This window comes from Hipposideros armiger, unplaced genomic scaffold, assembly GCF_001890085.2.
Source record: "Hipposideros armiger isolate ML-2016 unplaced genomic scaffold, ASM189008v1 scaffold_799, whole genome shotgun sequence".
In the NCBI taxonomy this organism is placed as follows: domain Eukaryota; kingdom Metazoa; phylum Chordata; class Mammalia; order Chiroptera; family Hipposideridae; genus Hipposideros; species Hipposideros armiger.
The window spans coordinates 633,841-701,127 of record NW_017732149.1 but is presented as its reverse complement, the minus strand read 5'-3'; the positions used below and the strand labels follow the sequence as shown (position 1 = coordinate 701,127).

At 50.4% G+C, this 67,287-nt stretch overlaps 7 protein-coding genes across 12 annotated transcripts in view; 3 read left to right on the top strand and 4 right to left on the bottom strand.

Annotated features, from left to right (window-relative positions):
• The window catches only part of TBC1D10B (TBC1 domain family member 10B), a 9,505-nt gene extending 4,553 nt beyond the window's left edge, over positions 1 to 4,952 (bottom strand). The window contains exons 1-4 of the mRNA XM_019628590.1: positions 4,033 to 4,952; positions 1,473 to 1,572; positions 1,086 to 1,193; positions 881 to 987 (exon numbers count right to left, since the gene is read on the bottom strand). Of these exons, the coding sequence (XP_019484135.1) occupies positions 881 to 987; positions 1,086 to 1,193; positions 1,473 to 1,572; positions 4,033 to 4,952 (1,235 nt within the window). The remainder of the gene's footprint in view (positions 1 to 880; positions 988 to 1,085; positions 1,194 to 1,472; positions 1,573 to 4,032) is intronic.
• A 4,500-nt stretch (positions 4,953 to 9,452) lies between these two features.
• Positions 9,453 to 11,709, top strand: MYL11 (myosin light chain 11). Its single transcript, XM_019628518.1, has 7 exons — positions 9,453 to 9,560; positions 10,195 to 10,290; positions 10,505 to 10,580; positions 10,782 to 10,886; positions 10,992 to 11,070; positions 11,371 to 11,419; positions 11,510 to 11,709. Exons 1-7 carry the CDS (start codon positions 9,558 to 9,560, stop codon positions 11,612 to 11,614), a joined length of 513 nt encoding a protein of 170 aa, XP_019484063.1. The 5' UTR covers positions 9,453 to 9,557; the 3' UTR covers positions 11,615 to 11,709.
• A 157-nt stretch (positions 11,710 to 11,866) lies between these two features.
• Positions 11,867 to 16,034, bottom strand: SEPTIN1 (septin 1). 2 transcript variants are annotated; one of them, XM_019628512.1, is made up of 11 exons: positions 15,392 to 16,034; positions 14,955 to 15,045; positions 14,777 to 14,863; positions 14,419 to 14,542; positions 14,006 to 14,140; positions 13,792 to 13,909; positions 13,218 to 13,319; positions 13,003 to 13,102; positions 12,607 to 12,772; positions 12,310 to 12,400; positions 11,867 to 12,206 (listed from the first exon to the last, which is right to left on the bottom strand). In XM_019628512.1, the coding sequence occupies exons 1-11, from the start codon at positions 15,410 to 15,412 to the stop codon at positions 12,120 to 12,122; spliced, it is 1,122 nt and encodes a 373-aa protein (XP_019484057.1). In that variant the 5' UTR covers positions 15,413 to 16,034; the 3' UTR covers positions 11,867 to 12,119. The 2 variants fall into 2 exon arrangements, with proteins under 2 accessions (XP_019484057.1, XP_019484058.1); XM_019628513.1 differs by having other exon boundaries at positions 15,223 to 16,033.
• A 4,111-nt stretch (positions 16,035 to 20,145) lies between these two features.
• On the top strand, positions 20,146 to 24,570 carry ZNF48 (zinc finger protein 48). 4 transcript variants are annotated; one of them, XM_019628497.1, is made up of 3 exons: positions 20,146 to 20,623; positions 20,830 to 20,923; positions 22,033 to 24,570. In XM_019628497.1, the coding sequence occupies exons 2-3, from the start codon at positions 20,845 to 20,847 to the stop codon at positions 23,832 to 23,834; spliced, it is 1,881 nt and encodes a 626-aa protein (XP_019484042.1). In that variant the 5' UTR covers positions 20,146 to 20,623; positions 20,830 to 20,844; the 3' UTR covers positions 23,835 to 24,570. The 4 variants fall into 4 exon arrangements, with proteins under 4 accessions (XP_019484042.1, XP_019484043.1, XP_019484044.1 ...); XM_019628498.1 differs by lacking the exon at positions 20,146 to 20,623 and adding an exon at positions 20,630 to 20,735; XM_019628499.1 differs by lacking the exon at positions 20,146 to 20,623 and adding an exon at positions 21,532 to 21,569 and having other exon boundaries at positions 20,864 to 20,923.
• A 5,629-nt stretch (positions 24,571 to 30,199) lies between these two features.
• On the top strand, positions 30,200 to 39,144 carry ZNF771 (zinc finger protein 771). 2 transcript variants are annotated; one of them, XM_019628495.1, is made up of 3 exons: positions 30,200 to 30,255; positions 30,904 to 31,050; positions 38,074 to 39,144. In XM_019628495.1, exons 2-3 carry the CDS (start codon positions 30,913 to 30,915, stop codon positions 38,968 to 38,970), a joined length of 1,035 nt encoding a protein of 344 aa, XP_019484040.1. In that variant the 5' UTR covers positions 30,200 to 30,255; positions 30,904 to 30,912; the 3' UTR covers positions 38,971 to 39,144. The 2 variants fall into 2 exon arrangements, with proteins under 2 accessions (XP_019484040.1, XP_019484039.1); XM_019628494.1 differs by lacking the exon at positions 30,200 to 30,255 and adding an exon at positions 30,441 to 30,546.
• A 2,390-nt stretch (positions 39,145 to 41,534) lies between these two features.
• Positions 41,535 to 46,131, bottom strand: DCTPP1 (dCTP pyrophosphatase 1). Its single transcript, XM_019628637.1, has 3 exons — positions 45,744 to 46,131; positions 44,696 to 44,806; positions 41,535 to 41,979 (listed from the first exon to the last, which is right to left on the bottom strand). Exons 1-3 carry the CDS (start codon positions 45,842 to 45,844, stop codon positions 41,679 to 41,681), a joined length of 513 nt encoding a protein of 170 aa, XP_019484182.1. The 5' UTR covers positions 45,845 to 46,131; the 3' UTR covers positions 41,535 to 41,678.
• A 4,877-nt stretch (positions 46,132 to 51,008) lies between these two features.
• On the bottom strand, positions 51,009 to 53,379 carry SEPHS2 (selenophosphate synthetase 2). Its single transcript, XM_019628636.1, has one exon. It carries the CDS (start codon positions 53,083 to 53,085, stop codon positions 51,733 to 51,735), a length of 1,353 nt encoding a protein of 450 aa, XP_019484181.1. The 5' UTR covers positions 53,086 to 53,379; the 3' UTR covers positions 51,009 to 51,732.
• Between the last annotated feature and the right edge of the window lie 13,908 nt (positions 53,380 to 67,287).

Below are 67,287 nucleotides of genomic sequence, written 5' to 3'. Positions count from 1 at the left end.
TATCATCATCTCTCTTCTGGATTATGCAAACAGTCTCCTAACTGGTCTCTCGGCTTCTGCCCTCGTCTCCTTATAGGCTATTCTCAGCACAGCAGCCAGAATGATCCTTTTAAAATATAAATCATATCGGGTCACTTGTAACCCCAATCACCATTCACATTCTCTATCCCTTCACTTTACACTCCTCTATATAATAATGCTTACCACCATTTCACATACTTTCCTTCTTCATCTTATTGTCTATCCTCAATAAAATATACTAAGCCCTACGAAGGCAAAAGTTTTTGTCTCTCATTCACTGCTGTCATCTGTGACTAGAACAGTGCGTGGCAGATAGAAGGTGCTCGATACACATCTGCTGAAAGAATGAACTTATTGACAAAAAACATCCATCTGAGAAGCACCTAAGACCATCTTGCACAAGACTGGGGAGCAGTATGTATGCATCTTGAGGAAGCCTGGCGCACAGAACCAAAACCCAAGTGCCTTGGCACAGCAGTGAAGGGCCCTTGGTGATCTGGCCTGAACTGCTCCTCCAGCCTCAGCTCTACCCCACCCCAATGCCCACATAGCTGACGTACCCTCCCCCCAGGCAGGAAAAACCTGCCCCCTGCTCTGCTCCTGTCTATCCTTCAAAACCAGCTCAAATGCAACCTCTTCAGTGAGCCCTTGATGTGTCTCCCCTCCCTCCACAACAGCAGCCCCGATCCCCAAGTCAGTCTCCCTCCTAGGCCACTTTCTTCAGTATGGCCTGACAATCAACCCAGTAAGGACCGGTCTAGAAGTCCTGGAAAGCATGGCTGCTTTGCACCCAACCCTGAATCCACCTAGAGCCGTCCCCAGACACCTGTTGACTGACCCGCACTCCAGGCCACCTTACCCATGTCCCCCTCGTGCAGCAAACATCTCGTGGAAAGGGAACTGGCGGTGCAGATCCTTCTCAATCACATCCAGCCACTTGGGGTCCCCGGGAGCCCGTTCCAGCTCCTGCAGGGGAACAGCAGCGTCACCTCAGTATCTGGGGGGGACGACTGACGAGACCCTTCACACAGACAGTGTCACCTATCCCCACAGCCTGCACGCACCTCAAACTTGCCAGGGTTCTGCTCCAAGAGCTCCCTGCTGTTGGACAGGTACTGCCAGGCCTTGGCTCTGAGGGATGAGGGGATCCCCTTCCGGCAGCGCAGCTTCACCTACAGCAGAGTGGCAGGCAGGAGGATGGCATCAGGGGCTGGCCCCGCCTACAAGCTTTCCCCAGCGGGGCTCAGGCTCCCCGGACACCCCTGCCACATCCCATAGGCTTAACTCCACTAGACCTGGCCTGGCCTTCTATCTCTAAAGCTACTCCTCCCTCCAGGTCCCAATACCACTTGCCCCCAAGGGGTCCAGAGAGCAGATACCATCATGACCCTGGGCTTCCCCCAAGCACAGGGGCCCACCCTGCCCCTGCCCACCACTCAGCCTTCTCAAACCTTCTGGAAACGCCGTGAAAGCCATTTATCCCAGTTACTGAACATCTCCAGCCATTTGAGCTCCCGCTGCCGAGCCACATCCAAGGGAATGGAACTCTCTCTGCAGGATTGGGGGTGGTAGGGGGAGAACATGGAAGGGGTCAATAGCAGAAACATAAAACCTGGATTGGGGGTAACTGGATTGGGGGCAAGCCACCTCCCCAGGCTCAAATGAGAGACTGGCCATAAAAGCATCTTCTGAGCTGCCAAACAGCAGGGAGTCCGGCCACTGGGCCACCCCAGGTCCAACTTAACCGCCCTGAAGGGACTTCTTCCCTTTGGAAGGAATCTGTGTACAAAGACTGTGTCCTCACGTTGGATCTCTATATAGAAGTATGTTTAAATCCCACTTCTGACATGTAAGTTTAGGGACAGTATTTAAAACCACACTTTGCATCAGACCTGGATCCAAGTTCCATCTGTACCACTTATTCCCTGTGTGACCTTGAGCAAGTCACTTAATTCCTCTAAGTCTCAACGTCCTCATTTGTAAGATGGAGAGAAAAACAGTATCTACCTGAGAGGTTATATGAGATAACACACAGCAAGAGTATAGTACGTCATAGCAAGTATTATCCATAAAATAAAATACAGAACAAATATACTTCTGTGTCTCCTTCTATCAGACTCTTGAGATCCCTTGGGCCATCTGCAATTCCCTCTACCTCCTCCTCCCTGAAATCACCCGATTCCCAAGAAGCTTTCCTTGCACTCTGCCCACTGTTCTGTAAGAGCTTGACATTCAAGATATCCCATCAGTCTGGAAACAGTTACTTGTAGGAGCAGCACCAGGTGAAGGGAATGGAAGAGTGAGCTTGGGTTTCCAGACAATCCTGACCTCACATCCCAGTGCTGTCCCTTAGAAGCTGGGACGTCTTGGTAAGATAACCTGAGTCTCTTCCTAAACTGTAAAAAGGGACATCACCACCTACATCACAAAGTTATGAGAGGACTATTGAGAAACTGTGTATCAAGGACTAGTAAATAGGTCTCATTAAACATTAATTTCTTTTGTCCTAGAAGTGCCTTAAACAGAGAGCCTCTCTCAGTCTCTATCCTAAGTCAGTTCCAAACTCTGCCAAAGGCCAGGAAGAGTAAAATATCTTTCCTGCCCTCAAGAAGATCACAAGTCAGCAGGGGAGGTAATGAAAATATGGTGTGGAAAATGCAGTGACAAAACTGCACAGGAGAGGCACCTCACCGGAGCAGGGGCAGTGGATACCATGGAAGGCTTCCTGGAGGAGGCGACATCGAGGTCAGCCCTGAAAGATTGGAGTGGAACTTAGCAGAAAAAGAAGGGGGAGAAAGGCATTCCTGGCCTGAGTATGACTCAGTTCAGCAGCGCCACAGCACTAAGTGCACATTGAGGAACAGTGGGACACAAAGCCAAAGAGGCTGTAGAGCCAGACAAGGAGCCTGTGTGCAGGTCAAAGCACTTGGACTTGATCCTGTGGCCAGCGGGGAGCCGCTACAAGTTTGTTGCATTATAAACCCTGCCCAGAAAGCTCTCCCACAGGACTCACCCCAACCTCAGGCAGGTCTCCCTAACCCCAGCCATGACTAGATTCTCCTCATTCTTCACGATTCAGATCAGCTTTAGTTAGATTCCCAGACTGAGCAAAAGATCCCTTCCCGAGGAATTCACAAAACCCTGCCATGATCTCTAGGCAAAACCTAACATATACAGATTGAAACTATTTTTTCTCCCTTTAGATGAGGACCATCTCGAAACAGTTATTTCCTCCTAAATATCCAGTACAGGGCCTGCCACCTGGGTGCTCCGGTGATGCTGAGCTGACTAGCAGGTTAAAGGGGTACAAGAACAATGGGCAGGATCCAAAGAGAGGAAAGGAAGAAGTCATAGGTGATCATACCCCCACCTCAGGAGTGACTCACGCCCCTGGAAGGAACTAGGAAAGAGTAAGCCAGGTTGGGGAGATGAGGAAATGGGGAAGAGGCCTCCTCCACCCCCTTTCTCTCAGTGAAAACACAAGACTGCCCTTCTCTGTTTGGAAGAGGGGCTCCGCCTTCAGGGTCTCCCCTCCATTAGACAGAGGGCTGTGAGGAAGGCCAGACGCCTCCATCACTCCCAGACGCTTTCCCCCTAAAGGACCAAAGATCTCTACCAGGACCCCTGCCCAACCAGCTCTCCAGAATATTTGGCCCACGGCTGGAGTTTCACATCAATCATCTCATTCAACGTTTCACTTCCTTGAGGAAACTGAGGCACGGAAATGTGGAAGACACTGGCTCAAGGGCACGCAGCACATCAAAAGCAAGGCTTAGGCTCAAAACCAGAACTCCTGATACCTGGTCTGAAACTCTCCCAAATGTGTGAGTGCCCAGAAACTTCAGGATGCTCTAGGTATGGTAGGGCTTGTCCAGTGTCCCACTCCCACTAATCACCCCCAGTTCCTCAGAGGAGGCTGGGCCACCAGAGTCTGGGCAAAGTGCATCTTTCCCCCTCCCCCAACCTCTGCTTCCGAGAAGCAGGCCCACTTGGTGCCCAATGGGTACTCACAGGCTGCCCGAATACTGGCTGCCACCGAGAAAGCCATACTTGTCCGTCTTGCGCAGGGCCAGCCCATTGACCTCCGAATCTGAGCCCATGGAGCTCACATCATCAGCCAAGGACTCTAAGGTCCCAGACATGAGGCTCACGGAGTCTAAGTAGCTCAGAGTGTCTGGGGCCTGCCCCCGAGGTCCAGAGATGCCAGGTCCCAGGCTGGACGTGGAGCCTAGGTCCTGAGAGTTTTCGGCAGGCTCTGGAGCAGGGGTCACCGTCACAGCAGCGACCAGAGCCTCACATGTCCCTGGGGGGCCTGTGCCAGGCCCTGAGGAGTCCTCTGGAGCCTGTCCCGTTGATGCTGATGTTGCTGCTGCAGCTCCGTGTCCACTTATCACCTGTCCTGCGATCACTGCTGCAGCCCGCGCAGTCACTCCTGAGGCCACTGTGGTTCCCGGCTTGGGGGCAAGCGGGGGTTTGGCGGTCAGGGCCTCAGAAACCGCTCTGGAAGGGGTCCTGGTGGGGGTCCCTGGTCCAGGGGTGGATGAGGTTTTAGCCTCCTCCATCTTCGGAGAGTCTACTCCTGGGGCCAGAGCCATCGACGTCTCGACTTCCGCGGACACCAGGGGCTCTGGGTCGGGGGAGACCTGCGCTCTCAGGGCTTCAGGTGAGGCCTCCAGAGTTAGCACCACTACCGTGCTGCCCGTGGCCACCGGGGCCGGGGCCGAGGTCTGGGCCGGCCCCTGTATCCAAGCTGGCTGCGCTTCCCCGGGTGCCACCAGGGTGACCGGGGCCGAAGTGGCCATGGTCACTGGCGGTCCCGGAGCCACCACAAGGACGGGCCCGGCCCGGGAGCCGCGGGGCGGCGGCGAGGGGGCCGCGGAGGCGCCATGACGGCGCGGCGGGGCCACCAGGGGCGCCGGGCCCGTCTCCATGGCCGCGGGCCGCCTCTCACATCCCCCCCGTCGGGACGGCCGCAAGAGGCGCCGCCCCTCAGGCCGCTCAGCGCAGCCCGCCAAGGAAGGGGAGAAGGTGAAGGGCGCGGCCCGGCGCGCGCCGGGGGCAGGAGCGGAGCGAGGGCGACCGCCAGGCACGCGGAGGCGGGGCTGGGGGCCCCGGGCGCCGGGCTCCGGAGTCTTGCTGGCGCCCTCTCACTCCTAGCGCCGTCTCGCCGCCGCCCCCTCCCTCCGGCTTCGGGCGAGCGGCTGACCTCGCGCCTGCGCACAAGCCCGGGTACCGGCGAAGCAGCCAACGTTTCAGCGTTTCACGCCTGCGCGCCGGCGATGTCATCGCGCTCCTTTTAGCTCCCGCCTCGTCAGGAGGCTTGGACGAATAATAGGAGAGAGGGAACTGAGTTTCTACCAATCGTTGGAAGGGTGGGTGGGTTTGGAGGTGGGAAGGAGGTGTATGGGGGGAGGGAAGCTGAAAGAGGAAACGGAGAAGGCGGAGGACCAATGAGAGGGCGAGTGAAGGCAGAAGGAGGCGGGATAAAGGAAGTAACTAATAGAAAAGCAGGAAGCTGAGCCTTCTGGCCAACAAAATTAACTGAAGAGTGAACGATCGCGGAAGGAGGTGGGTGCTGTGCGAGAAGAGGCGGGTCTGGCTAATGGGTACGATAAAAAAGGAGCCAATGAAAAGGGGAGCAGGCGGAGGTCAAATTGACAGACAGTGACGTTTATTTGGAAGGTGACAGACAGAATCCGCAGTCAATAGAAAGAGATGAGGCATTCTTTAGGTCTCCCAAGATGGTCAGGAAGAAATGAATGGCAGATGGGAGGGGGGCGGGGCAGGAGGTGTCAAATTTGCGATTTATTACCCTAATCAGCCAATGAGGGCATTCTCTTACTTTAGCAACAGGAAAGTAAGACAGCTGTCTCAGCCAATGGCAGCACTCAAAGGGTAGGGGTGCTGCCAGCAGGCGGTGCAAGACCAGGGATATCTGTGACAACCGGAGACAAGCGCGGGAAGTGGGTGACAGTTGGGGATAGCGCGGTGAAAGGACGGGGGCCAGGGGCATTAGTGCAGCCCTTAGCCAATAAGAGCTCCGCGCTTCTGAGCGCCCCCACTCTGGTCGTCTGTGAGATCAAGCCCTACCAGTGTCCTGATGCAGTATGCTTATCCAGTGCTCTCAACCTCCACTCTGTCTCTGATTCTCATTACCGTCCGCAACCAATTCCAACACTTCAAGCCCAGGTGACTATAACCAGAGTCCCCAAATCCTCTAAATGACCCATCTCTTAGGGTCCACCATTTCCTCCCAGAATCCTAAGCCCCAAGTTCCTCTCCTCAGCCCCCATCTATCAGCTCCTCCCCGGAATCTAGGCTCCAATTCTTCAGATCTCATCTGAGTGTGCCCCATTCTAGATCCCAGACCCCAAACTATGAATTCTCAGTACCATGAACTCCTATATCCGTGTTCTTATTTTTGAGGGGATCCAAGACGTGTTCCATCAACACCTATCCCCACATTGCCACTCTTCTCTCTGCTCCTCATTTTCTGCTAAGAAACCAGACCCCCATCCTATGAGCTCCCTAGGCTATCCTAGACCACAAAGTCCTGACTTTATGAGCCCCTTCTCCCTCTAACCTCCATCCCCCAGAGTCCCAGGGTTAGAGGGCCCTGATTTCCATACAGAGTCCGCCATCCTGAAATTTCAGATGGGCCTAACTCCCAACTTCCCAGTTCCTCCATGGTTTCTGAGTTCTCCGAGGCTCCTCAGACCCAGACCCTGTGAACTCACAGTGTCTGAGATATATACCAATGCTGATCTCAACTTCCCCACTCCCCAGTGGACCCAAGCTTCCTGAACATTTCCCCCATCCCTGTCTCTGGAGTTTTCCTCTTCTCCCAGAACCCAGTAAGAATTGGGCTCCTCGGGGCCGGCCGAGTGGCATGTTGCTTAAGAGTTGGCTTTGGGGGTTGGCCGAGTGGCACGTTGGTTAAGAGCTTGGGACGCTAGCTCTAAACAGCAGGGCCCAGGTTCGGATCCCACATGGGGGCAAGTGACACTGCCCTCTACAGCTAAGATGGTGAACAATAGCTCAATCTGGGGCTGGGCTGCTGTGAGTCACCGGCAACAGCATAGGCCGCAGCCCTTGCTGCTGTGGGCTGCCATAAGCTACTGTGTGTGGCTGGCAGCCAACGTGAGCAGCTGGCAGCTGGTGTAAGCTGCCAAGAGCCACCATGAGTGGACGTCCAGAGGCTGGCGACTGATCTGCCTCACCCAGTAAGAGCGCAATGATACCAAAATGGGCTATTGAAGCAACGTCCTCCACAACTAGACTGAAGAACAAAATGACAGCTACTTGTCTGTTCCTCTTCCCCAGATTCCCCAGCGCTGTTCCCCTCCTCCAATTCCCCAATAAAATCTTTAAAAAAAAAAAGAGTTGGCTTGGGACTCCAGCTCTGAGCAGCAGGGCCTGGGTTTGGATACCATATGAGGGCCAGTGATGCTGCGCCCTCTACAGCTAAGATGGTGAACAACAGCTTGACCTGGAGCTGGGCTGCTGTGAGTCAACCGCGGCGGCGGTGTAGGCTGCGGTGGGGCTGGCCGGCAGCTGGCGTGCGCTTTCATGAGCTGCTGTGAGCCACCGTGAGCCACCATGAGCCACCATGAGCGGCCGTCCAATGGCCGGCGAGCGACTGCCTCACCAGGAACAGCACAATGATAACACCAACATGGTCCAGTGAAGCAACGTCCTTCACAACTAGACTGAAGAACAAAAAGACAGCAACTTGTCTGTTCCCCTTCCCCGAGTCCCCAAAGCTGTTCCCCTCCCCCAATTCCCCAATAAAATCTTACCAAAAAAAAAAGTGGGCTCCTCCCTGGGCCTAGACCCCCAGGGTAACCTTATAAGGGGAGGCAGCTGTTGAAAGAGGCAGGGAGGGGCCAGTCAGGAGGCCAAGGGCAGCTGCTAAGTTTAGGGTGGCTCCTTCTCTCTTCTTAGTGACAACAGGTGGCTGGGCCCCAGTGCCCAGAAAAGAAAATGTCTTAGAGGCATTGGCATGAGGCTGGAGGAGGGCAAGGGGAGGAAGCACCTTGCTCAGGACATCAGGTCCTAGAGGGAGCAGGAGGAGTAGATGTGTGTCATTGCCAACCTTGGGCCTCCTTGGGTTTCCTCAGCCACTATTGCCCCAGACCACCACTGTATGAAGAGGACTGGGGCACTGAGCCCTAGAGGGATGGGAGAGGGTACCTTAAAGTCACAGTCAGCCCAGCTGGTTCTTGCCCAGAATGGATAGAGAAGTCACTGACCATCCCAGTCAACCAAGAGGAGGCGACCAACCAGTTTCCCTCTTGGTGTTTCTGACTCCTTTCCTCTGAGTTCTAACTTCCACACCAGTATCCAAAGAAATTATTATAGACTCATACCAGGCCATGTCCTTCTCCTGATTCAAACTTTTCCAAGGCTCCCAAGCTCTCAGCCCTCAGCCTAGCATTGAAGGCCCTCCAGTGTCTGGTTTCAAGCCCCTTACATCCTCTGCTCAAGCCCTGTTACAATTCTGGCAGCCCTAACACTCTCCAGACCTCTGCGCATCCATGCCCTCTGCTTAGCACACCTGTTCCTCCACTCTCACCTGACTCACTTCTACTGGCCTCGTAGTCATTCCCATGCTCCCAGAAAGGGCTGCTGTGCCTTCTGCTTCTATCACAGTATTTATCTTGTCTCCATGGTTGGGCTGTAAGTTCCACCAAGGCAGGGCCTAAATATTAATTATGTTATATTTCACTAAATTGTTTCCAAGTAGTATTCACATCCACAAGTTTTGTGGGAGGGGAACTACATTCTCATTTTATAGAGGGGGAAACCAAGGCCCAGGGAGTTGAAGCACAAAGCCCACGATCACAGAGCATGCTCTCTGCACCAGGCTGTCTAATCTATTCCTACCTCTGCATCTCTCCTCACAAAATCCTCCCTCTCCTTGAAGGGGGTGCCGAAGACCTTTCTGACCCTTCAGTTTCCTCAGACAGCTCTCTCCCACCTTTAAACTCTGCCCCCCCACATACACACACTTGACCTTGAACTCCACATGGGAGAGGGGTTGTTTTTGTCAAAGTGTACCCCCAAAGTGCACCCATAATGCACAGCACAGTGCCTGGCACACTATAGGTGCTCAATTTACTGGGTTTAAATCTGGGCCCACCCCACTCAGGGATAGATGGGCCTGGTTCATCTCTTTTCCAGCACTGTACCCCAGCTTGGGCCCTCTTTGAACTCTGACACATTCCAGCCCCTTTTTGAGAGAAAGAACATCCCTTCCTGCCTGGGCCCTAGTGAGGCATGCATCCCAAGACTCACTCCCTTCTCCCTCCCTCCCTGGATTCCCTGGCCCAGCTTCTATGGGCCCTCTAAGAAAGGAGAGGCCCTGAGCTGGGCTATTTTGGTATCTGGGGTGGGTATCCGCAGAGCTAAGGTTACCTTGGTATGTTAAGGGCTCCCTGGGGCAGGACTATATAACCCCAGAGGGACTGCCACCGGCTGACTCTCTCGATCCTTTCCATCCAGACCCATTGCCTAGTCCCCAGAAGACTGACGACATGGTGAGTGAGAATCCCCCGGCCCCTGCCCAGATCCCTCAGACCTCAGGGAAGCCTCACCCTTTTAAAGAAGGTAGTTAGTTGCCAGTCTATCAGAGGAAGAAAGATGAATCCTCCCTTTCTTGGTACCACTAATGGAAAGCCTATAAAATGGTGACCCAAAGGACCCAGCCGAGGAGAATCTGCTCAGACGCTCCACTCACAGGAGCCCAGTCCTTCTCGAAGCATGTTCCGTATCTTCCTGCACTCCATCTAAAACCCTCTGGGACCAGCCAGGCAGGGATTCCCACTCCTATTTTACAAATGGGAAAATAAAGGTTCATATAGGATGAATGAGTGGATCAGGGTCATATAGCTAGTCCAGGGCTCAGAGGAGGCCGGCTCAGGGCTCTGAAAAGGGGAGGAAACTTCCACTTGTGGGGTAGGATGAACGGATGGGACTCCAGGGCTACAGATAGGAATTTGGGGATGCAATGGAAGCAAGCCCTCTCAGCAAAGAGGTCATAAAAACGGGAAGCCTAGAGTCAGAAGAATTGCTATAGAAAAGTAGACTCAAAGAACCCGAACCTAAGCCATAGCCTCCAGAGAGGAGTAGGATCTGGCCCATGGACCTCTTTGCCCAATCCTCACCCCGCAGGCACCCAAGAAAGCCAAGAGAAGGGCAGCGGCAGAGGGCGGAAGCTCCAATGTCTTCTCAATGTTTGACCAGACTCAGATCCAGGAGTTCAAGGAGGTGAGTGAGGAGACTAAAGGCAGACCAGAGGCATCCCCCCCCCCCCCCCGCAATGCGCACCTGTTTTAGGGGGAGGGGAAGAGTTTAGAATTCCTTGCTCCTCTCCCTGCTTGGGGTATAAGAGGACAGCTGGCCATGGGCCAGAATCTGATCTGCCTGGACACTGAAGCCTGGTCTTGGGGACCTAACCCCTCCCTGCCTCTGCTCTACACAGGCCTTCACGGTAATTGACCAGAACCGTGATGGCATTATTGACAAGGAAGACCTGCGGGACACCTTTGCAGCCATGGGTGAGTCCCCCACCCCACTCATAAAGGTCCAAGGCGACAGGGTCCTGGAAATTCAGCAGCCTGGGTTTCAACCCTGCTGGCTCCACCCTGGGCCTCAGTCTACCCAGCTGAAAAATGGGTGGGATGATTGAATTTATGAGCAGCATCACCCATGGGTCCCAGGACCCCACTCCAGCCCACGCTTCCCCTACCATGCTTCAGGGCGCCTCAATGTGAAGAATGAGGAGCTAGATGCCATGATGAAGGAAGCCAGCGGTCCCATCAACTTTACCGTCTTCCTGACCATGTTTGGGGAGAAGCTCAAAGGTGAATCAAGTGTCCTGGGTCCAAGCTCCCAGCTGCCCCTTCCAGAACTTTCAGGGACAGACCTGTCAGGGACCCTTCAGGTTTCCTATGCCCTTTGACCCCCAGGTGCGGACCCTGAGGATGTGATCACTGGAGCCTTCAAGATCCTGGATCCCGAGGGGAAGGGCACCATCAAGAAGCAGTTGTAAGTGACCCCCTCCAGCTGCTAACCCACAGAAAGCCTCCTTAAATTCCTACCAAGGGTTAGGCACTGCCAGAGTAAGGGAGAAGTTAGGACTGTGGGAATGGGAGATAGGATTACATTTTCGCAGCACATACAAGGGAAAGGGCAAAAGCAGGGAAGCCAGAGTGTTTGGGAGATCAATAGAGGGAGCTAGAGTGACCCAAGTTTTCAAGGCGAGAGTGGGAATGGCAACAAGGATGGGGTGAGAAGGAGTGGAAAGGACTCGCGAAGCCCAAACTCCCTGCATGTCACCTCTTCCAGCTTGGAGGAGCTGCTTACCACGCAGTGTGACCGCTTCTCCCAGGAAGAGGTGAGTGCGGGAGGGGCCCGGGAGAAGTGGAGGGATGGGGGAGGCGAGTGTAAGGAACCGGTAGGAGACACAATCTTGCAATCTGCCCAGATCAAGAACATGTGGGCAGCTTTCCCTCCCGACGTGGGCGGCAACGTGGACTACAAGAATATCTGCTACGTCATCACACATGGAGACGCCAAGGACCAGGAGTAAGGGGACCTCTTTAGGCCTCCGCTGGCCAACGCCTTTCAGCCAGTCCGACCCCCTACCCCAACTTCTAATAAAATTGAACTGGTCTTTGTTTCTTATCGGCGGGCGCCTAAGGTGTTTTTGTGAGGGACTCAGGTAGGAGGCAGGGCTGAAACACAAAGCGAGTGGCCAAGGCATGAATAGTGGCCTGGAGGCCTGGGTGAAGCGGCCCCACCCGCCGCTTATTCCCGCTGGGAAAGAGAAGACTCGCGTGGCCGCAGAGAAACTTAGTTTTTATTGAAGACACAGCTCGGGAGAAGAGGAGGGGGTGGGGTGGTCAGGGGATAGGCTGGAAGCTAGGGCATCGAAAGTGGCGGAGGGTGGGGCGGAACCAAAGGCGGGGCTACAAACTCTAGGATTGGGGGAACGTTTTCGCGGAACCTAGTACAAGGGCCGGCTTTACAGGCTGGTGCTCCGGAATTAGGGGCTGGGGCAGCCTGGGGTTCCGGGATTGGACAGGAGACGGGCCTCAGAGCGCGTCCGACTGTTCGCCCTGAGCCTGGCTCTGCTGCATCTGGGCCTGCATCTTCTCTAGCATCTCTTGCATGCGGCGCAGCTGTGCGGGGCAAGATTGCGGCGATGGGGCCGGGCGAGGCCAGGGAGGGACTTCAAAGGGGACTGGGGACCCTGGTGGGTAGGGAGGCGAGGCGCTTGCTCACCTCTTCGTCTTTTTCGCGGATCAGTTTCTCTGTGTCGGCCAGTGGTAGCATTGGCAGCGGTATCTCTGTAGCGCTCTGGCGGGAAAGTTTACTAGGGGATGGGGAAAAGGGACAGGAATCAAGGGCGGGACCCAAGGTGTAGGTCACGACCAGGAGGCGGGGCCTGGGACGAGGTTGCGCTCTAGGAGGTGGGGCCATGTCCTTCAGGTTAGGCCCGTAAGCAAAGTGGGTGGGAAAAGACTCGGGATGGTGAGGACCGGGCCTTGGGAGCACCTGGGTGTCGGCTTTGGCTCTCACCTGCGGCTGGCTCGATCACGCGCCCCAGGCCGAGCCAGGCTCTGTAGGCAACGGGCCCGGTAACCCTCGTAGAGCAGGTCGTGTGTCACCTCCTTTAGGTCTTGCAAATGTGTCTGCACCAGCATCCGTCGCAGGTTCAGGAAATCGCAGTGATGTGGGTTCTCCACTAGGGGGGGGGGACGGACCGGCGAGTGTCAGGGAGCTTCCGGTCCAGCCCCGCCTGCTGGGTCCAGTCCGCCTGCAGTCCGGCGGCAGTCTGCAGCCCAAGGACCCCTCTTTTGACTCCTAGGACCTCCGAGACGAGAGCTCGCCCCAACGTCACATGTTGGGTGGAGTTGACTTGAAGGCGGCCTGGGCTCCCTGTTGGCTTCCGAACGCGTGCCCCGCCTCACTCACCCTCCACCGTACCCCAGGAGTAGCGGCGTCCCCTCACGGGTCGCGTCCCGCGGTCCCTCACTACCTCGCATGAACCGACAACTGCGAAAGGAATGCTTTCCTAGAGGGCAGGAGTTAGGGATCAGCGCTGGCCCCTCGTGGGCAGAAACCTTCTCAGCCTCCACCTCCGCGTCTGCCTCCCCGCTTCCCCGCCCCTTCCTCGTTTGCCTCTGCACCTTCATCTCCACATCCTGCCTCTTGAAGTCTTCATCCTCATCGGAGTCGCAGTCGGGGAACTGATAGATGTTGATCTCCTCCTCCTTCAGCTGGTCCCGGATCTCTCAGAGGAGACAGATGCAGAGACAGTAAGAGACAGACAGATGGTGGAAACAGACACCCTAACAGGAAGAGATCTACGAGGAGGCAGATACCAAACTACCAGGAGAGAGACATAAGCAGAAACAGCAGGGGAGGCCTCTGGAGACCCTCGGGCGGGTGGGGGGTGGGGTGCCGTTGTCAGCATCCTGGGGCCAGAGGGCTATCAGGAGCCATGTCTGTCTGTGCCCTGACCCCCAGACAGTTCTCAGCCCAGCATCCAGCCCAGGGGTTCCATTCTGAGCCTCCAGAGACATGGCTCCTTCAGGCAGCTTACTGCGTTTGCACCATCCCCAGAAGCGTTCCCCCATACTCCACCCTTCCACATCATGCTCCCAAAAGCCCACCCCGAGATCAGAGACATCAACGCTGAGTTCAGGTTTGTTCTTGCCTTCTGGCTACACATGGGGCCAAAGGTCAGAAGTCCCCCCACACCTTCTGCTTGAGGGCCTGCGTTTCCTTGGGCATCAGGGCATCCGCCTTGCCAATAACTGGGATGATATTGACCTTCTCATGTACCGCCCGGAGGAAGGCCACATCTAGGGGTCGGAGCCTGCACCCAGGGATGGGTCAGGGCTTGGTCTAGGGGTACAGACACCCCCCCACACCCTCCCCAAATTCCCCAACCCCCAGGGTGTCTCCCCCAGACCCTCGGCCAAAGGGTGAGATGAAGTAGAGGCAGCAGTGCACACGGGAATCCTGAATGTTCTTCCGGTTCAGGCCACTCTCATCCCTAAGATACTGTTCAAACTGTTCCTCAATAAAGCGCACCACGGGCAGCCAGCTGGGGTGAGGGGACAGAGGAGAGAGTGTGGTCAGGGATCAGGGGACAAGTGGCAGGGTACGGGGGAAGGCTAGCCAGGATGGGGTGGGAAGGAGTTCCTTTGGCTCCAACCAAAGAAATCCGTGACAGCTGGCAGGGGCATAGGTGAGAGGCCCCACCTTTGGGTCAAGGTGGGTGGGAAGCCAGGCAGACCAGCCCTGTACCTGAGCCCTCAGTCTCCACACTTAACAGAGTAGCCCTATTGGGCCTTGGCTCTCGTCCCTTCCCCCACTCCTCACCAGTCTGAGCAATCCACTGAGTCCCCAAAGCCAGGTGTGTCCACCAGGGTCAGCTTCACCTTAATACCCCCCTCCTCGATCTCCACACCCCGGCGTTCGATGGTCAGCGTTTGCTTCAAACGAGCTATGGGACAGGGAGAGGTCAGAGAACTGGATAGGGGTCTGAGGCGGGACAAATTGCCTTTCTCAGTATCACAGTTGCCCCCACCAATTTGCTAGCAGTCTCAGAGAAGAGCAGTGAACTGCTGCCTGAGTCATTCAGAAAGTCCTGAGAGACCCAGATGGAAAGGAAGAGAGTGTTGCCTGGGGGTATTGGAGGGGGGAGCAGAGTGCCTGGAGAGGATGGGGAGGATCTTACCACTGGCCTCTGGCAGTTGCCGATCCTCATAGAGGTTGGTGAGAAACAGACTGTTGATGAGGGTGGATTTCCCCAGGCCTGACTCCCCTGTGAATAGACCAGGTCCCACTATTCAGGTGAGGGGACAGCCAGGATGTCCTGAGGACCCACCACCCATCTCCTCTCCAAAACCCCAGACCTGCCACCATGAGTGTGAAGTCGAACCCCTTCTTGACAGATTTGCGGTGCAGCTGGTTGGGGAGGGCTGCGAAACCCACATACTCCTTGTCCTGTTGGTGGGGATTAGATAGTGTGAGGCTCCTGGGAGTGGCAGGCAGGGCCTCCCATAGAACCTGATCTCAAGGGCTAGGAGAAGTCAGTCTACTATGGGTGGACCTGGGCCTGGCTACCCTGGGGTTGGGGACGGGAATGCAGAGAAGCCTGGATTCCTGGGCGTAAGGACTCACCATGGCCCCGGTTAGCTGTCGTTGCACCTGCCGTCTCTCCCCACTTCCTCTGGTGGGGCAGGAAGTTGAGCGCAGCAAACGAGGGGGAGGGTTATGGAGGAGGCTAAGATGTTCTAACTGGCCTAGAGAGGTGGAGGAAACCAAAACTAAGGATACCTGGGGTCCTCACCTCCTGGATCTCTTTTTCCATCCACCCTTATAGGAAGCTTCAATCCCTCTGTTCTTTGCACACCCTTCCTCCAAGCTCCACTGTAGCCCTATCTATCACCCTCATATGAGGTGGGGTGTAGGCAGGAAGGAAGGAAGCAGGGTAGTCTCTCTAGCAAATGAAATGAAGGCTTTGACAGGGATGGTTGAAAAAAAAAAAAAGCCTAGGGTCTGAGTGGACCAAAAGCCATAACAAGATTGGGGGTGGGAGGGGGTGTCACTTTTCTTTGCCAGCTCATGCAATGGATTGATTGATTTTGATTTTGCAATGAATTCTTAGAAAGACTTTAGGTCTTTGGACAACACTGTCAGAGAGACCCTTCAGAATCCTGGCCAAGGTGTTTCCCCTCCTTGAAACCTTTCAGGGGCTTCCCAGTTACCTCAGGATCAAGTCAGAGCTCTGGCCGGCCCCCAATGCTGTCCCCCTCTGGCTTCATCACCCCATCATTCACTCGCCTGCACTGACTGCCCCCATCCTTAACTCTGCCCATGTTGAGATTTTCCTTCTGTACCAGGTGAACTCCTCTTCATCCCTCAAGGGTTTGATTCAAAGTGCTCTCTCTCCTCTGTGAAATCTTCCCAGCATCTTTCACAGGCCCCTCCATTGCCCACATTTGCTTACCTGGCTGTTTCTTCTCTCAGCTAAGCTTTCTTTTTTTAAAAGATTTTTTTATTGGGGAATTAGGGACTGGGAACAGTGCTGGGGAATTAGGGGAAGGGGAACAGACAAGTTGCTGTCCTTTTGTTCCTCAGTCTAGTTGTGGAGGACGTTGCTTCACTGGCCCAAGTTGGCACCATCATTGCGTTCTTCCCGGGTGAGGCAGATCAGTCGCCGGCTTCTGGACGGCAGCTCACTGTGGCTGCTGGCCACTCACGCTGGCTGCTGGCTACACACGGTAGCCCATGGCAACACACTGCAGCAGGGGCTGCAGCCTATGCCTATGCCTATGCCAGCGACTCACGGCAGCCCAGCTCCAGGTTGAGCTGTTGTTCAGCATCTTAGCTGTGGAGGGCAGTGTCACTGGCCCTCATATGTGGGATCCGAACCGAGGCCCACTGGCATCCCAAGCCAGCTCTTAACCAATGCGCCACTTGGCCGGCCCCCAGCTAAGTTTTCTGAGGGCAGGGACCATGTCCTCAGTGTCTTTCACGGGGCCTGGCACAAAGAAAGTGCCAATAAATAATATACTAGATGAATATGTGGAAGAAAGAATGAGTAAATGGGGACGACTGGTTAGCTCAGGTGGGTAGAGCTCAGGGCACAGTGCTCATAACACCCAGGTTGCCAGTTCGATTCACACATGGGCCACTGAGCTGCACCCTCCACAACTAGATTGAAACAACTACTTGAGTTGGAGCTGATGGGTCCTGGAAAAACACTGTGCCCCAATAATCCCCAGTAAAAATATTTAAAAAAAAGAAAAAAGAATGAGTAAGTGAAGTTAGGTAGGTCCAAGGCCAGGAGGCTGTAGAACATGTAAAAGCAGCCTTGCTTTGAAATCAGAATGTCCACTTACCATGTGACCGTTAGCAAATCCTGTGGCCTCTCTGAACCCAATTTTCTATTGGTAAAATGAAATAGCACATTTCCACTTTGTTATCAGGACTCTGAGTAGTTTCAGATGACGTGGGTTTTGTAGTCAATCAGTGATATATACAAACTGGCGTTAGCGTTTATGAACTGAGAGACCTCTCTGAGCCTTTAAAGCTAGTCTCCTTACTGGGCTTATAAGGGCCTGCTTGATCTGATCCTGCCTACTGTTCCAGCCTCATCTGCTTTCTCCACTTGTGGTGTTATCATTTCCCTTTTAGCCTGTTACGAACTGAACTGTGTTTCCCCAAAATTCATGTGTTGGATCCCTAACCCGCAATGTGACTATATTTGATATAGGGCTTTTAAGGAGGTAATTAAAGTGAAATGAGGTCATAAAGGTGGGGCCCTTATCCAATAGGTCTGGAGTCATAAGAAGCAGAGACACCAGCGATAGCTCTCTGCTCAGGCACAGGAGACAGCTGTCTGCCACCCAAGGAGAGAGGCCTGTCCATGAACCAACCCTACTGGCACCTTGATCTTGGACTTCCCGTCTCCAGAAGTATGAGAAAATAAATGCCTGTTGGTTAAGATTCCTCATCTGTGGTATTCTGCTATGGCAGCCTGAGCAGATTAATACAGCCTCATAGCTTACTCCTCTCCCCTCCTTGCTCTAATGTATAATTTTTTGGTTTGTATACATGTTGAAAAATGTGTAGTATACAGTACATGTTTATACAAATGGTTTTATGTATATGAATATATATTTCTGTTAACTTTTTCATTCAGCACTATTTTTTAAGATCTATCCATGTTGCCATCTGTATATCTTACCCTTACTTCAACCTAATTTCTAGTACCGTTTCCTTCATGTAACCTTGGGAAAAAAATCACCTCTCTGGGCCTTAAATTTCCTCATCTATCAAATGGTATTGGAAGCTCCTGCCACACTGAACTCACAGAAGTCGTTCAAGTTTCATATGATGATAGAGACATACAGTGATTAAGAGATGTTAAGTGTAGAGATGACATAAATTAATAATGACACAATATTCCATTGACACGTTTATTAACGCCAACAAACCATGCCTCATCATTCATGTGATAAAGTACAGGGCTTGTTTGGACAAAGGAAGGTCCCACCCTGAGCTTACTATGGGGCAATGTATGGTGGACGGCAGTTTCCCGTTTCATTATCAGCTGGATTAGCTCTTCTTCATCTTGCCATGTCTTCATAGCTCTCTGTGGCTTCACCAGGCATTCCTGGAGGCGCTTCTGTATCTTTAGACCTGAATTCGGGTTCAGACCTAGTAACTCCAGGCTTTGTTTTCTCAAAGTCAAAGCTCTGTAAATGTGGGTTGGCCAGCTTTGGAGGGGAAGGTTCCTCCAAGACAGGATGGCTCTTTGCCATTTGGTACTCCCTTACCTGTTTCCTAACACAGGTGCCTGGTACATGTTGGACCCCTAGGAAATGTTTGTGGCACAAATGAGTAAATTTACCATACTATCCTTAGCTCCCGCTGTTTTCCTATGATGTAAATTCAAGAAGCATTAAAACAGGGGGCGGCCAGATGGCTCAGTTGGTTAGAGCACATGCTCTGAGCAACAGGGTTGTCAGTTCAGTTCCCACATGGGCCAGTGAGCTGCGCCCTCTGCAACTAGTTGAAAACAACTACTTAAGCTGAGCTGCTGGTGGGCGGCTGGATGGCTCAGTTGGTTAGTGCACATGCTCTTTTTTCTTTTTTTAATTGGGGAATTGGGGGAGGGGAACAGACAAGTTGCTGTCCACCTGTTCCCCAGTCCAGCCGTGGAGGACGTCGCTTCACTGGCCCATGTTGGCACGATCACTCTGCTCTTCCCGGGTGAGGCAGATAGGTCGCCGGTCTCTGGATGGCCGCTCACGGCGGCTGCTGGCCGCTCACGCTGGCTGCTGGCTACACACGGTAGCCCATGGCAACCCACTGCAGCAGGGGCTGCAGCCTAAGCCATTGCCGGCAACCCACGCAGCCCAGCTCCAGGTCGAGCTGCCCTTCACCATCCTAGCTGCATAGAGCAGCGTCAATGGCCCCCATGTGGGATCCGAATAGGGGCCCTGCTGCACATTTCCATATTCTATTGGGCTGAGAGCTCTCTGATGAGTCTCTTTGTATTTCCAAGGCCTAGGCAGTGTCTAGATATTGGTTGGTGGTCCCTAAGTAGGTGTTGATTCGCAATCCGTGTCCATGCACACCAGGCAGACTCATCTCCCACTACAGGTGCATGTAACTCTCATACCCTTAAGTTCTTTATTGTTCATGATTTGTGTGCTTGCCCCTTTAAACTGGTAACACCCCAAGGACAAATCTTGTATGTGTTTCATCTCTTCATCCCAACCTCTTGGCTTAGCACTCAGGTGTTCATAAAGGTGGATTAAGAAACCTCCGTTATCCCTCCCCATCACTAGATGGGCTGGGGACTCTTCTAGGCTTTCCTCCTCCCTAAAAGCAAGCTTGCCCAAAGTCCAGATCCTGGGAACCCTGGGGATTATGCCCGGTGTTGGCTGGAACACAGCCCCAGCCAGGGACCCACCAAGCTGGGAAACAGGGTTCCCAGAGAGGTTCCAGCCTCTCCCTGGCCTTGGCCTCGGTAGGGCTGTCGACGACCGGTGTGTCTGTCTCTTTGTCTCTGCCGGTTTCATTGTCTTTGTTTCTCCGACTCTAGGCCTGTTTCTCTCCAGGTTCCGGGCCTTTTCTTACAGCTCCTCCCGACTCTGCTTCAATGACTTTCTCTTTTAACTGTCTCTACATCTCTTTGTCTCTGGCGGCCGATCTTTTGCTCCGGTATTTTGGGTCTGCCGCTGGCTCTCTCTCTCTGTCTCTCTTTCTGCCTTTGTGACTTCTCTGACTCAGGGCTGTTAGGTTCCGATTCTGTGAGTCTCTGGCTCAGGGTCTCCATTCCAGGACCCAGGTCTAATTCCATCGGCCTGCCTCTCCCCAGAAAGCGTCCCTGGAGGCAGTCGCCTCTGCTCCCGCTCCTGCCTTAGTCTCCCCTCCCCCGGCCTGGCCCCCATCCCCCACCCCAGCCCTCGGCCTCTCGGACCGGCCAGGCTTTGTTTCGTGCGCCTCGGCGCCCCGCCCCGCCCCGTCTGGGGTCTCCGCCGCCCTCCGCCGCCCTTTGTCTGCCTGGGTCTTTCCCCCACCCCTTTCCCTGGGTCAGTCTTTAGATCTCTTTGTCTCTCCCAGCCCGGGTGGTTGGCGCTGACGGCCGATCCCGCAGGTCGGCGCGGTGGCCCAACACAGCGACAATTAGAGTCTCCGGCCCTCATCTCCCAGCTGCAGCCCAGGAGGCACACGGTTAATACCACTGAGTTCGGCCCACCGTCCTCGGCTTAGAGTAGCCCCGTCCGCGCGGCCCGCGGCCGCCCGCCGGCTACCGAACTCAGGAGGGCCGGGAGGCCCCCACAGGCGCGTAGCTCCTCCAATGTCCTAGAGCGGCTCCGTGCGGATCCGCTCTTCCGCTTCCAGTCCCCGCCCACGGCGGCCGCCCCCTGGACGCCTGGGGCCGAGCCCCTCTCCCCGTTGCACGCGGATCCTGCATCCCCGAGCCGGCGGCGGCTCGGGGACCCGAGCCCAACGGAGGAGTTCGGAAGAGCACCCGGCTGGCGGCCACGGAGGTGGCCGGGAGGTGAGGGGCGGCTGCGTGCCGGAAGGAGCAGCAGGTGCAGGGGCGGCTAGCGGCGCTGACGGGCGGAGATCACCGGAGCCGCGCCCCGCACCTCGGACCCAGACGCTGCACGGTGCCCGCTCCGGCCGGTAGAGGGCAACGGCCGGGTGCCGCAGGCCGCACATGGCTGTGTGACCGTGGAATCGTGTGTCTGTCTCCTTGTTCAGGGCGACTTGCCGGCAATGGAGCGCGCAGTGGGGCCCTGGGGCCCAGACCTCCGTGGCCGGGAGGACAGGGAGCAGGTGCGAGGCGCCCGCACAGGTGAGTGCCGCGGCGATGCACCATCATGAGCAGGTACTGGCCGGGTGGGGACCCCAGACCTGGCCAAGGCACAAAAAAATTGGACTTGAACTGTGCTTCCAGGAAGAGAGGGGGAGGGGAGCAAAAACTGAGGGAGGGAGGCAGTGTTTATGTGCACCTACAGTGCGCCAGGCCGGGAGGGGTATCGTCTCTAGGGCTGTCTTCCCTTCCCCAACAGTCATCACCATCCTCACTGCTCTGCCCTACTTCGTGCCTTATTCTGTCTCATCCTGCAATTGCAACAGTCTCCCCTCAGCCCTCTTCTCACCAATGATGCCCTCTGCAGCCACATTGATCTCAGCCCAGATCTAATCGGGTCTCCTCTCTCTAAAACCTTTCCTAGCTCCCTTCTGCCTGCTAATGAAAGCCTTAGCCTAGTGTTCAATCCAGACCCTAGTCCCAACATCCCTTTCCAGTTTTATCCTCCATTCCTCTCCATGGTTTACCCTTTAATCGCATGAAAGCCTGTCCCTATCTCCTATTTCTTCTCTCTCTCTCTCCAGCACAGTTATTCTGAGCCCACAAGTATAATTATTTGCACTTTCCCTTCTCTCTCCTACCAACCCTAGGCACCTTGAGGTACAGGTGTGTATCTGGAGCCTGTCAGGTAAACACAAGATAACTGAATAAATTATAGAATGAACTATAAAAAGATATAATAGAAATAGCAAATACCAGGTTTTCAACTAGAGACACTAGAATGTAATGGTTAACCCAGGCTTGAGGATCAGACAGACAGACCTGAGTTAGAAACTTGACTTTGCTCCTTACAACCTTTATGACCTTGAGCAAGTGACTTAAATTCTCTGAATTTCCACATGGGGATAGGAATACTATTACCTCATAAGATCGTTTGCAAGGCTTTAGTAATGGGTAGTTCAAGGGCAAGGGAAAAGGAAGTTACTCTTATTATTGAGAGGCCCAGACAATAATAAGTGCGTTAGACATTCAGAGAACAGAGAGAGGTCCTTGTGACCGCAGAATGGCAAGGAAGCCTTTCTAGGGAGATGGCAATGGAAGGTAGGGGCTGAGCCATAGGGCAGGACTACAACTGCCTTTTCTTTCCCCAGGTCTAGGGAGTGAGAACGTGGAGATGTCTCAGACGGATGAGTTTGAACACACCCCACAGGAGGATGACTTGGGGTTCAAGGAAGAGGAAGAGCTGGCCTCGGGTCATGAAGTCAGAAATGCCTCTCTCAAGCCCGAAGGCATCCAGACCTGGGATGACTTGTGGGTCCAGAGGGAGGGACCAGGAAAGCCTCGGGCTCAGGACAGAGGCCCCCGGCTCCTGGGAGAACCACGCTGGGGCCAGGCTAGTGATCGGGCTGCTGTGTGTGGCGAGTGTGGCAAGAGCTTTCGGCAGATGTCAGATCTGGTGAAACACCAGCGGACCCACACAGGGGAGAAACCCTACAAGTGTGGGGTCTGCGGCAAGGGCTTTGGGGATAGCTCTGCCCGTATCAAACACCAGCGAACTCATAGTGGTGAAAAACCCTACAGAGCCCGACCACTGGCCCAGGGCCCCCCAAAGATTCCTCGGTCCAGGATCCCTGCTGGTGAGCGCCCCACTATCTGCGGCGAATGTGGCAAGAGCTTCCGTCAGAGTTCTGACCTGGTGAAACACCAGCGGACGCACACGGGTGAGAAGCCCTACAAGTGTGGCATCTGTGGCAAGGGCTTTGGCGACAGTTCTGCTCGCATAAAGCACCAGCGGACACACCGGGGGGAGCAGGCCCCCCGGCCCGTGGTGCCCCGGCGGCAGCCATCCCGAGCAACCCCAGTAGCCGCACAGGGACCCAAGGCTCAGGACAAGCCCTATATCTGCACCGATTGTGGCAAAAGATTTGTGCTGAGCTGCAGCCTTCTGAGCCACCAGCGCAGTCACCTGGGGCCCAAACCTTTTGGCTGTGATGTGTGTGGAAAGGAATTTGCCCGGGGCTCAGACCTGGTGAAGCACCTGCGGGTGCACACTGGGGAGAAGCCCTACCTGTGCCCTGAGTGTGGCAAGGGCTTTGCGGACAGCTCTGCCAGAGTCAAGCACCTCCGCACCCACAGTGGGGAGAGGCCTCATGCCTGCCCGGAATGTGACCGCACTTTCAGCCTCAGCTCCACCCTCCTCCGTCATCGCCTCACTCACATGGAACCCCAGGACTTCAGCTTCCCAGGCTATCCCTTGGCCCCCCTGATCCCCAGCCCACTCCCCAGCTCAAGCCCACCCCCGCCTCCTCTTGGCACCAGTCCCCCATTGACACCTCGAAGCCCTTCACACTCAGGTGACGGGCCTTTTGGCCTGCCTGGCTTGGAGCCGGAGCCTGGGGGCCCGCAGGCTGGGGAGCCACCCCCACCACTAGCAGGTGACAAGCCCCACAAGTGCCCTGAGTGTGGCAAGGGCTTCCGCCGAAGCTCGGACCTGGTGAAACACCATCGTGTGCACACGGGGGAGAAGCCCTACCTGTGCCCTGAGTGTGGCAAGGGCTTCGCTGACAGCTCCGCCCGAGTCAAGCACCTCCGCACCCACCGTGGGGAGCGGGCTCGGCCACCACCACCATCCACTCTCCTGAGGCCACATAACCCCCTAGGCCCAGTACCCATGGCCCCTCGACCCCGAGTCCGGGCCCAGCCCTCTGGACCCAGCCAGCCCCATGTGTGTGGCTTCTGTGGGAAGGAGTTCCCCCGGAGTTCAGATCTGGTCAAACACAGGCGCACACACACTGGGGAGAAGCCATACAAGTGTGCAGAGTGTGGCAAGGGCTTTGGGGACAGTTCTGCCCGCATCAAGCACCAACGTGGGCACCTGGTCCTCAGGCCCTTTGGGACGGGGGATGGTCGGGCAAGGCCCCTCAAGGCGGAGCCACCAACGGGACTAGAATGATGGGGTTCAGGAAGGGTGGAGGCCCAGGAGACCAAAGGGTTGCTTAAGCAGAGAAGAAAGGGCCTGTGAGGAGGTGGGAGGGAGGAGGGGAAGAAATGGGAGAAAGGAGTGAATAGAGGTTGGAGGCTGATCTTGAAGCTCAGGAAACTGTCCCAGCTGGGCTTAGGACCTTGCCAGTGTAATCTATCCCCCCAGCTTCTAGAACACTGCCTAGTACACAGGCACTCAGTAAATACTTGTTGAATTAATAAACTGGCCTTAGCCTGAGGACCCTTGAACCTAAAATTCCTGTTGCCTCCTAACCTGTAAAGATTGATCTTTCCTAATCTTGACCCTGGGAGACCAGCACCCTGAGCCATGGTTGGTTTGACCTTATGAGCTGCAACAAAGAGACTGCTGGAGTTCAGGGTGACATTTAGGCAGGGGCATCTGTCATCCTGATGAGAGTATTGCTGTGTGGCAGGCAGTACCCAGCCCCAGGCCACTGGACATGGTCTTAGCCAGGAGAGGCACTGGGACAGAGCCCAAACCTACCTGCCCTGAAGAAGCCCAACCCACCCTGATTCCTGGACACTGGCAGAATAGACCAGTGAGCAGAAGGAGCGCTTCTGCTCTGGATGTCAAGGTAACTAGGAGAAGGACAGAACAAGCGAGGAGAGGCCAGGGAAGCTCCAAGGCCAGACAGCCACATCTCCATGTGTCTCCTTGCTAATAAACTGCTTCTTGTCTGAGGTTTGGACTTGTGTGTGTGTGTGTGTGTGTGTATGGTGAGGGGTGAAAAGTTGTTGAAGGGTCACAACAGGTGAAACCCCTAAGCCTTGTATAAACTTGTGTGGGTCTCTTGCCTTGTGAGCCGGTCAAATAAAGAAATGGGCATAGTCAGCCTCTTTCTGGCTCTGACATCTGGTTAATCAGCCACCAGGTCTGTCGACTGATGCCCCAGACCTGAGTTCTTGATGCCAACAGGTGCCTACCGTCACATCCAGCCCAACCCTAAAAAGGAAAATCGAGCGACGCCACGGGGTGAGGGTGTTCAGTGAGTGCTGTTGCTATGGCGACTGGTAGGGGAGAAGTGTGGCTCCAGTACAGGCACAGAAGGCCCTAACACTGATGGTCTGCCTACTGAGAAACCCACCTCTCTCAGACCTTTTTTTATTTGTCGAGAAGTCATTTGTACTGTCCAAAGAGAGGGCAAAGGGGATACCTCTATCCCTCGGGAAAGGCAACCGTATTTCCCAGGGACCCTGGTGTCATTAGCAGCGGGGCTTCCATGTAGCTTTTTCCCAGGAGGGCTGACTGGCCACGGACAAAAAAAAGAGTAGGACGGTTCACCCACCTAAGAAACGAAGCATAAGACTGCTTTGAAACAGCTGGTGGGGCGCCTCAGCTCACCTGCGTGCAGGAATGGTTCCTGAATAGAAGCTCTAGTGATATCTTCACCCTCGGATGGGCTTGCGGAGAAACCAAGGAAAGCTTGTGACAGTGCAGGTCCTTCTGGTCCTCCCACTTGCTGCCTAGTTGTCATACACGCTCGAAACCCTAGAGTTTCATGTTCAGGGCTGGGATTCTTGGAGGTTTTGGTCTTCAGGTGCACACATAACCGCATGCCTGAAATGGAGGCCGTTGGGGGCTTTTGGAAGATCCTCCCTGCTGGTTTCTCCTGTCTCCTCCCCTTACCAGGTCGGCCTTCTCGCCGGCCTGTAGTGAACTTTGTAAGGTTGCATCTGACCATGTCACTCCCCAGTTAAAAACCCTGCCGTATCTCTGCATGTCTTCTGTGCAAAACAGAACTCCTTCGTTGGCATTCAAGGTCTTCCACTTGTGTGGTTTCAGACTTCCCTGAACCTCCAGCTTGGGTTAGAATCACCTCCAGCTGAGCACCTAACACACCACGAGCTCCCTGAGGACAATTAGTCACTCCACAGCATCACTTACTCTGTGCTGGGTACTGGGGGTAGAGGGATGACTAAGACAAAGTGTTTGCCCTAAGTTTCTACCCAAAAGATAGAGACACTGAACAAATAATTTCAAGTGTGGTGAGGACTATGCAGGAAGCGTACACGCAGGAGAGAATCCTACCGATCCAAAGGCCTAGCCAAAGAAGTGGCCAAGAGTGACTTGAAATAAGCTAAGAAAGGAGGAGGTGAGGGGTTGGCTAGGATGTGGAGTGTTCTGGGCAGAGTGAAGAGTAGGTGCTCAGTCCTTGGGGATTCAAGAGGTGAAGTTCTGGTGGGGCTGAAGGCAAGTGGTGAAACGCAGAGCAAGGAGTACGATAAAGACATTTCTGAATTCAACTTTCTACCTCCCAGTCCTAAAAGGGGCCTGGCACACAAGAGGCCTCAATCAATACTTTGGTGAACGATGTCCTGGGAGCATGATGTGTTTCTTCACAAGAGTATAGGGTCCTACAAGTTGCTGCCTCTTTGTCAATCTGTCAAACGCCCACTCACATTTATCTCCTTAGTGAGGCCTGTACCCAATACCCACTCCCTTCAAGGGAGTCATTCACTTATCCCACTATTCTCCTGCTGAACACCCACCTATTGTTTCCTTTTCATGTATGTGTGTGTGCATATACATATATATATATAATCTTCTTTACCACAATCTTCTTTACTAGACTATGAGATTCTCAAGAGCAGGAACTAGCTCTGATTCCAGATACTTGTACATGTTTGTAGAGCAAATGGACTCCTTGTCTTCCTTTTGCAAACATCTGTTCCAGCATCCTCCCACTGCAGAAGACCCTTCCAGGAGGGTCTTTCACTGCTCCCAACTGAGTCTCTTCACTGACTCTCTGCATCAGAGTGAGCAGGACTCACTTTTTGCTATAGGTGGGGTTCCAGCCATCATCTGGTCACTCCTATGTCTCGTCCATCTCCCACGCTGCATTTCCCCTCACGAACTCATGCGGCTCCAGCCATAGAAGACTTCTTTCTGTTCCTCAAACATGTCAAGCTTGCTCTTAGCTTACTGCCTCTAGTTCTGTCTAGAACACTCTTCCTCCAGAGTTTCAAGTGGCTAATACTCTCTCATCATTCAAGGCATCTCAAATAGTATATCCTCAGAGATGTCTTCCCTGCCCACATTAAAGAAGCCCCCCAATCATACCACTCTTTATTGCAGTGTCTTGCCCTTTTTCCTTCTTGCACCTATCATTACCTGAAATTATCTTATTTACTTGTGTACATTTTTTACACCCTTAGAAGGGCCATAATAGTCAAGATTTTTGTGTTTTGTTAACTACTGCATCTCTAATACCTAGAATGGTGCCAGGCACATAATAAGGCTCAATAAATACTTGATGAGAGAACAAATGCAATCCAAGTGGCTTTGGGGATTGTTGGGTCCGAGTGTTTCAAGCAGGGATGGTTTCGGTGGTGAGGTACCCAAAGGGAAGAAAGCCTTGCAGAGTCTCTGACATGAGTGCAGCAACACTTATTCAGCAAAGGCAGAACTGCAGCAGAACTTGGTTAAACAGCAGCAGCAGCAAAGGCAGAACTCAGAAAACCCAGCAGCAGAACAGCACAACACAGAGCCCGCGAACTCATGCCCAGTTAAGCAGAATTGTGAGGGTTTTTTTTAATTTTTTATTAGTTTCAGGTGCAGAACTGGGGTTTTTATAACACAGTAACAATAGTGTCATGGTGCCAGCATACATGTGCAATAAGAGCAACTCACATAAACAACTTGTTTTCCTTGCAGTCCCACCTGGGCTTGGGGGAGTCAGGGCAGCGGGTCTCCAAAGCCTGTAAACATTTCCTGAATCTGCGAGGCCCTAACACCTGGACCCCCACAGGGATCTTGAGCATGAATATCTGGGCATTTACTCTTTTCCCAGCTCTAGGAAAGATCAAAAGTTTGCCGAGATGTAATCCCAACATTTACATTTTGCCCTGGACTCTGCAGACTGAGGCTTGGATTTGAGTCCTGGCTCTGCTACCAATTTCTTCATGGAACCGCATGTCTGAGAGATAATTTGGTGCAATAGAAAGAACATGTGTTGGAACCTGCTACTTACCAGCTATGTGACTTTGAGCAAATTACTTAAGCTCACTAAGCTTTACTTCCCTCATTTGTCAAAGGGAGATATTATTGATCCCTACAAAGCTGTTGTAAAGAGACAACGTAGGGCTTGTAAGCACTTACTGAATGTTATTTCTCTTTCTTTCATCATTTCTTTTTTTTTTTTTTAAGATTTTTATTGGGGAATTAGGGGGATAGGAACAGTGCTGGGGAATTGGGGTAAGGGGAACAGACAAGTTGCTGTCGTTTTGTTCTTCAATCTAGTTGTGGAGGATGTTGCTTCATTGGCCCAAGTTGGCACCATCATCGCGCTCTTCTCTGGCGAGGCAGATCAGTCGCCGGCTTCTGGACGACCGCTCACTGCGGCTGCTGGCCGCTCACGCTGGCTGCTGGCTACATACGGTAGCCCATGGCAACCCACTGCCACAGGTGCTGCAGCCCACGCCTGTCGCCGGCGACTCCCGGCAGCCCAGCTCCAGGTTGAGCTGTTGTTCAGCATCTTAGCTGTGGAGGGCAGTGTCACTGGCCCTCATATGTGGGATCCGAACCGGGGCCCTCTGGCATCCCAAGCGAGTTCTTAACCGTCGCGCCACTCGGCCGGCCCTCTTTCATCATTTCTGATTCTTAGTTGCCCCATTCATAAAATGGGAGAATTAGATATCTTTTTCAAGAGAAGTGGGAAACACCTCAATTTTTAAATGCAGGAAATTAAAATAGTAAAAGACCTCGTTTTTTGTTTTTTGAAGCTAGTTTTTAAAAAGATTTTATTGGGCCGGCCGAGTGGCGCGATGGTTGACAACTGGCTTGGGATGCCAGAGGGCCCGGGTTTGGATCCCACATATGAGGGCCAGTGACACTGCCCTCCGCGGCTGGGAAGCTGGGCGGCAGCTCTAGCTGGAGCTGGGCTGCTGTGGGTCGCCTGCGATGGCGTAGGCTGCAGCCCCTGTGGCAGTGGGTTGCCATGGGCTACCGTGTGTAGCCAGCAGCCAGCGTGAGTGGCCAGCGGCCGTGGCTTCTGGTGACTGATCTGCCTCGCCTGGGAAGAGCGCAATGATGGTGCCAACTTGGGCCAGTGAAGCAATGTCCTCCACAACTAGACTGAAGAACAAAAAGACAGCAACTTGTCTGTTCCCCTTCCCCCAATTCCCCAGCGCTGTTCTCATCCCCCCAATTCCCCAATAAAAATCTTAAAAAAAAAAAGATTTTATTGGGGAATTGGGGAAGGGGGAACAGCGTTGGGGAATCAGGGAAGGAGAACAGACAAGTTGCTGTCCTTTTGTTCTTCAGTCTAGTTGTGGAGGACATCGCTTCACTGGCCCATGTTGTTGATATTATCATTGCGCTCTTCCCGGGTGAGGCAGATCGGTCACCAGCCACTAGCCGGCTGCTCACAGAGGCTCACAGCAGCTCACGGCAGCTCACGCCCGCAACCAGCCAGCCCCACTGCAGCCTACGCCATCACCGGCGACTCATGGCAGCCCAGCTCCAGGTCGAGCTGTTGTTCACCATCTTAGCTGTAGAGGGCACAGCGTCACTGGCTCTCACGTGGGATCTGAACCAGGGCCCTGCTGCGCAGAGCTGGTGTCTCAAGCCAACTCTTAACTAACGCGCCACTCAGCTGGCCCTGAAGCTAATTTTTAAATGTAAAAACACTCTGAGGGCCAAACAAGATACTTCTGTGGACTGGATTTGGCCTGTGGGCCCCCCAAGTATCCACCTAGGTGACTGGGTTGTCAGGGATGCTATGACAGCCCTTATTGTATATTTTAGAAAAATCAGTTTACCTCCCTGAACTTCACTTAACTCATCTGTAAACTGGACCCATCTTTGTGCAGATCGAAAAAGCAAAAAACTCATAGATGAAACAGAATGGTGGCTGCCAGAGGGGAAGGGGGTTAGGGGAAGAAGAGGATAAGGGGGTCAAATACATGGTGTTGGAACGAGACTAGACTTTGGCTTGTGAGCACGCAGTGAGGGATACAGATGTTATATTATAAAGTTGTACACTTGAAATTTATGTAATGTTATCACCAAGGTTATCCCCAATACATTTACTTGAAAAGCGATCAGGTGTGTAAAACGCTTAGCGTAACACTGGCGCATAGGAGGCACCCCACACAATACAAGGCAGCGGTAGCCTGAATTCAAGGAGTAGCTATCCCAGAGACCAAGAGACCAGAAAGGTGACGCCAGGAAAGAACGAAAGAAGATGGGAGAGGAGGAAAAAGAGGGAAGGGAAGAGGCGAGGAGGCACCAGAGTCCGCCCTCCAGGCGGGGCGCCAGCGAGAGAGGCCTAGGCCTGGACGGGAGCGCACGTGGCCTATTTGGGGCGGAGCAGACGCGCTTGGCCGCCGCGGAGACCTTTGAGCCGCTGGCCAAGAGACGAGCCCTGAAGGTAGGTTACCACCCGACTATGAGGACCTTGCAAGTCGGGATGGGGCGACCTGGGATCCTGGGAGTTTGAGTACAGCAGAGGGCGCTGGCTCTGGGTTCGCCACCCTACTGGGGCAGTTTGGGCCGGACGCCTGAGTCCTCTGGACCCCTCCCCTAGAGGGCGGGGTTAGGCATTCTGACCAATGAACGTCTGTCCCCGAGGCTCCGCCCCTCCCCTGAGCCGCGGCCTCAAAGAGTGCCCAACAGCGGGGCGCTCTGGCCTGGGGCTGCGCGAGCGCGGAACCTGTGGCTGGTGAGTGCGCTCCCCCAGGGTCTCCGCCCCGATCCCGCCTCCAGTCCGTGCCTTGGAGCTCTGGGCCGCTGATCCAGGCGCCGGGGAGTGACTCAGCGCGGGGAGGGTGGCGACTTGCTGGGACTGGAAATTCGAACAGTTCAGGGCCTTGAATGCCAGGATGAGTGGGGTGAATGAGTGTCTTCAGAGCTGGTCCCAGGGCAGTGCTGGGGCCTAGGGCCGAGCTGGGGTGGAGGGGAGAGGGCCAGACCTAGAGACCAGGACAGGGCGAGAGAAGCCACGGCTGCACCGCCTTGCCTGAACCCGGGCCATGGTGGGGGGCGGGTCCTGAGCTTCTGACCCAGCTGCCCGCCCCAGGACACCAAGATGCCGGGCGAACAGCAGACAGAGGAGGAGGAGGAGGAAGAGATGCAAGAGGAGATGGTGCTGCTGGTGAAGGGTGAGGACGATGAGGGTGAGAAGTATGAGGTGGTGAAACTCAAGATCCCTGTGGACAACAAGGAGGTACGTGTCTCACCCTGGGGCCCCCTTGCCCCTAACCTGGTTCAGGTCCAGCGTCCCTTAGACAGAAGCCAGGGGCCCTGTCCCTACTTATCCCTGAATTTCAGACCTAGAATCTGAGGGTTGGCCACTCACCCTACTGCCCCATTGCCCATGCTGCCGTCAAACAGATGTCACGCCTACTGTGCCAGGTTCTGTGCTGGGTGCTGGAGAGTAAATGCCAGCCTTTGGTTCCCTTGGTTCCCCATGAAGCTCGATGTCTAGCAGAGTTAGACTGCCAAGCAACCACGCAACTACAATCCTATGTGATAGGTGGGAGGTGGGAACCCAGCTGGGAACTGAATGCAGACTTGCGGGTGGGGGCAAGAGGGGTCAGGTAAGGCAGCAGCAACAGGAATAGCTGACTGACTCTTGGTAGCATTTACTATTCTCCAGACACTGTTTTAAGCACCTCAATTCTATAAGGTAGGTAGTTATTTGTTCCATTTTACGGGTGAGGAAACTGAGGACCAGGAAACTGGACAGTTCGGTGACTGGCCCAAGGTCTCAAAAGTTAGTAAAGGGATGGTTTATCTGAGACCAGTGAGAGTGAAGGGCGACTACTCCAGGCAGAAGGAATTGCCCTTCAGGTAGCTCTGAGGGAGTGAATGGGGCCCTGGGAGAAGTGAAGGCAAGTGGTTCAGTCCTGCTGTGCATGGATGAGAGTAGGGCAGTTGGCAGGCCAGGTAGGGCACCTGGATTTTATCCTGAGGGTGATGAAGTTTTAAAGAGAGAAGTTTTAAGGAGATCAGAAGGAGTTAGATTTCCCTGCCACCAGGGATATTTCCACCTCCCAGGACCCTACAGGACTTCCACCTCCAGCCAGGGCAGCCCTGAGTCCAGCTGGCTCTGCCAGATTTCTGGGCCCAGGCTCTGATTTCTTCCTGCTCCAGCCAGTCCAATGGAGGGGCCAGTTCCCAGGGAAAGAAAACTCTGCTGCCCCCTAGTGGGTGTGGTGGGCCCTAGAGTGAGGGGGCTGGCTGATGGGGTGTCTTCTTCCAGTCAAAGTAACTAACTATTTAGTTCTGTTTTCCTCAGGCCTCTTTGGCCCATCTTCCTAGCTTAGTCGGCCTCTTCTGGCCCTGTGGGTCCCCTATTTTCCCCTTTGGCCTGTAAATTAAGAACTCAGATTCCAGAACCTAGGGTGGATTTCCACCTCCATCCCATACCAGCTGTGTGACCTTGGGCAAGTTTCTTAACCTCTCTGTGCCTCAGTTTCCACGTTTGTAAAAGAGAAATGATAACAGCACCTACTTATTTGGGGTTGTGAAGATTAAATGAGTTAATACATGTGAAGAGTTAGAACTGTGTATGGCATGTAATAAACATGACGTAAAGATTTGCTATTATTTGTTTTTCTCCCTAGAGTTCAGAATGTTGGTTTAGGTCATCTGCCTGGAGATTTTCCATCTCATATTTATCAAAGGCCTTTCTGCGCTGACTCCTGGGGCTGGGAGTGAACGGGGAAACCAGCATTGGAGGCCTAGACAGAGGATTGAGGGCAAACAACTCAGCAGTGGGGAAGGCTTTCCAGAGAAGGCTTAGTGGGGATTTGGCAAATGGAAGAGGAGGAAGGGTATTCCAGGAGGAGGGAACAGCAAAAGCAAAAGCTCAGAGGATACAGGAACAGAGAGTTACAGGCGTTAAAAGCCAGCATAGGAATTTGGACACTGTGCGAAGTTATGTGGTGCCATCAGAAGTCACCAATCAGAGGAGGGATTTCTATTTAGGAGATTCATTGGCTGTTGTGGGGAGACCAGGCCATGTAGGGCTGGTAGCATGCTCTAAGGTAGTGGCAGCAGTGAAGAGAGGACGGAAAGAAAGGGGATATTTGGGAACCTTGACTGGACTCATTGGCGCTAAGGATGGGAAGGAGGAGGGTGGCCTGGGCTAGTCGTGAATGTGTTAAGGTTAGACTACATGCTATCATGTAGCAGTGGAGAGAACAGGTTGAAATCCTAACTCCACCATTTACCACCTCTGCCATGGCTTTCTCATCTGTAAAATTAAACAATGAAAGGAAGATTCTTGAAAGCCAGTCTAAGGATCTCTGGGTGACTGGATTTGGAGGAGAAGGGTGGAAATGAGGGTTACATACATATATCCCAGAAACAGCTCTGTGCCCACAAGATAGCTCATTAACTTGCTGTGTGGTCTCCCTGAGCCTCAGTTTCTACAAAATCATGACCTCGAAAGATCCTTCCAGTGCTGACGTTCTGTGAGTCTTAGCTATCACCCAGCCCAATGGCCAGTCATTGTCCAGAACAGGCCTTAATTATGCTGCACTCAGGGGCTGAAGCCTTCTTTCACTGCCTATCAAAATCCGACTTCTCTTTAATGAATAGAAAGATTTTCTCAGAGGGCTCTATGTACATTCAATCCTATCTCTTCCCTGTTTAAATCTTTGAGTGGTTTTTTGTTTCCCTCAGGATAAAGTCTCAGGTCCTAAGCCTGGCATTCAAGGCCCTTCACCATCTGACCTCATGTCTTGGCTTCATCTCCAATCACCCAGCACCCGTCCCAGGCCCCAGCTCCAAACAGACCTGACCCTTTCTCACCTCTCAGACTGTCCACGTGGTCTTTCAAGCCTGTAAAACCCTCTTTACCATTTCCACCCGCTTTCTCCAGGAGTTGCTCTTCTCTTTTAGATCAAGTGTCTTAATTTTTCACATGCATACAGATCCCTTGGGGATCTTGTTAAAGAGAAGACTTTGATTCAGTAGGTCTGGGGTGCGACTTGAGATTCTAACAAGTTCCCAGTGATGCTGATGATGCTGGTCTGTGGACCACACTTCCTGTAGCAAGGTGCGAGGACAGAGATCATATTTTATACTTTGTACCAAAAAAGAGAAGGATTCTGAAAAGAGTCCAGGGGAGGGAGAAAAGCTGTGGAGGTGACCTCACGCTTGTCAGTGAGAAGAATTACATCATGGCCAAAACTTCTATCCAGTTCAGACCCTGGTTCTGTCGTTGATTAGCTGCCGGGCCTCGGGAAGGCTTCAGTCTTATATCTTTCTTTATAAAATGGGGCTAATAATCCCTAACCCAAAGGGTTGTGAGAATTTAAAATGGGGATGGAACACACTTAGCACAGCCCCTGGCACACTGTGAGTGCTCAGTAGTTAATTATTATTAATTAGAAAAGTAATGGCTGAGGAGGAAACTGGGAAGTTTGCCCTGGTTAAAAGAAAAAAAAAAAGCAGGAAGAAAAAATCACTAACTTGAAACCCTTGGATGGTCATTTTACTGTTCTGCATTATATCCCCATATTGTATAGTGCAAGTACCATTTATTCTAATTTTGATATCTAATAGTTGCAGAATTTAAGATGTGTAAGGGCTTTTAATGACCACCTGGTCTGGTATTTGCCAAGTTCAGTCACATGTATGTCACTCACCTGCTGTGTTTATTTAATGCTTTTCTTCACAGAGATTCACATGGTTTTGTTAAATAAATCTACCTTCATCCAAATGATAATATTGATGAAATTGTGGGTTTCATGTGATCCATTCTTTTTCTAATGTCCGTGGAAATAAATGCGTAATGATTATAATAAGATAACAGTGTGCCTACATAACCCTTGCATCTGTGATGTGTATACCTCAGTTGGGAATTTTTATCTCACCTAGCCTACGTTACCTTCCTTGCTGCACCGAGGCCAGAGAAGGGAGTGAGTTGCCCAGGGTCTTAATGAGGTAGATGCAGCCCCTCTTACCAAGATGTTTCCTGGGGCACTCAAGGCCTCTCCTGGAGCTGGAAATATCAAGAGTACTTGTGTGAAGAATTTTTTCCTGATTCAGTGAGCCCCGCATAAGGAAGTCCTCAGGCTATTCGAAGTCATCTTAAAGAAGGGTACCAAAGAAAAAAGAGCCAGAAAAATGTAGATATGATAAGTTCTCTCCACAATGGCTCATGTGTTGAAATAAACCCAGTAAATGTCAAAATCAGGGCAAGTTTAGAAAGTGTGACCTTGAATTCAAACTGTGCCAAACCTGCTGTGAGGAATTTCTCGATTTAAAGTATCAAGTTGTATTTTAACCTTGACTCCCTCTTGGAAAGTGCCAGGGACTTGGAGTCCAGCCTCGATCACATCTTGGCTGTACAAGAGCAGGAAAGCAGTGTAGCCTACTGGTTAAGGTTCCTGACTCCCACTGGCTTCCGTGAATTTAATCTCCCTGAGCCTTAGTTTTCTTTTCTTTCTTTTTTTAAAAAGATTTTATTGGGGAATTGGGGAGGGGAACAGCGTTGGGGAATCAGGGAAAGGGAACAGACTAGTTGCTGTCCTTTTGTTCTTCAGTCTAGTTGTGGAGGACATCGCTTCACTGGCTCCTTTTGGTATTATCCTTGCGCTCCTTCCGGTCAAGGCAGATCAGTCGCCGGCCTCTAGATGGCTGCTCACGGCGGCTTTTGGCAGCTCACACCAGCTACCAGCCACTCACGCTGGCTGCCGGGCCACACACAGTAGCTTATGGCACCCCACTGCAGCAGGGGCTGCAGCCTAGCCATCGCTGGCGACTCATGGCAGCCCAGCTCCAGGTCGAGCTGTTGTTCACCATCTTATCTGTAGAGGGCAGTGTCACTGGCCCTCATATGGGACCCGAACCGGGGCTCTGCTGCTCAGAGTTGGCGTCCCAAGCCAGCTCTTAACCAACGTGCCACTCTGCAGGCCCAAGCCTTAGTTTTCTTAATTATCAAAGAATAACGCCTGACTCAAGGGGGTGATGGGAAGATTTAATATAATAATGTACATAAAGTAGCATGGTTGAAGCTTTACATTGTAAGGTTGGTATGACTATTATCATTGTGTATACTGTTTAAAGCAGGATTCCCTTGTCTGGTCTCTAAGGCAATCCCAAACTGCCTTGTGTTCCAATATCTGAGTTGGTTACCAAAGAGCTACTGCCTTTTTACAAAGGATCTTTAAGTCCTTGAAGTTGCCCTCCTTGCAACTTAAACTAAAGGCCTTCCTGCTTGCTGTCACTTACCCTCCCTTAACCTTCTCCTTATCTCTAAAATAAGAATGTGATAACTACTTCGTGGAGATCGAATATGGGGAGAAGCTAACCCTGTCTTGTCCTAAATATGTGCCAGGTATTTCGTTTGGTCATGAATTAATGCATCTCATTTCTGGGCCCACAGGAAATGCTCAGCCTCACTTTTGCTGGGATGAGCCTTCTCTTTTCTAAGAAGGGAACAGTGTGCGCTCAATATTCCTCTTCATTTCACAGTTAATACAAAGCAATGTTAATACAAAATTTTCCCTTTACCTGCCTCTGACAAAGCATTTTTTTCTGATTTTTATCTCTAGAAGCCCAGACCTTATGGAACTGGCTCATTTTCAATTCAGGCCTCAGAATAACATTTGGGTTTTACCCCTGCCTTCTTCTTCACAGCTTAAAAAATGACAGGTGCTTGATCTTCAAGGTTTATTCAAGAGCCTGGATTTGTCTTCTAAGATACCATCCTCTCCTACCTCACTGGCTGCTCCTCACCTTGCTGCCTCAGGTTCTCTGCCCATTTCCTGAGTAATCTCATTCAGTCTCAAGGCTTTAAAAACCATCTATAGGCTGGCGGCTTCCCAATGAGCATCTCCAGCCTAGGCTTGTCTCCTGACCTCCCGATGTGTCAGGGAGATTTGGAGATGCAATCTGAAACAGATCTCACCTACCCAACTTCCTCCTCCCACCATCCTCACCATTGCCGATGGCAACTGCACCTTTGCAGTTGCTAAATTCAAAATCCTTGAGAGTAATTTTGACTCCTTTCTTTATCCCTTGTATCTGATCTGTTTATTAAATCTGTTGTCTCAAATGGCAAAATATATCCAGAAGCCGACCACTTCTCACCCCCTTCACTTTCTGCCTGTCACCTGGATCTGAGCCACTGTCTTCTCTTGCCAGATGACACTTCCTCCCTGGGCTCCTGCTTCTGCCCTCTCCCCTCCTTCAACCCCAGCAAACTGATGGAGCCTTTTCATAATGAGTCTGATCTGGTCCTGTCCCTGCTCAAAACAGTCTAACATCTCTTCCAGTCGTCCCTGTCCCATTCATACTACAAGGCCCTAAACTAAGAGGTCCCCTCCAGGACTATCCCCTTGATTACTCTCCCCCCTCGTGCATTCTGCCCTAAGCCCTTTTTCTTGCCGATCTTGGAACGTAACTGGCCAACTCTTGCCTCAAGATCCTGCTTTTCCCAGTAGCCTCCTCTCTCACGTCCTTTAGGTCTTTGCTCCTGTTACATCAGTAAGGTTTCTTAACCTTAAAGTTTGCAGCATCTTCCCAAATACCAGCACTCTTTATCCATTTTTCCTGGAAGCAGGGATTTTTTTTTTTTTAAGATTTTTTTATTGGGGAATTGGGGGAAGGGGAACAAACAAGTTGCTGTCCTTTTTTGTTCTTCTATCTAGTTGTGGAGGACGTTGCTTCACTGGCCCAAGCTGGCACCATCATTGCGCTCTTCCCTGGCGAGGCAGATCTGTCCCCGGCTTCTGGACGGCCACTCACACTGGCTGCTGGCCACACACGATAGCCCATGGCAACCCACTGCAGCAGGGGCTGCAGCCTATGCTATCTCTGGCGACTCACAGCAGCCCAGCTCCAGGTTGAGCTGTTGTTCACCATGTTAGCTGTAGAGGGCAGTGTCACTGGCCCTCTAGCGTCCCAAGCCAGCTCTTACCCAACATGCCATTCTGCCGGCCCTGGAAGCCGGGATTTTTAATGATGCTGAATCCCCAGTGCCTAGAACAGAGTCTGGCACATTATACGCCCTTAATAAATATTTGTTGAATGAATAAAGAATAGCTAGGATGACACGGGGCATTGTAATAATGCAGTATCTCACTTAATCCGCACAGCTGTCCTATGAGGCAGGCACCCTTGTTTTTTCCTGTTTTACACGGGGAACCGAGAGGTTGCAGCTTGCGGAGACCCAGGTCTCTGGCTCCCCGGCCTATGGGTCAGGGCTGACCTGTTCCCCCTTTCCCCGCAGGTCCCGATGGAGGCGCCAGCGCCGTCTGCCGACCCGGCGCGCCCACACGCGTGCCCAGACTGCGGCCGCGCCTTTGCGCGCCGCTCCACGCTGGCCAAGCACGCGCGCACGCACACGGGCGAGCGGCCTTTCGCGTGCACAGAGTGCGGCAGGCGCTTCTCGCAGAAGTCGGCGCTGACCAAACACGGCCGCACGCACACCGGCGAGAGGCCCTACGAGTGCCCCGAGTGTGACAAGCGCTTTTCGGCCGCCTCAAACCTGCGGCAGCACCGGCGTCGCCATACCGGCGAGAAGCCGTACGCATGCCCGCACTGCGGCCGCCGCTTCGCGCAGAGCTCCAACTACGCACAGCACTTGCGCGTGCACACGGGCGAGAAGCCGTACGCGTGCCCGGACTGCGGACGCGCCTTTGGCGGCAGTTCGTGCCTGGCGCGCCACCGACGCACGCACACGGGCGAGCGGCCATATGCATGCGCCGACTGCGGCACGCGCTTCGCGCAGAGCTCGGCGTTAGCCAAGCATCGGCGTGTGCACACAGGCGAAAAGCCGCATCGCTGCGCCGTGTGCGGCCGCCGCTTCGGCCACCGCTCCAACCTCGCGGAGCATGCGCGCACGCACACGGGCGAGCGGCCCTACCCCTGTGCCGAGTGCGGCCGGCGCTTTCGGCTCAGTTCGCACTTCATCCGCCACCGTCGCGCGCATATGCGGCGCCGTCTCTACATTTGCGCTCGTTGCGGCCGGGACTTCAAGTTACCTCCTGGCGCCACGGCCGCTACTACCATCGAGCGCTGCCCGGAGTGCGAGGGTAGCCGAGCCGCCGTTCTCGTTGCTACGGATTGCCAGCCTCCTGCTGGATGTGCACGCTGGGGAGGCCCCGCCCCCGAGGGGCTGCGTTAATCTGGACGACTCCCCGCCCTGCCACACAGGTCCAGAAAGGGTGGGATGACCAGCTTGGCTGCCTTGGACCCCGGAGACAAGGCGAATCCCCTACCGGGTCCCTGGAAACCTTGCCCACTCCCCTCTCACTACAAACCCTCGCCTTGTGTTAGTGAATAAAGTATTATATCCTCACCCCATCCGTGCCTGTAAATGAGGTGGGTGGGGAGAGGAAGAAAGTTGGGTTTTCCCTATGCTTAAGTGATTTAAGCGAACTGTCGTGGAGCCAAGTGGGGCTCTAAGCCCAACAGGGTGCCTGGAACTGTGTGGAGTCATCCATACTCGGCCCTTGGTTATGTCCTCGTAACCGCAGATCTGGAAGGGTCCATAAACAGCACGTTCTTGATCAAATAGGCACTGCGTTCCGCAGAGCTTTGATGAGCTGCCAGTAGTGTCAGGGAGCTCTCTAATGGAGAGACAAGCAATAGTAGAAACTAGTTAAAGGCTTCAAGTGCTTCATTACTATTAGCTCATTTTCATCCTTAACATCCCGAACACAGGTGAATCTTATCTCCATTTCTGCAGATGAGTAAATAGGTACTGACAGCCAGTGCATGGAAGAGCAGAAACAGGTGCTCGCAGGCCATTGTCATGGAAGCTGATGGGGGATGTTGGTTAGGTCTTCAGAGGTGTTCTTGGAGGTGATAAGTTTAACTTGGTCTTGAAGACCAGGAGAGAAGGGGGTTGGGGGAAGTATGGAGAGAGCCCTCCAAAACGGCATGCCAGACTTCTTAGAGCTTGTAGACATCCCCTGTGGTGGATGGTAGGGACAAAAATAAAGGTTAGCAGGAGGTAGACCACTAGGGACCTTAGAAGCCATGTGAAAGGATCCAAGGTAACAAAGCCTTGAAGGGTGGGGGTGGAGTGGATTGGACATAGCTAGGAGTTAAGAGTGGACCTGGGGATGAGGGAAAGGCGAGATGGGGCTGACGTCATTTCTTAGCTTAGATGACTGACCCAAGGTAGTGTCACAGATGGCATAGGATGAGGACAGTTGAAATTGCAGGAATTGTTACACCCCCATCTGGATATGTTGAGTGTGATAAATGTGGAGGGGTCAGGGAGGTGATTGGAGGTATCAGCTTGGGGTGCATGATACCATATCTAGAAGAGGGTACCCAAGAACCTGTGAGAGAACAGCCTGAGGTAGAATGAAAACGAAGTGTCTTGTCTGGGAAATCTAGAGGGAAGTGTTGCAGAGGGCTTGGTCAGCTGTCAGATACTGCTCTAGCATCCACTGGGTTTATAGGAGTTTGGGGGTGGGGGTGAAAGCCAGCCTTGAATGGGTTAGGGTATAAATGGGAATATGAAGAACCAGAGTAGATGTGTGTAGACACCCTTTTTGAGAGGCTTGACTGTGAAAAGCTTGAGGGAAGTAGCTGGAGAAAGTTTATTGGTTTTGTTTTGTCTATAGGGAGAAGACTCCATTATGCTTTATGTGCCAGTGGGGAGGGCTAATGGAAAGGAAGAGACGTTGATTATATAGAGGGGAGAGGAGATTAATTGATGGAGGAGAAGGAATGAAATCAGAGCTCAGGAAGAATAAGGCTCCAGCTATCACTGGCAGGGAGAAGCAGGGTGGATTTGGGAACACATGGCTGAAGCAGCAGTTCCAATCTGGATTGTTTTACCTGGGAAGTAAGAGGTCACTCACTGGTGAAAAGGGAGTAGGGTCCCCAAGAGGAATGAGGCCAGTAGAGGAATGCCTCATTTTACTGACGCGGAAACTAGTTCAGAGGGGCAGCAAAAGTAACTTCAAGGTCTTTTTCCCTGCATTACCCTACCCTGTGAGGGAGGTAGACCTCAGGTATCTCAGAAAAGGAAGTGATGTGCCTGAGGTCATCCAACAGGTAAATCATACACACCTGACACTATCTTTAGGTATAGAGGTGGCATGAGAAACTGGCGCTGGGCTGGCAGGGGAGGGAGCCATGGGCCCAAACCCGAGGGGAGTAGAAGCCCTATTCTACTCCATGTCAGTGCCCTGACCCCAATTTGTGCTAGGGACCTGAGGCTTATTCTAGGCCCAGGCCCCCCTTAACTGTCGACATTCCCTGCTCTGGGCCTCTGAAAGCTTTGAGTTGAGAAGACAAACAGAAAACAACTGCAGACTTACTATGTGCCAGGCACTGTCCTAAACACTCTACTTAGAATAATTCACTTAAACCATACAGAACTCCAGCAGGTAGATACCGTTATTTTCCTTTTAGATGAGGAAACCAAGGTACAGAAAGATGGAAGTCATTTGATGACTATCATCCAGCTCATAAGTATCAAAGACGGCATTTGAACCCAGATAGCGTGGCTCCCAAGTCTGGGCTCTGAACACTACATACAACCTCCTATCTGTTAGAGGCCCCAAGGGAAAGGAACATGAATGAGACCTCATAGGGAACCTACTAGAAATGAGATCTCTGCCCTGCAGGTGGGAGGTACAATAGAGTTGGGCTCAGAGGCAACTCGTGCTCCTCTCCAGCACTGGCTAAGACACAGCCTCGCTGGCCACCCCGGGAAGATTCCAGAAGTCGTTACACAACACTTTTATTGAGTGAGAAAAGTCCCAGGAGGCTGTCTCCCAGAGGTTCTTGAGCCTCAGATTTCAGGAAGCGGGGCCCCTAGGTTGATGACCTGTGATGCTGTGCTGAGGTGTAGGGCCTGGGCCCATAATTCTAGGTGGAGGCCTGATTTGTGGACTCACAAGCTGGATCTGCAGTCCCCACAGCCTGGTCGTTAGAAGTGGCCCCGTGGGGCAGGTCTGTGTACTTGCGGGAAGAGCCGCGGGATAGATGTGCTGGGTAGCGTCGCCGGTTGGTGTCCATCTTGGAAAGCACTGCCTGGGGCAGGTCCACGCGGCAACGGGCGGCTAATGCTACCAGGTAGATGAGGACGTCACTGAGCTCCTCTTGTAGGGCTGCCTGTTCCTTAGGGGGCCAGGCTTGGGGGCCAAGCTCCGCATCGGGCTTCCACTGACTGGGGGCAGAACACACAGACAGACACACACACACACAGATGCTTGCTAGGACAATGGGCTCTGCCTCTCAGAGCACCCCAGTCCTTGTAGCAATGAACTCCCACCTCCCGGGAACTTCTTCCAGAGACAACTCAACCCATCTGACCCTGAGTAGTGTCAGGGTGGGGAAGAGACCCCAACAAATGATTCACCCAGACCTGTGTGTCCCCACTACCTGACTGAGCCAGAGTGGCCCAGAGACCATTTCACTTGTCAAGACCCAATTCTACGCTCCAGCCCGAGCCACTGCCACCCCAGCCTAAATCTCAGACCTGGACCACTGCGGAAGCCTGCTAACTCATCATCATCTACTCTTGCCCAGGACCACCTTTTAAAAGCACAAATAAGGGCCGGCCAAGTGGTGCGATGGTTAAGAACTGGCTTGGGAAGCCAAAGGGCCCCGGTTCGGGTCCCACATATGAGGGCCAGTGACACGGCCCACCACAGCTAAGATGCTGAACAACAGCTCAACCTGGAGCTGGGCTGCCGTGAGTCATCAGCGACGGCATAGGCTGCAGCCCCTGTGGCAGTGGGTTGCCATGGGCTACCGTATATAGCCAGCAGCCAGCTTGGGCCAGTGAAGCAACGTCCTCCACAACTAGACTGAAGAACAAAACGACAGCAACTTGTCTATTCCCCTTCCCCCAATTCCCCAGTTAAAAAAATCTTAAAAAAAAAAAAAAAGCACAAATAAGATTCTGTCCCTCACTTGGTAAAACTGCCGCAGCTGTGCATAGAACAAAATCAAAACTCTGACCACACCCCCCAGGTCCTGCATGAGCTGACTCCTGCCTCTTCCAAGGTCATTATCCAATGCTTGTCCCAACTCCCCACCTAAAAGCCCCTCTAGCCCTTTCTGTCTTGCAAACAGGCCAAACTGTCCCTGGGTCTTTGCACTTACGGCTCCCTCTGACTTGAGAGCTCTCCCCCTTGCTATCTCCCGGATCTTTCCTATGGCTGCCTCCTTCCTGTCATTCAGGTCTCAGCTCAGATGCTACCTCCTCAAAAAAGCCTTCTCCCCCAGTTACCTTCTTTCTCAACACCTTGTGTTATTTCCTCAGAACTTATCGCAATTCTCGCTTTTTAAAAAAGATTTTATTGGGGAATTGGGGGAGGGGAACAGACAAGTAGCTGTCCTTTTGTTCTTCAGTCTAGTTGTGGAGGACGTCGCTTCACTGGCCCATGTTGGTATTATCATTGCGCTCTTCCCCACTGAGGCTGTCACTTGCCGGCCATTGGATGGCCGCTCACAGTGGCTCACTGGCAGCTCACAAAAGCTCACGCCAGCTGCCAGCCAGCCCCACTGCAGCCTACCCCATCGTCAGTTACTCACGGCAGCCCAGCTCCAGGTTGAGCTGTTGTTCATCATCTTAGCTGTAAAGGGCGCAGTCACTGGCCCTCATCATGTGGGATCTGAACCGGGGCCCTGCTGCTCAGAGCTGGCGTCCCAAGCCAACTCTTAAACAACGCGCCACTCAGCCGGCCCACAATTCCCGATCTTTTAAGATGAGTTTGCTTCACCACCTCTTTCCTGACCTACACCAGCCTCCTTACCGGTCATCTTGCCCTAATTCTTTTTTTTTTTAAAGATTTTTTATTGGGGAATTGGGGGGATGGGAACAGTGCTGGGGAGTTGGGGGAAGGGGAACAGACAAGTTGCTGTCGTTTTGTTCTTCAATCTAGTTGTGGAGGATGTTGCTTCACTGGCCCAAGTTGGCACCATCATTGCGCTCGTCTCTGGCGAGGCAGATCAGTCGCCGGCTTCTGGACGACCGCTCACTGCGGCTGCTGGCCGCTCACGCTGGCTGCTGGCCACACACGGTAGCCCATGGCAATCCACTGCCACAGGGACTGCAGCCCACGCCGTCGCCGGCGACTCATGGCAGCCCAGCTCCAGGTTGAGCTGTTGTTCAGCATCTCAGCTGCGGAGGGCAGTGTCACTGGCCCTCATATGTGGGATCCGAACCGGGGCCCTCTGGCATCCCAAGCGAGTTCTTAACCATCGCGCCACTCGGCCGGCCCCCATCTTGCCCTAATTCTTTTGGTGACCATCCACCCTGCAGATACAATGCTCTTTCTACCCCTCAAATCTGGCCAGGTCTTCTGTCCAAAATCCATCACTACCTAAAACCCCCGTTTTATCATTCTGGGTGCATGGCCCACCCCTCTCCCCCACAGCCCTAGCACTCATTCAGGAGATATCTACTGAATGTCTATTGTGTGCCAGGCGCTTGGAACATACCAGAGAACAAAACAGATACCAACTCCTCGCTCTTCTTGGAGACTTACACTGAAGGAGTCTCAGATTCTCCCTGAATTGAACTGGCTCTTTCCCACCTCACGACCTCCGCAGATGCCGTCCCCCTGCCTGGAAAGCCACAGGCAGGTCTCCTACAGGTCTTCCTTTCCACCCCAGGAGTATAAGTAAAGGAAGGTTGTCACTGCCCCTTCTTAGGCCTGGATCTGCCTTGCAGTTTTTGCACCTTTTTCTTCTAGGAGACTGGGCGCCCCCTAGAGGGCAGGGGCTGTCAGTGTTCTCTGTAGCCCCAGCATCAGGAACAGAGCCTGCCAGTGAGCAGGGGAAACTGAATCCATAGCTATTGGATGATCAAATAAAGCCTCCCTCCTCTCCCCCACAACACGCAGACTCTTTCGGGAAGCCTTTCATCTACTCACAAGAGCTCTGCCAGCTCCCCTACTTCTCCCACCAAGGCCAGGAGGAGGTTCCGAGGCTGGTGGAACTGCTCCCAGTCTCTTTCAGCGGCAAACTCAGCATGGAGGCGACGGCTGGAATAGGAGAAAGAGAGGGAAGCCCAGGTCTCAATGTTAGGGGATGAGGGCAGAGACGCGGGGCCCAGACAGGTATCTCAGTTATATGTAATAAGGGCATGGGTATCAGAGGGGATTGTGCAGCTAACTCCGCGGATGGCCTTACGCAAATCACGTCTTCTCTATGGGACTATAAAATGGTTGCCCTCTTACACAGACCTTAAACCAGTGGTTCTCAAACTTCCTAATGCCACTACCCCTTAATACAGTTCCTCATGTTGTGGTGACCCCCCAACCATAGAATTATTTTCATTGCTACTCTATAACTGTAATTTTGCTACTGTTATGAATCGTAATGTAAATATCTTTTTGTTTTCCAATGGTCTTAGGCGACCCCTGTGAAAGGGTCATTTGACCCCCAAAAGGGTCGCGACCGACAGGTTGAGAACCGCTGCGACTCTACTGAAACCTAACAATACACTCTTTCCATTATTCCATCTGGTGCTGTTTCGGCAGTTTCCTCCACGTGGCATATCTCTATCTCTGCATATCTAAATTCTTTGATCTTACAGAGATCTTGCAGGTTCACGGCACTTCCCTTAAGACGCCTTCCTAACTTTCCTGAGGCAAGAAACAACGTCTCCCACCTCTCACTATCTGCCCACGTTCTACTTCCCACGCCGGGAGGGCAGAGGCAGAAGCAGCATCGGACCCGGTATTTCTCCAGAGCTGGTCCTAATATCACTCACCGAGCGTCACCGTTTCCCCTGCCTGCGGTGTGCACAGCTAAACCCAATTTGCAGATGAAGTTAGAAGGCTCGCCCGGAGTCAGACGGCAGAGCTGGGACTCCGGCAGAGCTGCTAGCCTTCTTCCCGACCACGTGGAGGTATCCTCCCCAATAAAAGGGAGGAAGAGAGTGATTTTCCCAGCCCTGGTAGGACAAGGACGTCTTACATATCCTCGAGCGTGGGCTTCGGGCTGAAGCTGAAGGGGCCGGTGGCACCAGTGTCTTCTCTCTCTGTGTCTCCGCGCTTCTGCCCGCCCTCCCCGGACATGTCGCCCACCGCGCTGTAGTACAGATTGCACTGGAGAACCTCGCGCTTCCCTCGGAGCCCGCCTCCAGAGGCCCTGACCAATCACAGGCGTTTGCGGAGCCACAGGAAAGACCAGTCTCCTATGTGGCGTTTGCTATAGCCCGCCCCTTACCCGGACTGGACCAATCTGAGCTAGCTTCAAGCATGCGCTCCTGGGCATCTGCCCTGGAATTCCTCAGTCTTGGCTAATCATTTTAAAGGTGTAGGTACCAGATTCCGCTCAGGGAAGAGACAAAGGGCAGAAGGCCGGGAGAACGCAGTCGCGTCACTTCCCCTAGGGACGCCAGGTGGCGCCAAAGCTAAATGACCCGGTGGGCAAAGGAAGGGCGCCCCGTGGAGAATCCCAGAAATGGAGGGTTTAAGCAAGAAAGGGGAATTTATTATAAGGATTTACAAGAATGTCTCCAGAGTACAGCTGGGCCTTAGGAATGAACTGGTATCTGTTTTAAGCATTTTACATATTTAACCCTTAGCAACATTTAATTTTCATAACAACCTTATGAGATAGATAACATCATCATCATCATTTTACAGATGAGGAAACTAAGACATTGAGTAATTTAACTCAACAGCTAGTAAAGTGGTAGCTGGGTTTCAAATCCAGGCAGTTTGGCCTTAGAATCTGTGTTACTAACCCCTACACTATGTCCCTTCAAATGGTGATAAGTGCCATGAAAATAAATTTTAATGTTACAGCATTTAAACATTATGAAAAGTGGCGGCAACTTTAGATTGCGTGGTTCAGGGAAGATGTGGTAAGCACTGTTGGTTATCTACTCAACTGCCCTTTCCCTTTCTCCAATTTTTTTTTTTTTTAAAGATTGTATTGGGGAATTGGGGGAGGGGAAAGCGTTGGAGAATCGGGGAAGGGGAACAGACAGGTAGACAAATTGCTGTTTTTGTTCTTCAGTCTAGTTGTGGGGAACATCGCTTCACTGGCCCATGTTGGTATGTTCATTGCGCTCTTCCTGGGTGACGCAATCGGTCTGCGGTCATTGGTCGGGCACTCATGGCGGCTTACAGCAGCGCTCACCCGCTGCAGGTCGCTCACGCTGGCTGCCAGCCACCCACGGTAGCTTATGGCAGCCCACTGCAGCCCTGATGCAGCCTACGCTGTCGCCGGTGACTCACAGCAGCCCAGCTCCAGGTTGAGCTGTTGTTGTTCATCATCTTAGCTGTAGAGGCGCAGCGTCACTGGCCCTCAATGTGGGACCCGAACTGCGGCCCTGCTGCTCAGAGCTGGAGTTCCCAAGCGAGCTCTTAACCAGTTGAGCAACTCGGCCAGCCCCCTTTCTCCAATTTTGCAGAAGTTATTTTATTCTGGGGTCTACCCTTCTCTACACGATTGATCAGTTTATGGGTGAGCTTGTGGCCTAGTTCTTGACAATAAAGAGAGGAAGTCTGTTGGAGACTTCTGGGAAAGGTTCTTAGTTCCTTTTTTTAAAAGACACAGCGTGTTTCTACCTTTGATATTGGTATGTGAGAATCAGATTATGAGGAGAGCTAGCCCACAGGCTGGGATTGGTAGATAAGATAGAAAGGACCTGGTTCCTTGATGACATTGCTGGGCCACTTACTTTTACAAGTTTCAAAAATGCTCTCATTTAGGATTCTAGTTATATAATTTAATAAATCCCTTTATTGGTCAAGCCATGTTTAGTTGGTTTTTTTGTTACTTGTCTTTGAGAAAGTGACATTGTAAGCTGAGCATAAATCAAGGGGAATAGAGTTCCAGGTAGAGGGAACACCAATGCTTAAAGCAGGAAAGGCTTAGCACGTTCTAAAGACAAAAGGAATTCTAGTGTGGCAGGAATGTAGTGAGCGAGGGGGAGAGTGGTTGGATGTGGTGTTGAAGAAGTAAACAGAGGCCAGATCAGATCAGTTAACCATGAATTTTATTTTTTATTTTGGATTTTAAGTACTATGGAAGCCCTTTGGAGGGTTTTGGGCAGGGGAGTCATATAACCAGATTTTGTATTTATGAGCTCTCTGACTGCTGTGTTAAGAATGAATTGGAGGAGGGCAAGAGTAGAAGCAGGGGGATGAGTAACTGCAGTTGTCCAGGCAAGAGGTGATCGTGACTTGGGTCAGGCTGATGGTGGGTGGAGATGGAGAGAAGTGGACACATTGGGAATATGTTTTGGAGACAGATCTATAGGCTTTGTTGGTTTTGAACTAGGGAGATGGGGAAAGGGTAGAATCAAGCATGGCTTACAGGTTGAGTGCTGAGCAATTTGGTGGATTGATGATGACTCATCCTGGGACCAAGAAGATGAGGTACAGGATCGAACGAACACATGTGGCTTCAGGAGTTTGGTTTAGGACAAAGCAAACTGAAGATGCATGTCAAGTTGACAGATGGATTTATGAGCCTAAGCTTTAGAGGAGAGATCAGGGCTAGAGATTCAGATTTGGTAGTCTCAGTCATTTAGACAGTACTTAAAGTCGTGGAATTGGAGAACAATAACTAATACAAGAATCTAAGTAGACAAGACCATGATTTGGGGTACTCTAACATTTAGCAGTTGAAAAGAGGCAGGAAGAAAATTGGCAGAATGTGCTGTTTTGGAGGCTAAGAGATCAGAGTATTTCAGAATGAGTGGATACCTGATTTGGATGCTGCTGAGCTGCTGGGTGAGATGAGAGCACAGAATTTGCCATTGGATTAGGCAACATTGAAGCTGGATATGGGAGATGGGAGGAAAGAGGTGATCCTGGGTAACTCCTGGATTTCTGGATTGAGTAAATGGATGGATAGTTCTGCCATTTGCTGAAAGGATACAGGAGACCTGAGGGTTGGGGTGGGAGGGAAGATAATGAATTTAGTTTGGGAAATATGGCATCTGAGATGGCTCTAGGACACACAGGTGACGTTCAGCATGGAAGGTGAACATACAGGCCTGAAGTTCAGAGCACGGACCTGTTTTATGGATCTAGGAACTGAACGTTTCAGGAGCCAAGTACCTCCCCTAGTACCTTCCTTCGTTTGCTAAGCTTCTTCAGACTAAAAAAACCCAAACTCTTTTACTGGAATATAAAACACACTTGGAGAGCAGCTTTTTTCTCCTCTGCATCTCAGATTTTCGAAGAGTCAGAGACCAGGACTTCTGGAGCTCACAAATCACATGGTTGTTGGACATTGACAGGAAGGAGGAGGCACTCTGTCCAGGGCTGCCTCTGCCCTCCTCCCAGGAGATCCCTGGCTGAGCTGCAAGGCTGTTGTGAAGCATCCTGTGGGGACATCCATGTTCTTTTGCTTCACAACATCATCCTCTGAAGACCAGCCAAACCCAGCTCCAGCAGAGTACGGAGTTGGTGGGCAAGGGAGGCCCTCATGAGGGAGAGGGAACAGACTTGAATGTATGATTGGCCCTATCATCTGGACTGCTCATCCCAGGCTCTTCCCGGACCCTCACCTCCACATCCAGTCAGCTTTCTCCATTCTCCTCAGACCCATCTAGGCAACCTGATCTCCGTGCTTTGGTCAGGGACTCAGTGTGCTTGGTCTTTCTTTTGGTCCATGTTTGTGATTAGCTCTTTCTAAGCCTCTCCGCTACCCCGAGACGGGGTGTCCTAGTCTTTTCAAACTAAAGGTGTTCCCCCACTGCAGGCTAATAAATGTTTAATGACAGGGTGGGCAGGCTGGGACAGGTAAGCATGCTCATGTACACACATGCCCTTCTGCTACCCAAAAGAATTTTGCCACCTTCCCATTAGAGCCAAGCTGTGCAACTGCTCCCAGTAAGGTTCATTGGGAAGGCCTGGAGTGGAAGAGGCAGCAGCAGCTGGAGAACAAAGTAGCAGAGACCCATAGCTGGCTGGGTGGTGTCAGATGGGGGCCCTGGGCCAGTCAGAGATCAGACAGCAGAGTGTGATGGGTAACTAGAGTCCAATGACTGGGACCCCAACTACCAATGCCCTTGGGAAGCTTGTTTCTCCTTTGAGCCTCGATTTCCTGTCTGTACAATGGTGGCATTTGAGGACCCTTCATGTGTATGCTGGGAGGACCAGGACAATATGTATTTGTTCATTGGTGTATCCCAACCTATCACAGTGCTGTTCTGATTGGAGATAAGAGCCATAGGCCTGGTTGGTTTTGAACTGGGAGATGGGAGAAAGAGTATTGCTATAATTAAAAATATTTATTCTTATTAAATGTTTCAGGGGGAGTCATAACAGGCTTTTAGGAATCTCTAGCTCAGCCCATTCAGGACAAGGAGTCCCCAGCACTCTTAGAAGTCCTTCCCAACTTATTTATCCAGCCTTACCCCCGTACACACATGCTGAAACCCAGTGAGATATTCCCCTCTCTCTCTCCCTTCCTGCCTTTGTTCATACAGTTCCCTCCATCTGGCATGCCCCTCCACCTTCTCTGCATATCCAAATCCAAATTTCACCCATCCTGTACAGCCCTGCTTCAGGGCCACCTCCTCTGGGAAGCCTTCCTAAATTTCCTCCAAAAGGAAATAGCTTGGTTTTCTGTAGCACTTCATTCACTCTAGCTCTCATGGCACTTACCCCTTTTCATCTTAGTTTGGGAGTGACTGGTGTTCCTGTTCTAGATCTCCCCCTAGACTGGGCCTGCTGGAGAACAGAAGCAGTGTCAGGCTTTTGTTTTCCCAGGGCCTGGTACTTAAGTAGATCAAAGTAATATTAATTTATAGGAGGATGTCTCATGGGATCCCCTCCGTGACTACCATAGGTGGGTATGGCTGCGCCTATGTTACAGATGAGGAAACTGAGGCCCAGAGACTTGTCTGAGATCATCCAGAAAGGCATAGGCTGAAGGTCACCAGCACTTCTCAATGCTCCTCAGCAAGTGAAAGAAGTCTTGCCACTCACCACAAGGAAGTAAAGGAGGCCGCTCACATGCTTGGTGTGTGCTGAAATCACCTTGTCACTGCCTTTCCTTCTGCCCTCTGTCCTTTCTCTTTATCTTCCTCTCCTTTTTCTTTTCTTCCTTTGGCAAACCTAAATGTGGGTGTTAAATCCCCCGTTCCAGGATCAAGGAAAACAAGAGAAAACTCTCTACTTGGCCAGACTCTGCATCTATCATTTAGATTTAGATTCATTTTATAGGACTGTAAAAGATTAAGAATTCCAAGGATCCAAACATTAGCCAGAAGAATTTTCAACGAAGTCCTTTTTATTTATTTCACTAGAAATTACTTTATAGATTAAATCACCAGGAATTTTCAGCACAAAATTTAACATTTTAATGACCACCAAGGCCTGGGCTCTGGGGCTTGCTCTGTCTCTCCCAGTCCTTAAAGGGGTTTAGAGAGAGAGACATCATTAACAGAGGCCAAGTCAGATGGTTGCAGGTCCTCCTTTCCCAGTCAATGGACAAGCTGCTCAATTCTTGTCCAGAGCAGGAAAGAGACAGTATTTCAGAAAAAATCTAATAAAGAATTTGACATTGCTTTATAAGATCTCTCTTAACAATTTACATTTATCAACAGTATTGGTCCAAACTTATTTGCTTCTGATCTAAATTTTTTTTGCAATTTACTTTTTTTTTGGTATGTAATTTTAATCTCACTCCCTGTGCAGAAATGAATCAACCCAGTGCCAACAAAAATCCCTTAAACCAGAAGATCGTCATCTTGCTATTGGGAAGAGGAAACAGGTTTTTTTGCTCCTCTTCTACACATGGGTTGAGCAAACCTTTCCCTTAAGTCCAAATGTGCAGCTTATGATGGGCTGATTCAAATGACCTAGAATGGGCAACTGTGGAACTACTATGCAGGCAGCCTTCTTTGGAAATTTCTTCTTAAAATCAACTCTTGATCATCGTCCATGATTGTGTACAAAGGCTCTACAGTCCAAACAACTTCTGCTATTCCATTTCATGAGCTAGTCTCGGAAGAAGCATTGGAATTGTCTGGAGCAAGAGCAGTAGCAGTGGCCCCACGAGGTAGGACCTCAATAACTCGAGGCTTGTCAATAATACGGGCAGTCCGGTTTCCCTTTTCCACAATGCCGACGATCCATGCTTGGTGACCCTCTCCATACTTGGAAGATTTGATTTCAGAACAAAAGCGAGCGGCCTGTTCCCTTGGCAGACAAATCAGTAAACCCCCAGAAGTTTCTGCTGAGGTACCTTGAAGGAGTCCAAAGCGCCCACTGGCCTTGCTGATGGCAGCCATCTTGGCAATGATTGGCAGATTATGAATGACAAAGGACACCTCATTTCTTTGTTGTTTTGCAAGGTTCTGGGAGTGTCCTAGAATGCCAAAGCCTGTGATATCTGTGGCAGCATGGGCGTTAAATGTGTGCATTAATCCAGCAGCCGTTCTGTTCAGGGTAGCCATATTGAACATAGCTTCCTGATAGGCCAGCTCTACCTCTTCTCTGGAAACCACCATCTTGATCTTATTCCATCGTTCAGGATTATCCAGCCACTGGTGGGCATTGACCGCAACTTGGGTTCCTAAGGGTTTGGTTAGCACAAGCACATCCCCCACAACTGCACTGTCGGGCATTATGAATTCATTTGGCTGACACACCACCGTGGCGACCCCACCCACAATGATCCAGGGGTTTACCACGGTTTGTCCCCCAGTCACGGCGGTCCCGCCTTCCTCCGCAGCATCGCGAAAGCCTTTGATCATCATGGGGGTGATCTTTTCTTGTTCCTCCTCAGTCATAGTCTGGCTGACACTGAGTAACATCAACATGTTGTCACACTCGGTGATGCCCATGGCATAGAGGTCACTCAGCACGTTGGCACAAGCGATGCGCCCCATCATGTAGGGATCTTCCACCAACGGGTAAAAGAAGTCCGTGGTCTGCACCAGGGACAGGCCTCCGTGCCTCAGGGGGATGACACAGGAGTCCATCCCGATGCCCAGGGCGGGAAAGGTCGGGCTGGGGTTCGCCTGGAGCGGCAGGCCGGCTTCCAGGGCCGCCTCTTCATGGCCACCCAAGGCCTGGCCCGGCGGGGGCCGCTCAGCCGGCTGCTTCAGTCCCGCCAGGAGTTTGAGCAGCGTCTCCTGGGGGACCTTGCAGCCTCAGCCCTTCATGCCGGAAAAGCCCGTCAGCCGCCAGCTCGGGCTGAGGCCCAACGCCTGGGGCTCGAAGGGCCGGTAGCTCGAGAAGCCGCGACCGGGAGCTAAGCCCGCTGGAGCCGCGGAGCCTTCCGCCGCCGCCGCCGCCATCACCTCCCCGCCGGCGCCTGGCGCCGCGGCTCCCGCCATCATGCCTGCCCGGCAGCGAGAGGGAAAAGAGGCAAGGAGAGGCCCCTTTGCTTTCCTACTGCGGTTACTATCGAGGTCAGATATTACCACAGCGTCTCGCCGGCTCCACTCGCGCCGCGGTACTCCAGGAACGCCGCGGTGTCCTGGCCTTCCTAAGGGAGAAGCCGACCGCCTCCCGTATTTATATCCCTGGTGATTGACAGCCGTTTCATCCAATGACGATTTTGCCACAGAGAGGCGGGCTTCCTTTGGTCTAAAAGATTTACGTAGTACAAATTGACCACTAACTTGCGAAATTGGTCCGGGCGAGATTACAGAACAAGTGCTCTAGTGCGCTCCCCTGTTTGTAATTTAAACCATCTCTTGAGCGTGGCTGGCGGAACTCTGCTCCCCTAGAGGCCGTTTACCTAGCATTTTGAAACACGAGGGAAGATCAGTCTCTTGCAAAACCTCACGCCGGCCGGAATTGTCCAAGGGTCACTTGACAGCCCATGAGATCAATCCAGGGTAGGAAAGTAGCCAATGGAACAAATCGGAAAGAATAATGAGAAATTAGATATTAAGTTACTGCCATTAAGTAAGCAAACTGCAGCATCAAAATAATGAAATGTTAAATGAGCTTTAAAGAGTTTTAGGACTCCAGACCCTGCATGGGTTCTGGTGCTGTTTCCACCACTAATTATGTGAGTCATGTTCCCTCTCCCGGCGTTAGATGACTCATCTGGACAACAAAGTAGCTTACCTAGGTGTCTTCTATTCTGAAGTTTCTATCTCTCTTTAAATTGCTATATATAAGAATCTGTGATGTATCCATGAAGGGCAGTTTGTCAATAGCTATCAAAATTATAACTGCACGTTATACCTTGATCCAGCAGTTCCAATTCTATGACTTTATCCTACAGATGTACTTACCAGCTTCAGTGAGAAAGGATACGTTATTTATTGTTGTGCTATTTGTAATAGCAACAAACTGGGAACAACTTAGATGTTCATCCGTTCTAATGAAAACAAATTGTGATACGTTTATATAACAAGTTACCAAAAAGAATGAGAAGATATTAATGTAATTATATTGATATAGTTACAGTTCTAATAGGCACAGTTCTAACTAATGTATTAACTAATTTAATTCTCACAAAACCTTTTGAGTTAGGATTCTTTCCACATATAAATAAAGAATATAAGGCACAAAGAGATTAAATGACCTATTCAAGGTTATAGCCAGTTGAGAGTGGAGCTGGATACGTATTTAAAAAATCAGCCCCTGAGACCACCAGGTTATACTGCCTATGACGTTTGTTAAGAGAAATAATCAGGGAACATTTGAGATCTTGCTCTTCGGCGTATGTCATCAGTTTGGCTCAAATATGCTCTTATAAAAAATTTGTTTGTAGGCTGGCCAAGTGGCTCAGTTGGCTAAGAGCAGGAGCTCTGAGCAACAGGGTCCCTGGTTGTCACATGGGCCAGTGAGGTGTGCCTGAGCGGAGCTGCCACTGAGCTGCCAATAGGTGGCAGGATGGCTCAACTGCTGAGAGCACGTGCTCCTAACAACTAGGTTGCTGGTTCGGCTGCTGCATGGGGTGGTGGGCTATGCCTGCCTGCAACAAAGATTGAACACAGCACCTTGAGCTGAGCTGCCCTGAACTGCCTACGGGTGGCTGGATGGTGACTGGTATTGGGAGCTGAACTAGTTGCGCCCTCCATAACTAAGATTGAAGGAAAATAACTTGGCTGTTCCCTTTCCCAAATTCCCTAACACTCTTCCCCTTCCCTGTTCCCCCTCCTCAATTCCCAAATAAAAAATCTAAAAAAAAAGACAAATAATCAAGCTTCAGAACAGTATGTATAGAAAGCTACTATTTGTTGTAAAAGGGGGAATTATATACAATAGCATATTTCTGGAAAGATAATCACCAGAAACCAGTAATATTGATTGCCCCTGGGGAGGGAATGAAGTGGTTAGGGGATGGGAGATTTTTCATTGTATTGTCTTTTTGTTCCTTTAATATTTGGAACTTTAAAAAGGACATTTTTAAACATTTGAATGTTTTACATACTTTTTTAAAAAAAGTAACTGCCTATGGGAGTACAAATTGGTGCATTTTGGAGAAGAGTTTGACCTTAACTGATAAAGTCAAACCTATGTAAACCTATACATTCCACCCATAGGTGGAATGCCTCCAATTCTACAAATAGGACACGCCCTACGGGAAATCTTACATGTGTGCTCCAGGAGATATGTACAAGCATGTAAAGAGCTCTGGAGATGGATTGCACAACAATGGAAATGTACTTAGAACTACTGAACTGTGTACTTAAAAATGGTGAAGATGGGGAAGCATTTATCTCAGTCTGTTGAGATCTTGCTTCCAGGTATATCTCTTTTTGGTTCAAATAAATATTATAAAACTCCTAAAAAAAACCCCAAATGGTTAAGATGGTAAATTTTATGCAATGTGTATTTTGCCACAATTAAAAATATTAAAAAATCATACAGGAGATACTTATAAATCTTATAGTACATCATTACATTTGGTTTTGATTAGCATGCAATACAGTATCTTAAGGCATGGAGTAAACTGGAAGGAACTTGAACGTTAGAATTAGACTAAGTTGCAACCTAATGACTTGGGTGAATTGTCTAACCTCTAGGAATCTCAGTTTTATTGCCTATATAAAATAGTCCATTCACCTGAAGATAATACATACCAGATAGGAATGTTAATGAGAATTAAAAATTTAAATGTTTGTAAAGAACCTAACACAGTTTCTGGCTGGTGGTAAACTAAAAATAAATGATAGGATGTATGATCATACAGTGCTGTTAATGTGGATATAGAGACTGGTTTTAAATTCACAAAGCATAACATCTTGGAAAGTTTTTTATAAAAACTTTCAAAGAAAAAAGAATAACTATAGCAGCAAAACACTGGAAATAAACCAAGTGTCTGTTAACAGGGGAATACATACATAACTGTGGTATAATCACACAGTGGAATATTATTTACCTGTGAAAATGAATTATAGGTATTAGGCATCAATATGGATAATCTTAAAAACAAAATGTTGGGAGTAAGAAGCAAGTTACAGAATAATACATTAACTAAGATGCTGTTTATTTAAAGTTCACCACCAGGCAAAGCAATAATATATTGCTAAGAAATACATATGTAGGCTTGGCCGAGTGGTGCGTTGTTTAAGAGCTGGCTTGGGACGCCAGAGGGCCCCGGTTCGGATCCCACATATGAGGGCCAGTGACACTGTCCTCTACAGCTAACATGATGAACAACAGCTCAACCTGGAGCTGGGCTGCCGTGAGTCGCCAGAGATAGCATAGGCTGCAGACCCTGCTGCAGAGGGCTGCCATAAGCTACGGTGAGTGGCTGGCAGCCAGCGTGAGCGGCTGGCAGCTGGCATGAGCTGCCAAGAGCCGCCATGAGCAGCCGTCCAGAGGCCGGTGACCGATCCGCCTCATTCGGGAAGAGTACAATGATAATACCAACATGGGCCAGTGAAGCGACGTCCTCCACAACTAGACTGAAGAACAAAAGGACAGCAACTTGTCTGTTCCCCTCCCCCAACTCCCCCCCCCAAAAAAACCTTAAAAAAAAAAAGAGATACATACGTAAATGATAAAAACATCTTTAAAAGATAAGAGAGTGATTAACAAAATTTAGCATAGGGATTACTTCTTGGGAAGGGCCCATGGGGGATTTCTGGGCTAGGTTAAATTATTTTCCTTGAGCTGGGCGGTAGTCATATGGCTGTTCTTTAAATCGTACACATATATTTTTTTCACATTCTTTGTAAGTAAGTTACATTTCAACATGAAACTAAAGAACACACGATATTTCAGAATCAAAACTACAAAAAGAAAAAATGAGACTGCGAAAAAGCAATCGATATGGAAGCAAAAGACCTCTGGATTTTGTTTAACCTCTGTGTTTGCTATCAGTGAGCTGCCTGGCTTAGAGGCAATTATATAACCTCTCTAGATCTTAGTTTCCACTTCTGTTAAAGGGGGGTCAGAATCCCTGCTTAGGACCTGGTGAAAGGATTATATGAAAACCTCAATCACGAACATTGCAAAATGTTCGGCATATTGTATGTAGGAAGGCTCCTCATGCCATGAAAAGAAAAACAAAAACATTTTCTCCCACCTGTAGTCTCCTCACTTGGGTTAAAAAGTGACCAGATCAGGTGCTCCTGGTTCTATGCTGTCTTCGTTTTTTGGACTTTTTCCCCTCGGCATTGAGCACAGTTTGTAATTCTTTATTCATCTGATGACACCATGGCTGTCTGTCTGCCCCTATGAGTCTGTGAGCTCCAAAGGGTAGGGGCTGCTCTGTTTTGTCCACCCTGCCTTCTCTGGCACTTTACCTGGCAGTAGCATTTGTTGAATGAATACATCATTTTATACAGTACACTTTGCTAGAAGAGATGAGCCAGGCATGATGCCCAGCATCTCACATTTATTTACCTCATTTTATCCTCATAGCAACCACGGAAGGTTAGCAATATTATCTTCATTTTACAGATGAGGAAACTGAGGTCCCAGGTAAGCTAAGTTTTACACAGAGTCACCATGTGGAAATCAAACTGTGAGAACCCAGGTCTGTAAAACTTGAAGTCTGAGGTTCCGCCCCTCATCCTGGGGACTCCTCGAAAATTCTAACAACCCCCACCATACCCCTTGAGCAAGTAGGACTCTTTAGGGGGAAGGTTTTCATCCATAGGGTTTCCTGTTGCTTCTACTGGGAAGAAATGTTCGCTTGGAAGTCACGAATTTGCCTTGCCAGTGACCCACCAACTGGGCTCAGAAGTCCACGTGCCTGCGGACACGAGAGCTATGTGGGCCTCTTGTGGGTTTTTATTACCATATCGTGAGCATTTGAAAGCATCTTTTTAGTCTTCTTCTTGATTTTCACTGAGAGATCCATTTAATGACACTTACAATTTGGGTTAAAGAGTATGGGCCAAAGATTGCAAAGGCTCCTCATTTGTTTTTCACATACAACAAAAACATTGGAGCTAGGGCTAGAGTTTTCTTTTTTCCTTATTATGATAATAATTTAGAGGTATAGCACTACAGTTTAAAGTTCAGTATACTTTTTTCCAATGAAAAAATGCACTCTTAATTATAGTTGACATACAACATTAGATGAGTTTCAGGTGTACATATAGTGATTCAACATTTATACAAATTATGAAATGATCACAAGTCTAGTAACCCTCTGTCACTGTACATAGTTATTATATTATTGACTCTGTTGGAAGTTTGTATTTCTTAATCCGCTTCCCCTTTTTACCCAATCCCCCTACCCCCTCCCTCCTCTGGCAAACATTAGTTTGTTCGCTGTACCTATGAGTTTGTTTCTGTTGCATTTTTATTTGTTTTTGTTTGTTAGATTACACATAGAAGCATATATAAGTGAAATCATATGGTGTTTGTCTTTCTCTGACTTAGTTCACTTAACATAATACCCTCTAGGTCCATCCACGTTGTCACAAATGGCTAGATTTCATTCTTTTTTAAGCAGAGTAATAAAATAATATGAATAGGCATGCACTTATGGCCATTTTATTCTCTTTTTTTAAAGATTTTTATTGGGGAATTGGGGGAATGGGAACAGTGCTGGGGAATTGGGGGAAGGGGAACAGACAAGTTGCTGTCGTTTTGGTCTTTAGTCTAGTTGTGGAGGACGTTGCTCCACTGGCCCAAGTTGGCACCATCATTGTGCTCTTCCCTGGCGAGGCAGATCAGTCGCCGGCTTCTGGACGGCCGCTCACTGCGGCTGCTGGCCGCTCACGCTGGCTGCTGGCTACATATGGTANGTAGCCCATGGCAACCCACTGCCACAGGGGCTGCAGCCTACGCCGTCACCGGCAACTCACAGCAACCCAGCTCCAGGTTGAGTTGTTGTTCAGCATCTTAGCTATGGAGGGCAATGTCACTGGCCCTCATATGTGGGATCTGAACCGGGGCCCTCTGGCGTCCCAAGCCAGTTCTTAACCAATGCACCACTGGGCCGGCCCTCTTTTCTTTTTTCTTTTTCTTTTTTTTTTTTGTAGTTCTCTTCCTTCTCTTGCTCTCTTTTCTTGTACATTGATAACTTTTTTTAGTGATTTGTTTGGGTTCCTTTTTTTTTTAAATCTTTTGTGTATTTATTAATGATAGTTTTTTGCTTTGTGGTCACTATAAGATTCATATATATATATATATATATATATATATATATATAAAACAAGCTATATTTATAGCAGCCTATTTTAAGTTGATGGTTGTTTAAATTCAAGTGCATTCGAAAAGCACTACTTCCTTTTTACTCACCCCACAGTTGTTTTTGACATATTTGATATGTCACACATGCTTTTATTCCTTGTCTTTTAACCTTTTTACTAATTTTAAAATTGGTTGATCCACTACATTTACTAAGTGTTTGCCTCTATCAGTGAGATTTTTTTCTTTCCTATATTTTTTTAGTTTTAGTTTTGGCCTTTTTCTTTTCCACTTAAAGAAATCCCTATAACATTTATTTTATTTTTTTTTAAATTTTTTTAGTTTTAGCGGAACCATCCTGCCACCTGTTGGCAGCTCAGTGGCAGCTCAGCTGGGGCCAGGAATCGAACCAGCAACCCTGTTGCTCAGAGCTCGCACACTGTTTTTTTTTTAAAGATTTTATTGGGGAATTGGGAGGGGAGCAGTGTTGGGAAATCGGGGAGGGAAAACAGACAAGTTGCTGTCCTTTTGTTCTTTAGTCTAGTTGTGGAGGACGTCGCTTCACTAGCCTATGTTGGTATTATCATTGTGTTCTTCCCGGGTGAGGCAGATTGGTTGCAGGTCACTGGACGGCCACTCATGGTGGCTCTTGGCAGCTCACACTGGCTGCTGGTGGCTCACAGTAGCTTACAGGAGCCGACTGCAGCTCCACTGCAGCCTACACTGTCCCTGGCGACTCATGGCAGCCCAGCTCCAGGTCGAGCTGTTGTTCACCATCTTAGCCATAGAGGGCACAGCGTCACTGGCCCTAACGTGGAATCCGTTCCGGGGCCCTGCTGCTCAGAGCTGGCGTCCCAAGCCAACTCTTAACCAACTGAGGCACTCGGCTGGCCCTAACATTTCTTTTAATGCCAGTTTAGTGGTGATGGTCTCTTTTAGCTTTTTCTTGTCCGGGAAACTTTTTTTTGTTTTGTGTTTCATGGAATATTTAATAAGGTAGGTAACATATACTTTTCTAAGATGTATTTTTATATCACTGAAGCTACAGCAAAACATCCTGTTCCTTATGTGAAAAGGGCCTGCTTTCTGTGTATACACTGAGTGCAGTTTTAAAAAAATGCTATAATTATAATTTCAGACTTCAGAATTTGAATAGATGCCAATGTTCTCTTGTGTTTTCACACAGGAAAAGAAAATTCCATGGAAAATCATTTGAAGCTTGGACAAAAATCCCATAAGTGTATTCGTAGGATCAGCCTGTAGAGCAGTGGTTCTCAACCTATGGGTCGCGACCCCTTTGGGGGTCAAACGACCCTTTCACAGGGGTTGCCGGGTACTCGTATGTGGGCGTATCTGCATGTGGGCTTGGAGACGGATAGAGGAGCGGTGTCTCGGTTCCTAAGACCATCGAAAATATGTGTTTTCCAATGGTCTTAGGAGACCCCTGTGAAAGGTTGAGAATCACTGCTGTAGAGTCTTCATGATTCAGGTGATACGAAGGAAGCTTCAGTTCAACCTTTTAGGATAGACATTCCAGCTGGCACGATGTCATCGACCAAGTAAATGTTGTTAGCAATCAAAGTGCAGGAGTGAAGATGGTTGTTTCTTTACACAATAGTTATCCCATATTCCTACTTCTGCTGCCACCATTGGCTCACCTGTGTTCAAGTCCACACCCGCAAGGTGATCTGATTCTCCTTGAACTTTAGTGTTTCCTGAAGGTCAAAATCAAGAACCTTGAGGATAAGGAGCAATGCGTCAGCAAATGCTTGAACTCCAAGTTGGGCTCATATTTAATCAGGGCTTCTGCCATTGCCACTTTCACTGCACCAGCACCTGAAACTACACAATGATTATCAATAGCATTTTGGTCTTGGATGTCTGTCTCCACCAAGTTGGGGAAATTTTCAGCCATTATTTCTTCAAATAGGTTTTCTGTCCCCTTTTCTTTCTTCTTCTTTTGGGACTCCTATGATTTGAGTGTTGCTCCAGAGGTTCCTTAAACTATCCTCATTTTTTTTAATTCCTTTTCTTTTTGCTGTTCTGATTAGGGGGGGCTGCAGAAACACTCTCCTGTGTCAGAGACACCGGACAGTGTCGTTTGTGGCCCTCCGCCTCCCCCTTGGTCACACAGGCAGAAGCACGAGCCAGGTGGTCTGGCCAGCCACCCAAGGCCGTCAGGGTGCATGCCAGGCCCAGGCCCACACCAGCCATCTTGTCCCTGGGACTCCTCATTGGCTGGCACCTGCTCCAACTGCAGCCCCTCTCCCATTGGGCAGGTGCTCTGGGGTTAGTAAATGGGTTTTCATCCCATATAATCTAGTGCCCTTAAACCACTGTTTTTTGTTGTTGTTGTGTCCCAGGGCTGGCAAGTTGGTGAGCAGCCCCTTCAATGATTCCTCTTTTATTTTATTTTTTAAATTCAAGATTATTGGGGTGACAATTGTCAATGATCCCTCTTAACAGCAGGGCAGTGCATTGGGGGTGGGGTTCCCATGGTACCGTGTCTCTGTCTCGCCTACTGTTTCTTATGTGGTCTTTCTCTTGGTTGTTGTGCAGAAGCTGTTCAGTTAGCCTTCAGTTCTTCTTCAGGGGGGTATTTCTCTGTCTGTAGGTGTAAATTCCACATGTTCATGGGGGGAAGTGAGTTCAGGGCCTTCCTTCCTACACCCCCATCTTGAATGGGAACCAACATTTAAAAAAATGTTTGTGGGGGCTGGCCGAGTGGCTCAGTTGGTTAAGAGCTCTCTCAAGAGCATGAGCTCTAGCAACAGGGTCACCGGTTCGATTTGCAGCCCGAGCTGAGCTGCTCTTGAGCTGCCAACATGTGGCAGGATGGCTCAGGGGAAAAAAAAGAAAAAAGTTTTTTATTGTGGTAAAATGCACACTCAGTATATATATAATACATTATATATTATATAATATATATATGGTTTTCTTTTTATTATTATTTTAGTTTCAAGTATACAAAACAACATAATGATTAGACATTTACACCACTCACAAAGTGATAACCCCAACAAGTCTACTACCCATCTGACACTACATAGCTATTACAATACTATTGATTATATTCCCTATGCTGTACTTTACATCCCGTGACTATATACATATATATATATATATATATATATATTTTTTTTTTAATTATAGATGACATTCAATACTATTTTATATTAGTTTCATCAGCACAGTGAAGTGGCCAGGCATCCAAACAACCCATGAAGTCATCCCTCCACCAAGTCCAGCGCCTCTCTGACACCATACACAGTCTATACAGCATTATGCACTATATGCCCCATACTGCACTTCACATCCCCATGACCATCCTGTAACCACCATTTTGTGCCTCCTAATACCCCTTTCTCACCCATCCCCCCAACCCCTTCCCATCTAGCAACCATCAGTTTGTTCTCTGTGTCTATTTCTGATTGGTGTGTTCATTTATTCTGTTCTTTAGATTCCACATCTAAATGAGATCATATGGTATTTGTCTTTCTCAGTCTGACTTATTTCACTTAGCATAATATCCTCTAGGTTCATCCATGTTGTTTCAAGACACTCAGTGTATTTTTTAAAGATTTTTATGAGCATATAGCTAAATAGACTATATTAGTTTCAGGGGTACACCATAATTATTCAACATTTATATACCTAAAGAAGTGATCACCAAGATAAGCCCAGTAACCATATGACACTGTCCCACACTATCACAATATTATTGACTAGAGTCCCCATGCTGTACATCCCCATGACTTGTTATATACCTGGAAATACACTCAGCACATTTCAATTGAAAATACTTCAGTAGGTTCAGTACACCTTTAATTAATTTTTTTCATACTGCATTCTGTTGTCATTGTAGAAAAATCACCAAATGCAGCTTAATAAGAAGGAAGAGAGTGAAAATAACTTGAAATCCCTCTTCCCAGAGAAAAGTACTATTAACACGTGAGTTGAGTGTATTTGAGACAGATTTTTTCACGGACAAGAAGAGTTGCCACCTTACACTGAACTCCAGGGGGCGCCCTGTCACCCTCTACGGGCTGCATAGAGCAGCATAACGCATGCTCTGTGTATTGCATATACTTAAAAAAAAAGGGGATCATCCCATTTATTTCTAGTGATAAATAAAATAATGGCTGAAAAACATTTGGCATGTAACAATAGATGCTCAACATCCCTCCCTACCCCGGGTTCATTCACAAATATTTATTGAAGACCCTGCATTGTGTGAGCTGCTGCTCTAGATAGTGGAACTACAGCAATGAACAGAACAGACAAAAATTCCTGTCCTCAGGGAGCTGGCCTGCGAATGGAGAGAGAGAAAGAGAGCAATAGATAGAGTTAATCATCTGTTAGTTAGGGATGGACACTAAGGAGAAAATGAAGCCTGGAGAAAGGAGGATAGGAGTGTGCATTGTGTGATTGTGGCCAGGTGAGGCCTGACTTAGGTGACTTTGAAGTAAAGGCCTGAGTGAAGAGAGGAATAAGCGTGCAAATATCTGGGAAAAGGTGTTTCAGGCAGAGAGAATGGCAATGCAAAGCCCTGAGGCAGGAGCATGCCTGGGGTGTTCTAGGAACAAGGAGGCCAGGGAAACGGGTGCACAGTAAGAAGGGCGAGTTGCAGGAAATGAGGTCAGATGGTGGGGGAGGGGGCACAGGACACCGGAAGTAATCTGACCTTGCTGTAGCTTTTTTTTTTTAAGATTTTATTGGGGAACTGGGGGAGGGGAACAGCACCGGGGGATCAGGGAATGGGAACAGACAAGTTGTTGTCCTTTTGTGCTTCAGTCTAGTTGTGGAGGACGTCGCTTCACTGGCCCATGTTGGTATTATCATTGTGCTCTTCCCTGCTGAGGCAGTTGCTCACCTGCCATTGGACGGCCGCTCACAGCAGGCACAGCAGCTCAGGAAAGCTCATGCCAGCTGTCAGCCAGCCCCACTGCAGCCTAAGCTGTCCCTGTCGACTCACGGCAGCCCAGCTCCAGGTAGAGCTGTTGTTCACCATTTTAGCTGTAGAGGGTGCAGCGTCACTGGCCCTCATGTGGGATCCGAACCGGTGCCCTGATGCTCAGAGCTGGCTTTCTAAGCGAACTCTTAAACAATGTGCCACTCAGCCGGCCCTTGCTGTAGCCATTAATCTACAGTCAAACCCCAGAGGTCCCAAACCTTTCCCATTGGTCTGAGCCCCCAGAACTCTGTCCAAACATCCAGGTCAAGGCTCCTCCCATTGCTGATCCCTGGCCTGGGCCTGACCCGGTTCCCCACACCCACCTCCCCTGGACTTGCCCTATGGGGCTTTAGCAATAGGGTCTGCCTCAGGAGACTTGAGAAATGACACCCATGGCCACAGCCTTTAACACATTTTACCACCTTTCAGCATCCCAAGTGGCAGGAAGCTTCAGCTTTGTATCTGGGGCAAATGTGAGAAGCCAACTCACATTTGAGAGATAAAATGTGAGTCACCCCTTGTCATAAAAACGAGAGAGAGAGAGAGAGAGAGAGAGAGAGAGAGAGAGAGAGAGAGAGAGAGAAGGAGAGAGAGAAAATCAGAGTGATAGTAGAGTTCAGGGAGGGGGACATTGGAGACAGAGAGAATAAGAGGATGGCTTTGACGGGGAGAGGGAGAAAGTCTTGTGATAATCTGGGGGAGGGCATGGCAGGCAGACAGATGCCCTGGACAGAGGCCCCGATGGAGCAAGTGTGATGTGTTGGAGAAACTCAATGGAGGTCAGAGTGGTAGGTGAGGGAGGGAGCAGGGGCTGGCGAAGCCAGAGGCCATGAAGGGCCATACAGGTAGGCCCTGTGGACAACAGTAAGACCTTGGATTTGGCTCTGGATAAGAAAGGAGCCATTGGAGGGTTTAGACCAGAGGGTGAGGTTGAATAGGGTTAGGGGACTGGTTGCAGAAAGACAGTTAGGGGGCTCCTGCAAAAATGCAGGGGGGAGAAGATGGCTGTTGCCAGGTGGTTACACTGGAAATGGTAAGAGGTGGTTGTCTTCTGGATATTTTTTGAAGTTAGAGCCAACTGATTTCTAGGTGGTTGTCTTCTGGATATTTTTTGAAGTTAGAGCCAACTGATTTCTAGATGGGTTGAATGCAAGATCTGATGGGTCTTGGGAAGGATTTTTGGACTTTTTGTCCTGAAAAAAAGAAGCCACGGGGTTGGTTTTAAGCAGGGGGGGTGACATGGGTGTATTTGTTTGTTTTCTTTTTCGATGGCTGGGGGATGGGCCTGATTCTAGCGCCATCCATTTTCAGGGCTGGCTGATTCAGCAGATGAGTTGTTACACACGCCTTAGCGGTGTATTTATGTTTTTGAAAGATCACTCTGGCTGCTAGGTGGAGGATAGACTGGAGGGGCAGGATGCAGCAGAGGACCAGATAGGGACAGTGGTGGCCTGGACCAGGGTGGAGTAGGGTGGAGAGATGGACAGAAAATAGTACAGTTTTCCTGCCTTGGGGACTTTGCACAGAATGCTCTCCATCCCCCAAAAGTCCTTTATTCCCAACAAATGGTATTATGTTCAAGCCTCCAGGAAGTCCCTCCCCTGTGATCCCATAACCCTGGGATTTCCTGTGCTCTAGCATTTATCAGGCTAAGTTTTGTCTGACATCTGTGAGCTCTCCACAGCTGGGACCATGCCTCATGGAGCTCCATAGCCCAAGGCCCAGTATGGAGTCCAGTGCAGAGAAGGACTAAGAGAACATGTATTGAGTGAATAAACTGAAAGAATGTGAATGAGGGAAGACATCAATACCCTGATATTCAGAGCTCACCAAAGCATTGCAAATCCTTTATGATCATTGTTTCCTGATAACAAAAGCAATATGTGCTCTTTATAAAAAAACAAACACTGCAGATATATATCATAACATGAAAGTACCCAAAACCTCATCCTCCATACTCCACAGATAACTCAAGACAACTCTAGAATCTAGACATAACTATGCAGAGTTCAATAAATATCCTCCCCCAATTCGTTTTCATCTGTACACTAAAAAAAAAAAAAGAAATGTTTAAGAGGCAGAGATATAGGAGAGAAAGAAGCTGAGAAAGACCAACTTCCTGCCTGGCAGACAAATCAGATTATGACACACATGGTTTTTTCATTTGCTTTTTCCCTATTTGCATTATCATGACAAGTTTTCTATGTTTGTCCATGTAAATCTACCATATTTTGTTAAAGGCTGAATAATATTCTATAAAATGGATGTACTGAATCGATATAACCAACTTCTTAAGACTGCTGGATACTTAATTAATTCTCTTCCTTTTTTTAATTAAAAGCTTTCCTTGAACATCCTTATTGCATTTATTTTGAGACACCGATTTTAGGAGGGTAGTAGAAGCAGGTTTTTCTCCTGGATTTGAGGTTGTGTCTTATGGGGAGTACTAGGTATAACTGAGGATGTTCAGACTGAAAGAGAGAAGAGGAAGGGTGACATGAGCCCTGTTGAAATTTCTGAAGGGGCTTCCAGGTGGAAAAGAGAACAGACTCGTCCTGGGCATTTCCGCAGGGTAGAACCAAGTCTAAAACATGGAAGTCCCAACAAGACAAACTGGCATGTTACCCAAGAAAGCATTTTCCTGCAGGCAGAGCTTCTGGAGACCAGTGGACCCTCTTGAGAAATCATGAAAACCCCATCTCTGGACGTGTGTGTCAGCAGGGCCTGGTGGGAGATTCAGTACAAGGTGATATATAAGGGAGGTGGGAGAGGGTTGAACGAGGTGATATTTAGGAGTCCCTGTCAAATCTGACATTTGTTACTACACGTCTTGTTGAAGGTATCAGAAAGGATGGCATGGAGAAGTTGGCATGATGCTTTAGAGGACCGAGGTTTAGCCGGCTCAAATGGGTTCCTATTACCTGCAACAATGAGATTTGGCCCCAACCTTCTAAATGCACAGGGAGTCGCCCAAGAGTTTGAAGTGTGTTCTCTACAAGCTCCTGAAGGAGTTTCAGCTGCAAGAGTTGTG

What these genes read in the sequence shown, in the direction of transcription:
- MYL11 (XM_019628518.1), top strand. An exon ending in AGATCCAGGAGTTCAAGGAG is followed by an intron (nt 10,291 to 10,504) that starts GTGAGTGAGGAG and finishes TGCTCTACACAG; the next exon opens with GCCTTCACGGTAATTGACCA. An exon ending in ACCGCTTCTCCCAGGAAGAG is followed by an intron (nt 11,420 to 11,509) that starts GTGAGTGCGGGA and finishes CAATCTGCCCAG; the next exon opens with ATCAAGAACATGTGGGCAGC.
- SEPTIN1 (XM_019628512.1), bottom strand. Translation starts at nt 15,412, where the DNA reads ATGGAAAAAGAGATCCAGGAG. An exon ending in ATCTCACCCTTTGGCCGAGG is followed by an intron (nt 13,910 to 14,005) that starts GTCTGGGGGAGA and finishes CCCTGGGTGCAG; the next exon opens with GCTCCGACCCCTAGATGTGG. An exon ending in CGCAGGCCCTCAAGCAGAAG is followed by an intron (nt 13,320 to 13,791) that starts GTGTGGGGGGAC and finishes CTCCTCTGAGAG; the next exon opens with ATCCGGGACCAGCTGAAGGA.
- ZNF48 (XM_019628497.1), top strand. Translation starts at nt 20,845, where the DNA reads ATGGAGCGCGCAGTGGGGCCCTGGGGCCCAGACCTCCGTGGCCGGGAG. An exon ending in GGTGCGAGGCGCCCGCACAG is followed by an intron (nt 20,924 to 22,032) that starts GTGAGTGCCGCG and finishes TTCTTTCCCCAG; the next exon opens with GTCTAGGGAGTGAGAACGTG.
- ZNF771 (XM_019628495.1), top strand. Translation starts at nt 30,913, where the DNA reads ATGCCGGGCGAACAGCAGACAGAGGAGGAGGAGGAGGAAGAGATGCAA. An exon ending in TCCCTGTGGACAACAAGGAG is followed by an intron (nt 31,051 to 38,073) that starts GTACGTGTCTCA and finishes CTTTCCCCGCAG; the next exon opens with GTCCCGATGGAGGCGCCAGC.
- DCTPP1 (XM_019628637.1), bottom strand. Translation starts at nt 45,844, where the DNA reads ATGTCCGGGGAGGGCGGGCAGAAGCGCGGAGACACAGAGAGAGAAGAC. An exon ending in AAGCCCACGCTCGAGGATAT is followed by an intron (nt 44,807 to 45,743) that starts GTAAGACGTCCT and finishes CTCCTATTCCAG; the next exon opens with CCGTCGCCTCCATGCTGAGT. An exon ending in GGGGAGCTGGCAGAGCTCTT is followed by an intron (nt 41,980 to 44,695) that starts GTGAGTAGATGA and finishes TTCTGCCCCCAG; the next exon opens with TCAGTGGAAGCCCGATGCGG.